Source organism: Pristiophorus japonicus, chromosome 3 (genome assembly GCF_044704955.1).
Source record: "Pristiophorus japonicus isolate sPriJap1 chromosome 3, sPriJap1.hap1, whole genome shotgun sequence".
NCBI lineage: Eukaryota > Metazoa > Chordata > Chondrichthyes > Pristiophoridae > Pristiophorus > Pristiophorus japonicus.
In genome coordinates, this window is record NC_091979.1 from 265,521,085 (window position 1) to 265,593,173 (window position 72,089).

The 72,089-nt window shown below is 43.0% G+C and overlaps 2 protein-coding genes across 2 annotated transcripts; one reads left to right on the forward strand and one right to left on the reverse strand.

The window, feature by feature from the left end:
- Window positions 1–5,491: 5,491 nt before the first annotated feature.
- Window positions 5,492–25,718, reverse strand: prdx3 (peroxiredoxin 3). The gene is made up of 7 exons (XM_070876654.1): window positions 25,499–25,718; window positions 24,671–24,797; window positions 22,804–22,945; window positions 16,835–16,970; window positions 16,234–16,337; window positions 12,548–12,713; window positions 5,492–6,006 (listed from the first exon to the last, which is right to left on the reverse strand). The coding sequence occupies exons 1-7, from the start codon at window positions 25,517–25,519 to the stop codon at window positions 5,953–5,955; spliced, it is 750 nt and encodes a 249-aa protein (XP_070732755.1). The 5' UTR covers window positions 25,520–25,718; the 3' UTR covers window positions 5,492–5,952.
- A 37-nt stretch (window positions 25,719–25,755) lies between these two features.
- Window positions 25,756–53,812, forward strand: LOC139260265 (U6 snRNA-associated Sm-like protein LSm1). Its single transcript, XM_070876655.1, has 4 exons — window positions 25,756–25,836; window positions 39,653–39,721; window positions 47,207–47,322; window positions 50,792–53,812. The coding sequence occupies exons 1-4, from the start codon at window positions 25,791–25,793 to the stop codon at window positions 50,960–50,962; spliced, it is 402 nt and encodes a 133-aa protein (XP_070732756.1). The 5' UTR covers window positions 25,756–25,790; the 3' UTR covers window positions 50,963–53,812.
- The last annotated feature ends 18,277 nt before the right edge of the window (window positions 53,813–72,089 follow it).

The window sequence follows — 72,089 nt, forward strand, 5'->3', positions numbered from 1 at the left end:
TAAGTAAAGGTAATTACAAAGGTATGAAGGCAGAGCTGGTTAAAGTTGACTGGGAAAATATATTAAAGAGTAAGACTGTAGAAAAGCAGTGGCAAACATTTAAAGGAGATATGTCATAACTCTCAGCAAAAATTTATTCCAGTGCTAAAAAAAAATGCTACGAGAAGGATGAACTATCCCTGGCTAACTAAGGAAGTAAAGGATGGTATCAAATTGAAAACAAAAGCATACAATGTTGCGAAGGACAGTGAAAAGCCAGAGGATTGGGACATTTTTAGAAATCAGCAAAGGATGGCTAAAAAAATTATAAAAGATAGAGAAGGTAGCATATGAGATTAAACTAGCAAGAAATATAAAAACAGACAGTAAGAGTTTCGACAGGCATATAAAAAGGAATAAGTAGCTAAAGTAAACGTTGGTTCCTTAGAGGATGAGACTAGAGAATTAATAATGGGGAACTATAGACCAGTTAGTCTAACATCTGGCATTGGGAAAATGCTGGAGTCCATCATTAAGGACGTAGTAGTAGGACATTTAGAAAATCATAATGCAGTCAAGCAGAGTAAAATGGTTTTATGAAAGGGAAATCAGGTTTGACAAATTTGCTGGAGTTCTTTGAGGATGTAACGAGCAGGGTGGATAACGCAGAACCAATTGGTGTGTATTTGGATTTCCAGAAAGCATTCAATAAGATGCCGCACAAAAGGTTACTGCACAAGACAAGAGCTCACGGGGTTGGGGGTAATCTATTAGCGTGAATAGAAAATTGGCTAACTAACCCAGTCGGGATAAATGGGTCAGTTTCAGGTTGGCAAACTGAAACTAGTGGGGTGCCACAGGAATCAGTACTGGGGCCGCAACTATTTACAATTTATATTAATGTCTTGGTTAAAGGGACCAAGTGTAACAAAGCCAAATTTGCTGATGATACAAAGATAGGTGGGAAAGCAAGTTATGAGGAAGACACAAAGAATCTACAAAGGGATATAGATAGGCTGTGAGTGGGCAAAAATTTGGCAAATGGAGTATAATGTGGGAAAATATGAGCTTATCCACTTTGGTAGGAACAATAAAACGGCAATTTATTATTTAAATGGGGAGCGATTACAAAATGCTGTAGTACAGAGGGATCTGGAGGTTCTTGTACATGAAATGCAAAAAGTTAGCATGCAGGTACAGCAAGTAATCAGGAAGGGAAATGGAGTGTTGGCCTTTATTGCAAGGGGGTTGGAGTATAAAAGTTGGGAAGTCCTGCTCCAACTGTAGAGTGTTGGAAAGACCACATCTGGACCACTGCGTACAGTTTTGGTCTCCTCAGTTGAGGAAGGGTATATTTGCATTGGAGGCAGTTCAGAGAAGGTTCACGAGGTTGATTCCTGAGATGAAGCGGTTGTCATATGAAGAAAGGTTGAGCAGGTTGGGCCTATGCTCATTGGAGTTTAGAAGAATGAGAGGTGATCTTATTGAAACTTAAGATTCTGAGGGGGTAGATGCAGAGAGGATGTTTCCCCTCATGGGGGAATCTAGAACTAGGGGGCATAGTTTCAGAATAAGGGGTTGCCCATTTAAAACAGAAATGAGGAGGAATTTCTTCTCTCAGAGGATAGTGAATCTTTGGAATTCTCTACTCCAGAGAGCTGTCAATGCTGGGTCTTTGAATCTATTTATAGTGGTGATAGACAGATTTTTGAACGATAAGGGAGTCAAGGGTATGGGGAACAGGCGAGCAGGGAATTAGAGTTGAGACCAGGATCAGATCAACTATGATCTAATTAGAACATAAGCACATAAGAACTAGGAGCAGTAGGCCATTTGGCTCCTCGAGCCTGCTCAGCCATTCAATAAGATCATGGTTGATCTGATCATGGACTCAGCTCCACTTCCCTGCCCAGCTCCCTTATCGCTCAAAAATCTGTCTATCTCTGCCTTAAACATATTCAATGACCCAGCCTCCACAGCTCTCTGGAGCAGAGAATTCCATAGATTTACAACACTCAGAAAACATTTCTCCTCATCTCAGTTTTAAATGGGTGTTCCTTTAATATAAGTCTATGTCCCCGAGTTTTAGTTTCCCCTATGTGGAAATATCCTCTCTGCATCCACCTTGTCCCACTCATTATTTTATAAGTTTCAATAAGATCACCTCTTATTCTTCTGAATTCCAATGAGTATAGGCCCAACCTATTGAATGGCAGAACAGGGTCGAGGGGCCAAATGGCCTACTTCTGCTCCTATTTCTTATGTTCTTAGGAGTTTCATACCCCCACCACGCTCTGGGTGAATTTTTTTCATCTCCCCTCTAATCCTTCTACCAACTACTTTAAATCTATGCCCCCTGGTTATTGGCCCCTCTGCTAAGGGAAATAGGTCCTTCCTATCCACTCTATCTAGACCCCTCAAATTTATACACATCAATTAAATCTCCCCTCAGACTCCTCTGTTCCAAAGAAAACAAGCCCAGCCTATCCAATCTTTCTTCACAGCTAAAATTTTCCAGTCCTGGCAACATCCTTGTAAACCTCCTCTGCACCCTTTCTAGTGCAATCACATCTTTCCTTTAATGTGGTGACCAGAACTGCATGCAGTAGTCAAGTTGTGGCCTAACTAGTGTTGCATATAGTTCTAGCATAACTTCCCTCTTCTTATATTCGGCTAATAAAGGAAAGCATTCAGCATGAACCAAAATTAATTCAGTAGCGCAACAAGTTGGATCTCTATCCCTCACAAACAATATTTTTAATTAATTAAGTAATGAAGGATCGTTAAGTGTATACAGCAATGAATTCCTGTAGCCGCTATAAATTACATGGCCAGACATTAATTCTGAGAGACATGGGGTTCCAGTACTGAAAGTTATTACTGGACCTTTGACCACTCCAGTGCATTTTATTGATGCTTGATCACGGATGACAGTACTCCTTAAAAGCTAAATGTTAATTATTTGTAGAAAGGAACTATTTAAAAAAATTATAATTTATTTTTTTCCCCCTTCAATTTAGACCTTGTTAAACTATGCCCCATTGTCTAGACAAGGAATTGGGCAAATGCTTTACCACCAATGCTCTGCAAGCGCCATTCTTGATCTGGCCACTAGGAGTAATCAAGAACAGTTGAGCAATCACCACTGATTCTAGGCTGATTTCCTTTCTCCCCTTCCTTCATCTGGTTTCTGAATACAATAAAGCAGAAAACAATTGTATTAAATAAAATAGAGTTAAGTCCTCAAGTGTCTTTACTCTCGGGTATGCCAGTCATAATTGAGTTCCTGTCCCTGAAGCTGGGTGAGGATTAAAAGACATTTTAATTAAGAAAACATGGAATGCTTTTGAGTTGAATCTAGATGCAGACTACAAATTACTGTACATGGGAATTCAGATAGAATTTCTTTAGAAATAAAGCAATCAACGTAAGGAACAAACTACCCGGTCAGGTAATTGATGGGAAACTTTAAGGAGGTTTCAAAAAGGAAGAGTACAACTTTGACATCTGAAAAGACTCCTGATTATTACATTATAAAGATATCATACAGGAAATAAAGGGATAATTGAAGGGGCACACAAGATGATTCAATGGCTTTCTGCCTCAAATACTGTACTTTACTGATTGATAAACACTTGTATTTCATTAGGGTTAGTTTTGCCTAATTAGGTCACACTTTAGCCACATATTTTGTACTATATTTAACCTGCGAGTAGATTGTGATCTCATTCCCTAATGCCTCAGCACAGCTGAATAAAATGTAAACCGTTTTGATCTTTTAGAGGCAAAATCTGCCGCTTTACCTGTGCTTTTAAATTCAGATTTTGCAATATCTCAAAAACTAAACTTTTCATCCACAGAATGATTTTTGACAAGAGCTTCCAGTGTATATCTGAAACCAAAGACATTTATTATGCTGTGTACATTTGAAGCATTTAGCTGCAGGCTAGCTACAGTTACAAAATGCAACAGCAGTCCTGTTTTAAAAGTGGCACAAAGATTAATCTGAGTGTTTTTTTTTGAAGAATGAGCATCATCAGGTCTGGAACTTATTGGGCCCAAGTTTCCACACGATAAAAAACGGACGCCCCTCCGAGCTGGGCGCCCGTTTTTCGCGCCACAAAGTGTGCCTAAAAAAAACCTCCGTATTCTTCACCTCCCTGCAGGTCCTCTGGCCCTCGGCGCGGCAGGAGCTGTAGGGGGCGGAGCTAGGACCCTGCGCCGAAAACAGTGCCGGGAGCTCTGCACATGCGCACTACAGTGGGCACGCAAGTGCAGTAGCTCCAGGCACCCGAAACTGTGTGGGAGGGGCCCGAAGCACGCAGCCCCTAGCCCTGGTCCAATGGCCTCACTGGGGCTACGTGAATAAGGCTCCTCCCACGGCCAGCTCCTGCTTCCTGTCGACTCCCGCTCCTGCTTTCCCCCCCCTCCCCGACCGGACCGGACCTGACTCGACCCGCCTGTTGCTGCCGCTCCTGCTTCCGCGTCCCCCCGACCGGACCGGACCCGACTCGACCCGTCCCGTCCCGTCCCGTCCCGTCTGCGTCTGCCGCTCCCACCCGACTCTACTCTCGCCCCCGGACTGGATCCGGCCTGACCTCCCCCTCCCGCCGATCCGAACCTCTCTCCCCGACCCGACCCAACCCAACGCCACCTACCTCTGGTGCTGGGGACGGGCCCTGCCCGAAATCTCGGGCCCGGCCTGTTCAGCCTTCGGTCCAGACGGCAAACCGCTTCCTAAAGGCCTGCCTGAAGAACTTTCACACAGGTAGGAACATGGTTTATTTAATCTTTTCTTTGCTTATAAATGTTTATTCAGGTTGGATTTATTTGTATAATATTTGTATAAGTATAACTAAGGATTTATTGTAGAATTTAATGACTAAAAGGTTTGGTACTTAAATTAAATTAAATTAGAAAAACACTTTGAAGATTGCTTTCTCCAGATCACTTCACATCTGTGATCAGAAACTCCTGTAAAGCAAACGGTCCTATTACATCATCACTATTTGTTTTTCTTAAATATTCAACTATCTGCTCCTGTAAAGACTTGCTATGCCTTGGAAGAGGGACCACTATTTTTTTTTTTTAAAACTCAGCTCCAGCTACTGAACTCCAGCACTGTGTGTGATGTACTGGGAAATGGAGCATTCATCCCCTTCATGCTGTCAACACTGAGCACTCCCATTTCAGGTATTGCCGAAATTAAGATGCCGTGAAGAATGCCCTTTGTTATCCCATCTGATTACTTAAAGCTTAATCCCAGAAGAGCACCTTTGCTGAACTGGTGTGGGAAAATATAGTAGCCATCCTGTGGAAGGTCCAATGCCAATAGTGACAAATACAACCCAAAGAGACAGTCTTTTAACCCGCAGTATCACCCAGGCTCCAAGTACATTTTTTTTTGCAATCAGTTTCTCTAGTGTTAACTAAAACTAGGTTGAGTTTGATTTTTTCAGAAATGCAAGACACTCAGCATTGTAGCAGTTTGAAAGAAATTGGAAGGCAATGATCATAAGCATTCATATCTTTATTTAGAAGCATATATGTCGATACCTGATAACTATATTATTTAAATGTAGTTGCAGTCATTATCATTTAAACAATTAACTTTAAACTTAACTTCTTTTATAAGAAATCAATGCAGCAGAACTGCAATTCATTCACTGGTACACGGTTAATTACTACCTCAAATTTAGCTGGTCACGATATTTTGCTCGATCTTGTTCTCCTGGCTTACTTCCGAGTAATTAGCTTTTTAAACAATGAGTGAGCATTCAGTAGTACAATACCCATCTTCACATTATAAACAAAGTTCAGTGGACAAAGATTTCAAATTTATTATTTTAGGCCTATCAACTTTAATCTGACATCCGACACTATTCACAGATAAAGAAAACATCCACCTCAATACTTATTCTGGACAGTCCAAATTTCAACTGGCATTAAAGTAATAGGTATGCAAATTAGATGCTACTCATTGACTTTTAAAAAGTACTCCTTGGAATCTTCAGGGGAAGGCTTGATCTGCAAAATAAATCAAGAACAGAATGATGAGACTTGTAGGCAAGACATGCTTCTGCAATAAAAGTGTTATTGAGTAACTTGAGGAATGTTACAGGTGTAGCCAAAAGCATAGGGAAGTTAGAAGTGCAGAAAGTTCAAGTGATTTAGAAATGTTTGTGAATGATGACATTTATAATATACAGAAGCAGTTACATTCTCCTGCATCAGTCTAGGAGTTAAAATGGCACTAATTTCTAGCCAAAATCAGAAATGAACAAAATGATGTGGGAGAGAATTGAAAATGTACATGTAAATTAGTCAAACTAAAAGCACAGTGATGCAGAGTGCTAACATGTGACATGTATAAAATAGCTTCAATGCCCCATTCCACAGAGTTCCTAATGTCAGCCAAATGTCGTGGGGAGGTGCCAAATAACTGCGCACAGGTTAGTGAAAATTGAGGAAGTAGCGCCCAGACTTAATCCTTCATATTCCATCGAAGTTATAAAGAATACCTGTTCACCAGCTAAGTGAAATTATGCTTATAGAGTGACACCCCAGGATTTGACAAGTTGACCATTATTTTTGCCTGTGTTTTGATGTGTGTGACCTCATTGATTGAGCTTTAAAATGTCACGAACTACAGGTTAGTGTTGCCAGAGCACATTATAATAATAAACTTTTATCTATATAGCGTCTTTAATGTAGTAAAATGTCCCAAGGCGCTTCACAGCAGTGTTACAAAACAAAACAAATAAATTTGACACCAAGCCACAAAAGAAGAAATTAAGGCAGATGACCAAAAGCTTGGTTAAAAAGAGGTAGGTTTTAAGGAAGAGAGGTAGAGAGGAGAAGAGGTTTAGGGAGAGAGTTCCAGAGCTTAGGGCCCAAACAACTGAAGGCACAGCCACCGATGGTTGATCAGTTATAATGAGGGATGTTCAAGAGGCCAGAATTTGAGGAGTACAGACATCTTGTGGGATTGTGAGGCTGAAAAAGATGAGAGGTCGGAAGGGGCAAGGCCATGGACTGATTTGTAAACGAGGAGGAAAATTTTGAAATCGAGGGGTTGTTTAACTGGGAGCCAATGTAGGTCAGCAAACACAGGGGTGATGGGTGATCGCGACTTGGTGTGAGTTAGGACACGGGCTGCTGAGTTTTGGATGAGCTCAAGTTTACGTAGTGTAGAACTGTGGGAGGCCGGCCAGGAGTGAGTTGGAATTGTCAAGTCTAGAGGTAACAAAGGCAGGAATGAGGGTTTCAGCAGCAGAAGAGCTGAGGCAGGGGCGGAGGCGGGCAATGTTACGGATGTGAAAAAAGGCGGTTTTAATTATGCCGCGGATACGTGGCTGGAAACTCATTTCAGGGTCAAATATGACACCTAGGTTGCGAACAGTCTTGTTCACCCTCAGATTGATGCAAGGGAGAGGGATGGAGTCAGTGGTTAGGGAACGCAGTTTGTGGCGGGGACCAAAAATAATGGCTTCAGTCTTCCCAATATTTAATTGGAGAAAATTTCTGCTCATCCAGTACTGGATGTCAGACAAGCAATCTGACAATTTAGATACCAAGCAGGGGTGGAGAGATAGAGCTGGGTGTCAGTGTACATGTGGAAACTGACTCCGTGTTTTTGGATGATATCGCCAAGGGGCAGCATATAGATGAGAAATAAGAGGGGGCCAAGGACAGATCATTGGGGGACACCAGAGGTAACGATGCAGGAGTGGGAAGAGAAGCCATTGCTGGAGATTTTCTGGCTACGATTAGATAGATAAGAATGGAATCAGGCAAGGGCATTGTCACCTAGCTGTACATTGGTGGAAAGGCATTGGAGGAGGATGGAGTGGTCAACGGTGTCAAAGGCTCCAAACAGGTCCAGAAGGACAAGGAGGAATAGTTTACCTTTGTCACATTCACAAAGGATGTCATTTGTGACTTTAACAAGAGCCGTTTTGGTACTGTGGCAGGGGCGAAAACCAGATTGAAGGAATTCAAACAGTGAATTCATGGAAAGATGATCACTGATTTGGAAGGCAACAATATTTTCAAGTACTTTGAACAGGAAAATGAGGTTGGAGATGGGGCAATAGCTAACAAGCAAAGTGGAGTCATGGGTTTTTTTTTTGAGGAGAGAACACCGTTAACAATGTCGGCTAACATGAAAGCCAAAAAAGAAAGTTGGGTGGTCAGCAGTTTAGTGAAAATAGGATCAAGGGAGCAGCAAGTGCATCTCATGGACAAGATGAGCTTGGAGAGATTAAAAGCGGAGATCAAAGAGAAACTAGAGAAAGATATGAGTTTAGGGCTAGGGCAGGTGGGAGCATCAGATGAAGTTTGGCCCTGTGGGCTAGGTGAAGGAAGGGAACTCAGAGGCAGCTGATCAGATGAGCTCCTGACACGTTGTTGGAGGCGAGTGTGGTGGAGACGGGGGAGAGGTGGCTTAAGGAGACGATTAGCAGTAGAGAATAGTAGGTTGGGGTTATTTTTGCAATCCAGAATGATCCTAGAATAGTGAGTTTTTGTAGACAAGAGTAGGAACCAATAATGTTTTGTGTGTTCGAGCCAGATCTGGCGGTGAATGGCTAAACCAGTTGTCTTCCACGTCCGTTCAAGTCTGCGTCCTTTTGACTTGAGGGAGCGAAGCTGAGGGCTGTACCGGGGGAGCGGCCAGCATGGGAGAAAGTAATCATTTTAATAGGGACTAGGGAATCAAAGGTGGTGAGGGTGTGATTGAGGCTGCAGAAATGCCATTGTTAAAAGAGGATCAAAGGTTTGACAGTTTTGAGTTGATAAGCGCAATTTTAAGAGAGTTGAGAGTTTTTTTTCCACAAGGGCAGATGCAGAAGGAAGTAGGTTTGGATTGGGGAAGGGGGATGTGGGTCGCGAACAATACAAGGAAACGGTCAGAGTTGGCCTTATCTGTAATTGACATGGTTGATGTTATAAATAGAATTACATCAACTTTACAACACCGAAACAGGCCATTTGGCCCAAATGGTCTGTCGACGTTTATGCTCCACATGAGCCTCCTCTTCCCACCCTACTTCATCTAATTCTATTTTGTTTATGAAACACCATACAGCAAATGATCAGTCATATAAAATGACAGGAGACATCTAAAATTTACTAACACCAACACACAAACATTGAGGCTAACAGACAAAATATAAAAGTAAAATTACATTTATAATATACAGAAGAGGTTATTTCTTCTACATCAGTCTAGGAGTTAAAATTGCAATCTCATTTCTAGCCAAACTATACAATATTTGTAAGAAAATGTCTTGTATGTGTCATGATCACCATCTATGTCATGACCACCAAGAGTGTCACGTTTTCTTGCTTCTCATCTAATAAGTAGTTTTAAGTTTGTTTTTCTGCTGAACCAGACTGCTCGCAACCTTGGTGTCATATTTGACTTTGAAATGAGCTTTCGACCACATATCCACAGAATAACTAAGACCGCCTATTTCCACCTCCTTAACATCGCCCATCTCCGCCCTTGCCTCAGTTCATCTGCTGCTAAAGCCCTTGTCCATGCTTTTGTTACCTCGAGACTTGACTATTCCAACGCACTCCTGGCTAGGCCCCCACATTCTACCCTACATAAACTAGAGCTGATCCAAAACTCAGCTGCCAGTGTCCTAACTCGCATCAAGTCCCACACACCCATCACCCCCGTGCTCGCCGACTTACACTGGCTCCCGGTTAAGCAACGCCTCGATTTCAAAATTCTCATCCTTGTTTTCAAATCCCTCCATGCCCTCGACCCTCCCCATCTTTGTCATCTCCTCCAGCCCCACAACTCCCCCCACAGATGTCTGCGCTCCTTTAATTCTGCCCTCTTGAGCATCCCTGATTATAAATCGCTCAACCATTGGTGGCTGTGCCTTGTTGCCTAGGCCCTAAGCTCTGGAATTCCCTGCCTAAATCCCACCACCTCTCTTTCCTCCTTCAAGAGGCTCCTTAAAACCTACCTCTTTGACCAAGCTTTTGGTCACCTGCCATAATTTCTCCTTATGTGGCTCAGTGTCAATTTTTTTTGTCTCATAATACTCCAGGTGAAGAGCCTTGCGATGTTTCACTATGTTAAAGGCGCTATATAAATACAAGTTGTTGTTCGATTGGTTATTCACAAGCCACATGACAGAAAAACTATTTCCCCAATTTTTTAAATCCAATCACTTGCCCAAACCATTACAGGCCCCTAAAATTAGATTTATCAAAAGCATTGAAGGAAAAAATCACAAATATATCCAGAAACTTAGCTCCAACAATTCCGCTTCATCCTCCTTCTGTATGCAATACACACACAATGGGCCCAAGTTTCCACACGATAAAAAACGGGCGTCCCTCCGAGCTGGGCGCTCGTTTATCGCACCTAAAACGGTGCCTAAAAAAAAACACGCTATTCTCGAGCGCCCTGTAGCTCCTTGTCTGCCTGGCGCGGCGCCCAGGGGGGCGGAGCCTACACTCGCGCCGATTTTGTAAGTGGGAGGGGGCGGGTACCATTTAAATTAGTTTTTTTCCTGCCGGCAACGCTGCGCGTGCGCGTTGAAGCGTTCGCGCACGCGCAGTGCGAAGGAAACATTGGCACTTGACCATTTTTGTAGTTCTTTGTAGCCGTTTAATTTTTGAACATTTTTTAATAAAAGCACATTGCCCTTCCATGATCAGCACTGAGGCTTCTTGCAGCAGCGAGAAGGTTCAGGAAGCCTCAAAGTTGAGGCAACCGTTTCCCTCCCCACCCCCGCCCGCCGTCGGGAACGAACGGAACGGAACGGCCCCCCCCCCCCTCCCCGCAGGAGCGAACGGAACGGCTCTCCCCCCCCCCAACGCGGGAACGAACGGAACGGAATGGCGCCCCCCCCCCCCCACCATGGGAACGAACGGAACGCCCCCCCCCCCCGGGAACAAACGGAACGGCTCCCCCCCGGGGAACGAACGATGGCTGAAGCCACAGGTAGGAAGATGGTTTATTTAATCTTTTCTTTGCTTATAAATGTTTATTCAGATTGGATTTATTTGTAGAAGTATAAATAAGGATTTATTGTAGAATTTAATGAGTTCCCTTCCCCCCCTCACCTCGTTCTGGACGCCTAATTTGTAACCTGCGCCTGATTTTTTTAATGTGTAGAACAGGTTTTTTCAGTTCTACAAAAATCTTCACTTGCTCCATTCTAAGTTAGTTTGGAGTACGTTTTCACTGTGGAAACTTTGAAATCAGGTGTCAGTGGCCGGACACGCCCCCTTTTGAAGAAAAAATTCTGTTCCAAAGTGGAACTGTTCTACCTGCCGAGAACTGCAGAAAAAAAAATGTGGAGAATTGCGATTTCTAAGATAGTCCGTTCTCCACCAGTTGCTCCTAAAAATCAGACGCAAATCATGTGGAAACTTGGGCCCAATATGTCAACAGACAATTGATAATTTTAGACTTCAGATACACCTTGCCCAAACAAAAAAAAATGGTGTTATATTTGTCCACAATCAGCCCAATTCCCAGCAAGCACCATGTTTTTTTATAAGCAAAGGAGCTTCCAGTAACTGTGTTCATTCCTCAGCCCCTCCCAAAGATGAACAGGAGCGGTGTATGGGGAATTGTTGATCTGCATTCAGACTTTAATTCAAAGTAGCATGCCCAAAAAAGACTCTTCGGTCTGCTTTTGCCAGGACCCATACATTCACAATTTGTTGGTACTTCCTCCATCATCTAGAATTCTTCCTCCTGCAGTATCCCAATCCAAGTGTAACTGCTGCAGGGCATTGGGGGAAGACGAAATGTTGGAGAAACAACCAGAAGAGGACAAAAATGGGAAGTGAAAATGAATTAAAGAAAAACAGCAGAGGAAAAAGAAAAAGTGAAGGAGAGAAGTCAAGGACGAGTAATATGCACAGGAGTCTGTAATGAGTAAACTCCTGGTTATTTATTTCAGCATAGGGTTAACAAAATACTGTTGTGGGGCAATGGAGGAAAAAAAGAGGAAGGGGTGGGAGAGAGACTCTCTTGTTGGGGTCTTAGTTGAGTTGATACAAAATTGGACTGGAGGAGAGAGAGAGAGAGAGAGAGAGAGAGAGAGAGAGAGAGAGAGAGAGAGCGATCTTGAGTGGGAGGCAAGAAAGAGCAGTTATAGTGGGTTATGGAGAGAAGTTTTGAGGGGGAAATGGAGAAGTAGAGATAGAGAGATTAGCTAGATTTACTTGGGGGTGGGATGCTGTTGAAGAGTGGGAGACAACCTGCTTATAGAGGGAATGCATCTTTGGTTCTGCTGGGGCCAGGAAGGACAGTTGATGTCAGAGTTTAACAGGCTCATGTTAAAAGACACATCTTCCTGCTCACTGATGACAGGAAATTTGTTAGTATGAATTTAAAAGGCTTGAAATATATGCAGACATTTGAAGTGACAACAGGAAAATACAGATTCTGTAACTGATGCAAAACATATTTTATGTTCAAATTACTTTATAACACAATAGGCATGGTTTAGTTGCTAAAATTAAAAAATAAAAACAAGCAACACTAATTCATTAAGTTGCTAAGTGGAGTAACTGCAATTTTACGTACCGTTGGAGAGTCAGGGGTCCAATTGGCTGGGCAAACCTCTCCATGTGTTTCCACAAACTGGAAGGCCTTAACTAAACGCAGAGCCTCTTCAACATTGCGACCGACAGGCAGATCATTGATGCCGATGTGCTTAATAACTCCGTTATTATCAATGATGAAAAGACCTCTGGTAAAATTAGAACATTTTAAAGTGAGTAAATTAGGAAATACAATTGTAAATTACACAAAGCATTAATCCATAAATCATATTTCACTTTATAATGTGAAGAGCTGAAACAGTTACATTCAAGTGTACTTAAACTGAAATAAAAAAACAAAACAGTTAAAAATATGCCTGAACAGTTTCCAGTGGTGGGGGAAAGACATGAATGTTCAAAACTGAGGAGCAAGAGGGTTCTAGGTGGTGCACAGTGTTGGCACATAGTTGTTTCATTTCCAAATCTAGAGTTCAAACCTTGCTTTAAACTGATTAAATGAAATCTTCTTCTACATCTGCTTTTCGTGTCATAAGTGAAATGAGTGGGTGGTCTTATTCGAGAAGAAAACTGCCTGTAATTTGGTATAAATGGGGCAAAAGTTTGGCAATTTTAGATCACAGAATGACTGATAAGAAATGGAAAGTTACAGCCGTGCTGTTGAAAAGATTTAAGGTTGCTGGTTGAGGCGTACTATTTCCTCAGAGGCAGCTTTACTCTGCAACTGGCCAGCCCTAAATGTTGACACACGGAAGCATTCCACGTTCCCGCTTTGCATGAAGGATAAAGAGATGATAAACAATCCTAATTATGTATATGTGTCACATATATACCGCAGACACACAGGATATGGCAACAGGGAGTGGAACTAATGACAATAACCATTGTTTACTTCGGCAATAAACTTAATAAATGTGGTAGAAATCACCCCATTTACATTGTGGACAGTAAATACAGACGCCAGGTTGACTTTAAAAGCACATCAATATTTCTAATCATGCACGAAGAGAACTTGTGGTCAAGGGGAAAACCTATGGCCAGTGAGCTTCACTCTTTTTTTAATGTCCCTATTTGCCACTGGCCCCCTTTTGTGTGTCAGCAGAAAGAGGTATTTGTCTTTCTGTTGCTACAGCCTTTATTCTCAGGACCCACAGCCATTAATTCATAGAATCGTACATCACAGAAGGAGGCCATTCAGCCCATCATGTCAGTGCCAGTTCTTTGAAAGTGCTATCCAATTAGTCCCACTCCCCTGATCTTTAACTATAGCCCTGCAAGCGTTTCCTTTTCAAGTCTATATTCAATTCCATTTCGAAAGTTACCATCAAATCTAATTCTACCATCTTTTCATGTAGTGCATTCTAGATCATCATAACTCGCCACATAAAAAACTCTCAGCTCCCCTCCGGTTCTTTTGCCAATTACAGGCCCGACCTCCCAAATCAGGAAACCTCGGGACCGAGGCCGTTCCGGATTTCGGAATAGAAAACTTGGGCCTCGCTCCCTCTCCAAAACTCGGGCCTCGCTCCCTCAACCTAGGAGGGAACACCGGAGGCAGCGGGGAGAAAAGCAGCAGCCAGCGCCACAAAAAGAGTCAGTTTTTCGGAACATATTTCCGGATTTCGGCCGGCCCTTCAACGATCTGCGCGATGTCCCGATTTCAGAACATTCCGGATCTCGGAGGTCGGACCTGTATCTTAAATCTGTATCCTCTGGTCAGTGGAAACAGTTTCTCCCTACCTACTTTATCAAAACCCATCATGATTCACGAGCTGTTCTAAGCCCACAAAAAGCTCTGGAGTCACATCAGAGACTTGGCTGCATCCATCCTTATTTCTGGGACTTTGATGCATCTCTCCATTTTGCCTCGCTGTCCTAAAACTTTGTAGAATAACATCTTTACCTGAAGACCACTCCTGCTGGCAAAACTTGCCTCATCCTCCACATTGGTGAATTGACCTTTTATTTTCCACATGTTGTATTGTTGCAATAAGTGAGTCTGTCCAGCCAATCTCAGTGAAACATTGGTTCAAAAATTAATTGCGGCAGTGGAAAGGGAAGGAAAAATCTTGTGCATGTGGCTCACAATCATGCACAGATATAATTTGTACTCTCAGTTGTAAGCTTTGTCTCAATGGTAGCACTCTCGCCCGAGTACATAATCCAGACGGACACTTCAGAGCAGTAGTGACAGTGTTGCATGGTCGGTGAACGTGAAAGACACAATATATAAATGCAAGGTGTTTCTTCCTTTACCACTGCTCCATTGAAAATAGACACGGGCATTAATACCAAGGTACGTGCAAAAAAGCAGTTTTAGGGTAAAAGAGGCTGATATTTCACCTACCTCAAGGGAGTAAAACCATAAGGTGCAAAACTGAGAATTGCACTTTCAATTCCAGGTAGGAAAACACTAATAGAAAATGGTGCAGAATTTTGGCAGTCCAGAAATAAATGTCAGTTAAAAGTTTTACCAATTTTCCCATAAATTTCTAATGCCCTTGCTCTAACAATTTACAGACAGTGAAGCAGAGCTGGGAGAAAAGACTGCACACTAGCTCGAGTCGATTGCTTTTGTCTCAGACTTAACAAATAATTATATTTTGGCTCTAGGACCCTGCAATCAAAGAAATTTACAAATTCAAGATGTGCCAAACTCTAATTTACATATAGCAGGTGGGAAAAAGAATGAACAAAAAAAACCTTTGATTTATAGTGTTTTTCACATCCTTTGAAAATCCCAATGCCCTTTACAGCCAATGGATTACTTTTGAAGTGCAACCATTGTTATTATGTAGGCAAATGCACAATTTATGCACAGCAAAGCTCTATAAATAGCAAATGAATTCATGACTGGATGATCTGTTTCTGATGATGTTGGTTGAGGGAAGAAAACCACAAGATCTTTTACATCTACATAAACTGGCAGACTTAACATATCATCCAAAAGACAGAACCTCCAACAATGCAGCACTCCCTCAGTACTGCAATAAAGAAAGCAAAAACAAAAATTCTGCTGATCTTTGGAACAGAGAGTACCGCCCAGATTCACACAATGCAAATTGGATGATTGGAACAACAATTTGAGATTCGCAATCCCAAAGTACTACTTACATTTATAAACAAGCAAAATACATTATAAATACTTTTTTTATAATTAGTATCCAAGCATCATATCAGATAGCGTGAGAATACAGAATTGAAGGATGTCATTACTTTTTGATCAATATACAGGGCAACTGATTTAAGGTGACTGAATAAACTAAATGTCATTTTTATCACATGACACTTTGGGGGGGGGGGAAAGAGAGGTGATGGTATTCTGCAATTCTATTTATCTATCATTATGGCCCCTGGGGATATGGTGACGGAAGAGGTCAAATTCCATTTTCATTTTATGGAACTGCAGGATTTTTACTGGTGTTTTGGGAAATGCATTCCACATTTCATCATTAAAGACTGCAATCCAGTGTCCTTGTCTACACATATACATTGTGTATAAGTGCCCTCGATCCCAACCTAGATCTAATTAGGGTAACATACAATCCCAAACTGGATCTAATTAGTGTAGCACACTGGACCCAAACTGGATCTAATTAGTGTAACATAATTACACTACCACTGAAGAGGGTAAGACTGATGTTGGAGCTGTAATCCAGTTCTGCCGACACTGCATAATCCACACTTTCTTTATAACACAGCACCTCTTACCTCAGAGCAATACCAGGGCTTTCCAGTAGCACACCATAATCCCGAGAGATCTGCTTTGTTAAATCAGACAACAGTGGTATATTCATGTGCCCGAGACCTCCATTCTGGAACAAAAGAATTAGCACAAAGGAGAATTACCCAAAACAGAAATCAATTAAAAGATTTTACAGGTAAAAGAAAAAGGACTCCCAGATGTTGAAGTGTAATTTTTTTTAATCTTCTGCAAAGTAGAAATAATCTTTTGAGACATTCTAATTATTTCTGTACCCCTTTTCTACAATCAAGATCGGTAAAATCTTCCCTCCAAAAATGGTTACTCATGGACAAAGTCATGTTCTATGGATCTTAACTTCTCATAGTCACAATCTAAAATATTCTGGTTTTGTCATTATAGTTTGATAAAACACTCAATTTTCAACACTGAAAAACAAATTTGGTATTCTGAAGATTTAAAACAGCAATAATTGGTTAGCAGTTACTTCTTCAAATACTAATTTTATAGAACTACTACACCCAAACCTAACTGAAATCCCAAAGTTTCTAAAAAAACAAAAACTACAAATATTTCAGGTTTTTCAAATCTTCATGCTTGCTTCCATACCTTTTTTGGAGTGTTGATCCAGGCAAGGTGGGTGAAATGAGAGTCTACAGAAACGCCAATTACTTCGCAGTTTACATCATGGAACTCATTTGCTTTGTCACTGAATGCAATGATCTCAGTTGGACAAACAAAGGTACTGGAAAAGAGATAAACTTTTTTTTAAAAAACGGATTCATAAGATCACACAACCTGTTTTTAAACGAATAACCAGAACAACGAAAAGATAAAACCTGATTAAAAGAAAATGCATCAGCGGCTTGCATTCTAGCAAAAAACATCACGCACCTGGGCTGGAGCCCTCATTTTATAAATGGTATATAGAGCAGGCTTTAAAAACTGAGATCTTTGTCCACATTTTTTGGCATGTAACAAAATATAGTATTGGGAGAGACGGAAAGAGGGGAGGAAAAGGGAGTGAAAATAAGTGACTGAAAACTATCCAGATATTATAAGTCCCAAAATGATCTTTAGGGCTAGACTTTCCCTAAAGCCCTCCACCTTCGGATTGCCGCCCAAAAAGACTGCGAAGATTCTTCAAATAACGCTGGCGAAAAATTCCATAAATAGAAAAAAGTACCGCCAAGCGAGAAAATGGATCTTACCCATAGATTGTCAGCAGTTAAACGTGAAAGTTGGCAAAATGGGCGGTTCTTACCAGAATGGACAGTAAGCGCTCAAAATTTAGACTGAGGCTGCGGAGGGGGAAAAACTCAAAAAATATTTTTTCAATGAAACAAAAAATAAAAATTTAGAAAACATTCTCAAGACCCTTTTTAACAATCGTCCTGAAAGAATTTAAAAATAATTATAACAAACCTTTAACTTACCTGTCTTTGCAGGGTACTTACCTACCGCCCTTGTTTCCAGCAGCTTTTCGTGGCCGTTTTTTCAATCTTACACATGGGTTACCGTTGAGGCAAAACTTGGATGGTGGCGGTTTATTCGGCGGTGCACGCAGATGCACGTAGGAGATCTGCTCCCCAATGGCATTTTGAAAACGTCGGCGGAACTCTTTAAAAACTGAAGAGGAAACTTTCGCGGGTGGTTTTCTGCCAAAAAAGAGCTGTACTGCCGAGAAAATCCACGAAAATGAAGAGGAAAGTCTAGCCCTTAGCAACTATCAGGCACCTTCCAGCATTTGCATGTTCAATTTAAGGAATTTAAAATCACTTGTTTGCATCTATTAACTTTAAAGTGTTAAGCACATTTAGTATAGCATTTCACTTGTATCCTTTAGAAACATTAATGCACCAATATCAATTGAACAACTCTCACATTATTGAATTGTCGCTTTATCCCAGAGCAAAGTAATGCAGTTCAAATCTTAAACCCAGTGGCTGTTGAAAGGGAATTATTTAGTAAACTGGGGTAAACAATCTAAAAGCTGTTTGAAAGCACACATGTAAACTTCAAAAGTATCCCAGCATTTGATGGGAGAAAGCCTTTATGATGGTGCAAGTGTGAATGATAATTCAGAAAAAGCACAAAGATCAGAAAGCGCTGTAACATTATTAGCATTCCAGAAGCTGCTTGATGTAGTTATCTGATTATTTTTAATACATGTATAGTATTTATGATCCCCTTCCCAACTACTGCAAAACAAGATACTGAGTTGAAGCTAGGAGCAAATTCCTGTGTGTGAAATAAGCCAGAAACTCAATATCCCTTGTATCTGAAAGTGTTTAAATATTAAATATTTTAATTTTGCAAATATAAATTTTTTTATTTTTCAGTTGCTAGACCGTATAAAGCACAGCAGTGGTACACCAAAGCAACTACAACAGCAGTACTACAATCCCTACAAGAATACAGGTGAGGGGAATAGATAGACGTTTCTGCGGCCGCAACCGAGACTCCAGGATGGTATGTTGCCTCCCTGGTGCAAGGGTCAAGGATGTCTCGGAGCGGGTGCAGGACATTCTGAAATGGGAGGGAGAACAGCCAGTTGTCGTGGTGCACATTGGTACCAACGACATAGGTTTAAAAAAAGGGATGAGGTCCTACGAAACGAATTTAAGGAGCTAGGAGCTAAATTAAAAAGTAGGACCTCAAAAGTAGTAATCTCGGGATTGCTACCAGTGCCACGTGCTAGTCAGAGTAGGAATCGAAGGATAGCGCAGATGAATACGTGGCTTGAGCAGTGGTGCAGCAGGGAGGGATTCAAATTCCTGGGGCATTGGAACCGGTTCTGGGGGAGGTGGGACCAGTACAAACCGGACGGTCTGCACCTGGGCAGGACCGGAACCAATGTCCTAGGGGGAGTGTTTGCTAGTGCTGTTGGGGAGGAGCTAAACTAATATGGCAGGGGGATGGGAACCAATGCAGGGAGACAGAGGGAGACAAAAAGGAGGCAAAAGCAAAAGACAGAAAGGAGATGAGGAAAAGTAGAGGGCAGAGAAACCCAAGGCAAAGAACAAAAAGGGCCACTGTAGAGCAAAATTCTAAAAGGACAAAGGGTGTTAAAAAAACAAGCCTGAAGGCTTTGTGTCTTAATGCAAGGAGTATCCGCAATAAGGTGGATGAATTAACTGTGCAAATAGATGTTAACAAATATAATGTGATTGGGGTTACGGAGATGTGGCTCCAGGATGATCAGGGCTGGGAACTCAACATCCAGGGGTATTCAACATTCAGGAAGGATAGAATAAAAGGAAAAGGAGGTGGGGTAGCATTGCTGGTTAAAGAGGAGATTAATGCAATAGTTAGGAAAGACATTAGCTTGGATGACGTGGAATCTATATGGGTAGAGCTGCAGAACACCAAAGGGCAAAAAACGTTAGTGGGAGTTGTGTACAGACCTCCAAACAGTAGTAGTGATGTTGGGGAGGGCATCAAACAGGAAATTAGGGGTGCATGCAGTTATAATGGGTGACTTTAATATGCACATAGATTGGGCTAGCCAAACTGGAAGCAATACGGTGGAGGAGGATTTCCTGGAGTGCATAAGGGATGGTTTTCTAGACCAATATGTCGAGGAACCAAGTAGGGGGGAGGCCATCTTAGACTGGGTGTTGTGTAATGAGAGAGGATTAATTAGCAATCTCATTGTGCGAGGCCCCTTGGGGAAGAGTGACCATAATATGGTGGAATTCTGCATTAGGATGGAGAATGAAACAGTTAATTCAGAGACCATGGTCCAGAACTTAAAGAAGGGTAACTTTGAAGGTATGAGGCGTGAATTGGCTAGGATAGGTTGGCGAATGATACTTAAGGGGGTTGACTGTGGATGGACAATGGCAGACATTTAGAGACCGCATGGATGAATTACAACAATTGTACATTCCTGTCTGGCGTAAAAATAAAAAAGGGAAGGTGGCTCAACCGTGGCTATCAAGGGAAATCAGGGATAGTATTAAAGCCAAGGAAGTGGCATACAAATTGGCCAGAAATAGCAGCGAACCCGGGGACTGGGAGAAATTTAGAACTCAGCAGAGGAAGACAAAGGGTTTGATTAGGGCAGGGAAAATGGAGTACGAGAAGAAGCTTGCAGGGAACATTAAGGCGGATTGCAAAAGTTTCTATAGGTATGTAAAGAGAAAAAGGTTAGTAAAGACAAACATAGGTCCCCTGCAGTCAGAATCAGGGGAAGTCATAATGGGGAACAAAGAAATGGCAGACCAATTGAACAAGTACTTTGGTTCGGTATTCACTAAGGAGGACACAACCAACCTTCCGGATATAAAAGGGGTCAGAGGGTCTAGTAAGGAGGAGGAACTGAGGGAAATCTTTATTAGTCGGGAAATTGTGTTGGGGAAATTGATGGGATTGAAGGCCGATAAATCCCCAGGGCCTGATGGACTGCATCCCAGAGTACTTAAGGAGGTGGCCTTGGAAATAGCGGATGCATTGACAGTCATTTTCCAACATTCCATTGACTCTGGATCAGTTCCTATCAAGTGGAGGGTAGCCAATGTAACCCCACTTTTTAAAAAAAGGAGAGAGAAAACAGGGAATTATAGACCGGTCAGCCTGACCTCAGTAGTGGGTAAAATGATGGAATCAATTATTAAGGATGTCATAGCAGCGCATTTGGAAAATGGTGACATGATAGGTCCAAGTCAGCATGGATTTGTGAAAGGGAAATCATGCTTGACAAATCTTCTGGAATTTTTTGAGGATGTTTCCAGTAAAGTGGACAAAGGAGAACCAATTGATGTGGTATATTTGGACTTTCAGAAGGCTTTCGACAAGGTCCCACACAAGAGATTAATGTGCAAAGTTAAAGCACATGGGATTGGGGGTAGTGTGCTGACGTGGATTGAGAACTGGTTGTCAGACAGGAAGCAAAGAGTAGGAGTAAATGGGTACTTTTCAGAATGGCAGGCAGTCACTAGTGGGGTACCGCAAGTTCTGTGCTGGGGCCCCAGCTGTTTACATTGTACATTAATGATTTAGACGAGGGGATTAAACGTAGTATCTCCAAATTTGCGGATGACACTAAGTTGGGTGACAGTGTGAGCTGCGAGGAGGATGCTATGAGGCTGCAGAGTGACTTGGATAGGTTAGGTGAGTGGGCAAATGAATGGCAGATGAAGTATAATGTGGATAAATGTGAGGTTATCCACTTTGGTGGTAAAAACAGAGACAGACTATTATCTGAATGGTGACAGATTAGGAAAAGGGAAGGTGCAACGAGACCTGGGTGTCATGGTACATCAGTCATTGAAGGTTGGCATGCAGGTACAGCAGGCGGTTAAGAATGCAAATGGCATGTTGGCCTTCATAGCGAGGGGATTTGAGTACAGGGGCAGGGAGGTGTTGCTACAGTTGTACAGGGCCTTGGTGAGGCCACACCTGGAGTATTGTGTACAGTTTTGGTCTCCTAACTTGAGGAAGGACATTCTTGCTATTGAGGGAGTGCAGCAAAGATTCACCAGACTGATTCCCGGGATGGTGGGACTGACCTATCAAGAAAGATTGGATCAACTGGGCTTGTATTCACTGGAGTTCAGAAGAATGAGAGGGGACCTCACAGAAACGTTTAAAATTCTGACGGGTTTAGACAGATTAGATGCAGGAAGAATGTTCCCAATGTTGGGGAAGTCCAGAACCAGGGGTCACAGTCTAAGGATAAGGGGTAAGCCATTTAGGACCGAGATGAGGAGAAACTTCTTCACCCAGAGAGTGGTGAACCTGTGGAATTCTCTACCACAGAAAGTAGTTGAGGCCAATTCACTAAATATATTCAAAATGGAGTTAGATGAAGTCCTTACTACTCAGGGGATCAAGGGGTATGGCGAGAAAGCAGGAATGGGGTACTGAAGTTTCATGTTCAGCCATGAACTCATTGAATGGCGGTGCAGGCTAGAAGGGCTGAATGGCCTGCTCCTGCACCTATTTTCTATGTTTCTATGTTTCTATAAGCAAGGAAACTTGAAATATTCGTTTCAAGCACATTTGTAGTGTCCACAAAAGGAGCTATTATTGTCCCCAGGGTGGGGATTCAGAATGAGAGACAGTAAAGTTAAAGATCAGAACAGAAAGTAAGAGAAAAAGAAGTAAAAAGCAGAGAAAGAAAATAACAGCAAAAGCACAAAAACAATCTATATATAAGTTAATACAGTAGATGGAACCTAACCCACAGGATAGAGTAATCAAGATACGGGAGCATTTGTTCCCTAAAAGTTGTACTCCACCCATCAATTGGTTAATATTTTCAAAGCTGATAACAAGACTTATGCAGGGCCTCCTCCTTAACTCTGAGCAGCACAGGATAATTTCTACACTCAATTTTTTTGTTACTTTGTTCAGAAAATACTTGCAACAAAATACTGTTTGTATATATTAAAATTCAGCATTAGAGTATGCTCTTGCAACAATTATCAAAGGGAATTTGGAAAGCTGCACAGGGCACTGGATACTAAGAAGCAATTTGTGTGAAATTTGGCAAAGAAAAAAAATTGCAGTTTATGAACTTTTTCCTCTTGCATCCAAGCCTTAAACAAAATGCATATGCCAAGATTACTTACAAATCTAGAGGGTAGAAGAAAATGACCAGATATTTTCCCTTGAAGTCATCCAAGCTGATCTCTTTGAACTCACCATTGGTCACAGCAGTGCCCTTAAAAAATGGAGCAGGTTGGGTAACAGCAGGAGCAAAGTTTGAATAAGCTGAAGGAAAAGTACAAACGCCAATTATTATCTATTAGAGTCTATGCTCCTTTTACGAGTCCCACAATACACAAAAAACATTTATGAAAATTAATTTTCCTTCAGTCTGCCTACACAACAAATATTTTTAACTGGATGCTTAGAAATGCCAAGTTGCATTCTCAGTAGCCATATTAAAATAAGACTGTTAGAAAAAAATGCTTATCAAAAGATCAGAGAGATTAAGCACTCGAAATATAGATAGCCTTATCAAAATATAATTCGTATTTTACAAATTGTACGAGATTCTTTTTAACGGAATGCTATTATAAAATTAAAAACATATGGAGCATAAAATGTTTTACACATTTTAAATATTTTGCTATACCCACAAACTAAATCCTGTTAATTCAGGAAATGGCCACTTTGCAATAAATTAGATTGGAATCTCATTAGTAATATCACTTTATTAGATCCCAGCAAATGCAGTTATTATTCTATGTTTCTATGGGGTATGGAGAGAAAGCAGGAATGGGGTACTGAAGTTGCATTTTCAGCCATGAACTCATTGAATGGCAGTGCAGGCTCGGAGGGCCGAATGGCCTACTCCTGCACCTATTTTCTATGTTTCTATCAATAAAAGTATCTCGTGACAAATCAGAAACGATATTTCAATAAATTGAAAATTCCCTTAACTGCAGTATGGCAAAATGATTAAAATAAAACCTAAAGGTACATCATAGCAAGTTGTTAATTAGTGATGCAGTTATACTGCATCTATCAACTTCACACTGGTATGATACTGAGAATAGTGTAAGCAAGCCAGTCTAAGTTGCACTGTCCTGTCGGTACAAATTGGAAAAAAGCGCAGCCATCTCATGTTCGTAAAAACACACGCCGAGCCCTGGTTACTAGCATCCAGTGTAGGTGAAAATGTTATCAGTAAAAATGCCGACTGTTGAAGTAAAGCAGGATTAATTTCACATTTAGATTTTGGAGCAGGAGGATCATCTGCGGTCATAGTTGATAAATCGTAAAGTACACATAAGGCCACTGAGAAGGCAAATAGGGTTTGTATTGCTAGGACAGTATAATATAAATCTAAGCATACTATGGTTAGGCTATAAACAGCTGCACTTGGAAGTATTGTGTTCAGTGTTAATTCCCACCTATGTCAAGAGATTGAGATGCTGGAGAAGGTACAGAGGAGGGCAACCAAAATGATACCCAGACTTGGGGTATTTATTTACGATGGCTCAAGAAACTGTGACTATTTTATTAGAGAAGAGCAGACTTATAGAAGATATGATTGAGATTTTAAAATGAAGGAGGAAATAGATTCCGACCAGTTCAATAGGTTATTTGAAATGTGTAGGGATAAGAGAAATTAGCACATGTGTGTAAAATACATGGGCAAAGAGCTAGCTAGATTAGATGTTAAAACAAGGATATTTCAAATTATTAAAAAATAAACTGTGGGGTAGCTGACAATAGAAAGACTTGATTTACCATGGTCTCCTGCAGCTTGATTGCCTTACTGGGTCAGAGAGGAATTTCCCAGAGTTTTTGTTTAATTGGTCAGTTTTTTCCGCTTGTCTTGTATCTTCTGGAAGACTGCAGTAGGGCGCATCTGGATTTTTGCCGTTTGTGGCTGCATCTTGCCTGGATGTGGCAAGCTCTTTGAAAATTCTTACTTGTATTACCTGAGCAATTCGTTTTCCTAACGCATATTCCCACCACACTTACTTGTACTGAAGCTGAGTTTATGATTTGTGAAAGAGCTTGAAATCCGACAGTTTGCTTCATTTTTCTGAATGCAGTGCGCTCGGAGAGCTGCAGAGACTCCCCTGGTGTTTAAACATGCTCGGTAAAGCTGCAAAGTAACAAGCAGAAGAGACAGTAAATCACTCCAACTGAAAGAACGCTTGCTCGAAATTCGCTCCAGACGGTCGTCAACGTGGTTCCCAAGCAAATTAATTTCAACGCATGATTTAAAACCCGCAAAAGCGTCGGAAAAAAAGACAACCTTGACCTTAAGTAATCGTCTCTGCAACAGAGTTGCTAAACAGACCTGCCAAACTCTCATTCTGATTTAAAATAGCGACCTATCCTGATGCTGTTGGGTGAAAAAACTGAGCCATAGCTCCACCTGAAGCCTCTGGAAAACTGCCCATGGGCCTCGGAGCAGAGCCGGGAGAGGAGACGACGAGCCAAGTGCACTTCATAAATGCCAGGAGAAGTTTGGGGGTTGGGGGGTGTGGGGGGAAATATGAGAAACCAATCCCACCCATATCTTGACAACACCGAAAGAGCCTTTTAAAAAACACAAATGAAAGGGTGACTAAAAGCCACGGTCGCCGCAGCATGGGCTGGACAGCAATGTCCTTCTGGAGTTTACTTCAATCCTGGGAAGTGTAAAAACGGTACCGCGAGCACAAACAGCCCTCGGAATGGCTTGTTTTAAACGCTAACGTGCCCCGGTTCGGATTAAAAGCGACATTTCTTTCCACACCACGCAACCACTCGCCGGCTGCTGGGAGAACTTAATAAAAGCCTCCTCCTCCGTCGCCTCACCCGAGCCAGCGCCGCCGCCATCTTGCTGCAGGTCTGCCCCCCGCCAGCGTGCGCTCACACGGCAACGGTCCGTTGTTTTTTTGAACAAAATTAAAATTAAAAAATAAAATCAGAGGCGCCAATTTTCCACAAGAACAAACGCGACTGCGATCAATAAACTAAAATATAAAAAGGGCGGCAGGAATAATTTGAGCGGCGGCAGGGGGGGGTGGGCTGTCGCCTCCGCCGGAAGTGACGGCACCGGCGCTGACGTCACTTCCCGGGGTTGACCCAATGGTTGAGTAAGACCAAGATGAACTACATGCCCGGCACGGCCAGCCTGATAGAAGACATTGACAGTAAGGCATTGTATTTACACCGCTCTTACCCCTTGTCGGTCTGATGCATTCTCATCTCCTCCAACTGTAGGCTTACATCGCCCCGGTCGATGATTGACCACCTCACCTTCACTGTGTGCACACACTCTGTTCCAAGATGCACAGTTGTATTCACCCTGGGTGTCAGCCAGAGCCTCGGTGGGCAGTACTCTCTCTCTCTCTCTCTCTCTCTGTCTCTCGCCTCTTGGGACACAAGGTTGTGGGTTCAGAGACTTGAGCACAAAAATCTAGGCTGACACTCCAGTGCGGCGCAGAGGGAGCGCGGCACTGTCAGAGGTGCCATCTTTGGGATGAGACGTTAAACCGAGGCCGCGTCTACACTCTCAGGTGGACATGAAAAATCCCATGGCACTATTTCGAAGAAGAGCAGGGGAGTGAGTTATCCCCGGTGTTCCGGCCAATATTTATCCCTCAATCAACATCACTAAAATAGATTATCTGACTATTATTGCATTGTTGTTTGTGGCAGCTTGCTATGTGCAAATTGGCTGCTGTGTTTGCTACATTACAACAGTGATTACACTTTAAAAAGTACTTCATTGGCTGTAAAGTGCTTTGGGACGTCCGGGAGGCGCTATATAAAAGCAAGTCTTCCCACCCACCTCAGGACAAGGACATTGATTATTTTAGAACATAATACCACTTGTATTGTGTACTATTCAAAAGGAAAATCCTTCTAGTTTCCTAAAATCAAGACTTGATCAAATTTATTGACGATGGGAAAGTTAATTTGAAACCTTTTCACCGGGATTTAATTTCTGTCAAGGATAATTTGCCTACAGAATTTTAAGACTTAAAAGGGTTGTGCCGACCAGAATTTGTTCTCATTGGTCTCCAGCTTCATGATCATCATCATCATAGGCAGTCCCTTGAAAGCGAGGAAGACTTGCTTCCACTCTGAAAGTGAGTTCTTAGGTGACTGTACAGTCCAATGCGGGAATTACAGTCTCTGTCACAAGTGGGACAGACAGTCGTTGAGGGAAAGGGTGGGTGGGAAGACTCGTTTACCGCACACTCCTTCCGCTGCCTGCGCTTGCTTTCTGAATGCACTCGGCGATGAGACTCGAGGTGCTAAGCGCCCTCCTGGATGCTCTTCCTCCACTTAGGGCGGTCTTTGGCCAAAGACTCCCAGGTGTCGGTGGGGATGTTGCATTTTATCAAGGAGGCTTTAAGGGTGTCCTTGAAACGATTCCTCTGCCCACCTGTGGCTCGCTTGCTGTGTTGGAGTTCCGAGTAGAGCACTTGCTTTGGGAGTCTTGTGTCAGGCATGCGAACAATGTGGCCCGCCCAACAGTGCTGGTCGAGCATGGTCAGTGCTTCGATGCTGGGGATGTTAGCCTGATCGAGGACATTAACATTGGTGCGCCTGACCTCCCAGGGGATTTGCAGGATCTTGCAGAGACATCGTTGGTGGTATTTCTCCAACGATTTGAGGTGAATACTGTATATGGTCCACGTCTCTGAGCCATACAGGAGGGCGGGTATCACTACTGCCCTGTAGACCATGAGCTTGGTTCCAGATTTGAAGGCCTGGTCTTCGAACACACTCTTCCTCAGGCAGCCGAAGGCTGCGCTGGCGCACTGGGGGACCTCATTGTCGATGTCTGCCCTTGTTGATAATAGGCTCCAGAGGTATGGAAAGTGGTCCACGTTGCCCAGGGCTTGATGACTGGGGGGCAGTGCTGTGTGGCAGGGTCAGGTTGGTGGAGGACCTTTGTCTTATGGATGTTTAGTGTAAGGCCTATGCTTTCATACGCCTCAGTGAAGATGTTGTCCCCAGCTTAAAGTTGTAGTTTCTCCCACAAACTATGCAGTTGTTGAAGTCTAAAGTTATTTACTGAAAATTATAATAATGTTATCTATCTACAGCCCAGCCATAAGATGCTAAGTAGCTCCACAAATGAATTGTCCGGTTATAGAACTTTTATCTTGTGTGCTACGACCTCGGCAAAAAAACTTCAATGTTGTGCAAAATCACTGAAGGATTAATGAGAATAAAGAAGTTAATTGCATATTAATAAAAGATCAGAATACATTATATACACAGAACTAGTGTGAACATGCATATACCAATCCTTAAAACCATTGAAGTACACTACATGATTAATTTTTTTGCTCCTTAAGTCAATGCTGGCAATGGAACAATTCAATCTTTTCATCGTCATAGGCAGTCCCTTGAAATCGAGAAAGAGTTGCTTCCACTCTAAAAGTGAATTCTCAGGTGACTGAGAGTCGTAAATCTGTGGAATTCTCTACTCCAGAGAGCTGTGGAAGCTGAGTCATTGAATATATTTAAGGTGGAGATGGACAGATTTTTGAACAATAAGGGAGTGAAGGGTTATGGGGAGTAGGTAGGGAAGTGGAGCTGAGTCCAAGATCAGATCAGCCATGATCTTATTAAATGATGGAGCAGGCTCAAAGGGCCAAATGGCCTACTCCTGCTCCTATTTCTTGTGTTTCTTATGTTAAAGAGGGATATTTTGTCAATATAAGTGGTACGTCCATTGTTTAGTTATTTGTTATAATGGAGTGTGGATTATCTTCCTTTCCAGTCCTGGATATTTATGCTTGTGTTACAAAGCAATTTTAAATAAAATCTCAGCACCAACTAAAGCAATCTTTTACACTCTCAGCATCAAGCAGTCCCAGATCAGCTGTAGCACCAAACAAATGGATAGTTCAGGTGTTTCTGCACTATTAGAATGGAGCCAGCTGTAGATGCCTGGTTCATCATGTCAGTTGCCCTCCATAATGTAGCTGACCTAAACTTTTTTGTAGACATAAAATTATGGGTTTATGAGAATGCCATTGGATTCTGATCATGTTTGATTATAGCAGATGTGGGAACTTATTAACACCACACTCCCATCACTGCTCCAGAGACTGGTTCCTCAATGTGGATTATAAAAAGAGAGGATCAACCGATGCATATCGCTCTCTTGAAAAAGGTTAAAAAATCTTCTACATTATAAAATGCACTTTAAACCTCCTTTTGCTCTGCTGTATACATAATGTCTAAATCTGTAAAGTGTACAAAACACCAGAAAATAGTAACATTTCTTCACTGTTTAACATCTAGTATTGTTGCATTGCTATAAGCATTACAAAGCATAAAAATATACAATGTCATGTACAACTTAAGATAAAAATTAAAATAATCGCAAGTCCTAGATCTATTATTACATTTATAATATTAAAAGTGTATAATTTGACTTAAAGCTTTTGAACCTGAAAGTATTGTTAGAGCGATTCCCTTTACTATTCTCTAACAGCACGTAAGTGCTTTTTGTTAAAGGACCGCTTTGGAGAACAGGACAATACTTTTAGTGTGCAGTTTATATTTAAAAGTCAAAAGCTTGCAGACTTTCCTCATGAAATAATTTTGGAGTTTAGAAGAATGAGAGGCGATCTTATTGAAACATATAAGACACTGAGAGAGCTCGACAAGGTAGATGCAGAGAGGATGTTTCCACTCATGGGAGAATGTAGAACTAGAGGCATAATTTAAGAATAATTTAGAACTGAGATGAGCCCATTTAGAACTGATATGAGGAGGAATTTCTTCTCGCAGAGGGTCGTAAATCTGTGGAATTCTCTACTCCAGAGAGCTGTGGAGGCTGGGTCATTGAATATATTTAAGGCAGTGATAGACAGATTTTTGAACGATAAGGGAGTGAAGGGTTATAGGCAGACAAGTGGAGCTGAGTCCATAAACAGATCAGCCATGATCTTATTAAATGGTAGAGCAGGCTCGAGGGGCTGAATGGCCTACTCCTGTTCCGATTTCTTGTGTTTCTTATGTTAAAGAGAGATATTTTGCTAATATAAGTGGTATGTCCATTTTTTGTTTGGTTATTTGTTACTATGGGAGTGTGGATTATCTTCCTTTCCAGTCCTGGATGTTTATGCTTGTGTTACAGAGTAAATAAAATCTCAGCACCAATCTTGGTAACTGGATAGTCCTCAACAGTAATGATTGTTTTAATTACTTGTAGTGCTTTTATTGACTTCCATGACTTGGAAAGATACTTCTCTTTGCTCCCACATAAGAGTAGCTTACTTACTCCTACTTGGTGATCTTTTCTGTCTCGGAGACCTGCCATTAGAGGTGATTTCCTCTAACAGGTATAGAAGAATAAACAAGCTTCAATTCTTTATCCAGTTGTGTGTGTCTGTATACATATATACGTGTGTGTGCATGAGGTGAGCACAGAATATCATAAAATGTCAAAACTGTCATATCTTTCCACCACCAATGCCAGCAAAATACCTGCTAGCATTCACTATCTAGGTTAATACCTGAAGAATGGTTACTAAAGCAGGTTCCAACAGGTGTTGCATACATGGAACCAAATCCCAACACAATTTTATCATCATAGGCAGTCCCTCGGAATCGAGGAAGACTTCCACTCTAAAAAATAAGTTCTTAGGTGGCTGAACAGTCCAATATGAGAACCATAGTCCCACTCAAATGGGACAGATAGTAGTTGAGGGAAGGGTGGGTGAGACTGGTTTGCCGCACGCTCTTTCCGCTGCCTGTGCTTGATTTATGTATGCTCTCGGCGATCAGACTCAAGGTGCTCAGCGCCCTCCCGGATGCTCTTCCTCCATTTAGGGCAGTCTTTGCCCAGGGACTCCCAGGTGTCAGTGGGGATGTTGCATTTTATCGGGGAGGCTTTGAGGGTGTCCTTGTAACATTTCCTCTGCCCACCTTTGGCTCGTTTGCTGTTTGGAGTCTCGTGTATGGCATGCAAACAATGTGACCTGCCCAGCGGAGCTGATCAAGTGTGGTCAGTGCTTCAATGCTGGGGATGTTGGCCTGGTCAAGGATGCTAATGCCGGTGCATCTGTCCTCCCAAGGAATTTGCAGGATCTTGCGGAGGCATCATTGGTGGTATTTCTCCAGCGACTTGAGGTGTCTACTGTACATGGTCCATGTCTCTGAGCCATACAGGAGGGCGGGTATTACTACAGCCCTGTAGACCATGAGCTTGGTGTCAGATTTGAGGGCCTTGTCTCTGAACACTCTTTTCCGAAGGCTGCACTGGCGTACTGGAGGCGGTGTTGGATCTCGTCGTCAATGTCTGCTCTTGTCGATAAGAGGCTCCCGAGGTATGGGAAATGGTCCACATTGTCCAGGGCCACGCCATGGATCTTGATGACTGGGGGGCAGTGCTGTGCGGCGGGGACAGGTTGGTGGAGGACCTTTGTCTTACGGATGTTTAGCATAAAGCCCATGCTTTGGTATGCCTCATTGAAAATGTTGACTAACACAATTTACCACTTTGAGCAAAGAAAAATGTGGAAGGGGATACTTATTCTCCTCCCTCCAAAATAGTGTAGAACTACAAAGATGTGATGAACTAGTCTGGCTGCTTCGATCAGCCATGATCTTATTGAATGGTGGTGCAGGCTCGAAGGGCCGAATGGCCTACTCCTGCACCTATTTTCTATGTTTCTAAACCCAATTGCAAAATGTCGATCCTTCCAATGTTGGGAAGAAACTGGATCGATAAATAGATTTTTCTTCTGGTTCACATTCTCCACACACCACTGCAGTGAGCCATTGCCACGTCACACTTGCCTGGGGGGGAAATTTAACGTGAGAAATGACTTTCCTTTTAAGGCTTAAATGATGTGATGATGGTCCAATAGGGAGAGGATTGCACCCCTCCGCGTGATGTCTGTACCATCAGCCGATACAAGCCCTGATTTTGTATCCGAGACATCAATTATTTTCCCATCATGCCATCTTTGTCACCTACTCATCTGTGATTGTCTTTGTTTAATTAATCAGTTTAAATTATACTTTTTTTCTTCGTGACTCTCTTTTTGTTTATTTTTAAATCCTCCAAATTGCAAACTTTCTTCATCGGAACAAGGCATAATTAATTAATGTAAGCTCGAGGAAGAATATCTCATCTTTCTATTCGGCACTTTGCACCTTCCGGACTCAACATGGAGTTCAACAATTTCAGATCATAACCTCTGCCCCCATTTTTTTGGACGGCAGCTGTTGCTGATGATTCTGCTATTCCCATTTCCCCCTCCTCTAGACCCATCTTTCGTTTCTTTACTTGTCCCACTATCATCTCCTTTCGCCTTGCACCATCATCCCTTTTGTCAAAAGCAAAATACTGCGGATGCTGGAATCTGAAATAAAAACAGAAAATGCTGGAAACCTCAGCGGGTCAGACATTATCTGTGGAGAGGGAAACAGAGTTAACGTTTCAGGTCGACGACCCTTCGTCAGAACTGGCGAATGTTCAAAATGAACAGATTCTTAAGGAGCACTGAAAGGGGGAGGGGAGGAAAGAACAAAGGGGAAGGTCCGTGATAGGGTGGAAGACAGGAGAGATTAGAGAGACAAAAGGGATGATGGGTCGATTTGAGATGGTAATGGCACAAGTTAGAAAAAGGTTAGTTTAGATCGGGTGTGACTGGCAGAATAATTACCAGCTGGCATGGGAAACAGAGAAAAATATTACATAAGATTGGGGGGCGGGGGGTTGGGAGGGGTGGTGGGATTTTTAAAAAGGGAGGAAAGGAAGCAAAATGTGAGCAGAGGTTATGCTCTGAAATTGTTGAACTCGATGTTGAGTCCAGAAGGCTATAAAGGCTAAACGAAAGATGAGGTGCAGTTCTTCGAGCTTGCATGAGCTTCATTGAAACAGTGTAGGAGGCCGAGAACGGAGAGGTCAGAGTGGGAGTGGAGCGGGGAATTAAAGTGACAGGCAACCGGAAGCTCAGGGTCACACTTACAGACCGAACGGAGGTGTTCCACAAAGCGGTCACACAATTTGCATTTGAACTCTTCAATGTAGAGGAGACCACATCGTGAGCAGCGAATGCAGTATACTAAATTGAAAGAAGTACAAGTAAATCGCTGTTTCACCTGGGGTGTTTGGGGCGCTGGATAGTGGGAAGGGAGGAGGTAAAAGGGCTCCACTTCCTTCCTAGAGCGCTAAAGGACAGAGTCGTGGTACAGCGCTGCACAATGTCATTTAATCTCTCCAACCTTCCACCCTATCACTGACCTTCCCTTTTGTCCTATCCTCTCTTTCCCCCCCGTCCCCCCCCAACCCCTTCCCTGACTCTGCACTTGCTAAAGAAGTTGTTCAATCTCTAACTTTTCCAGTTCTGACAAGAGGCCATGACCTGTAACGTTAACTTTGTTTCTCTCTTCACATATGCTGCCTGACCTGCATTCTCTGTTTTTATTTCAGATTTTCTGGGTCTGCAGTATCTTGCTTTCATTATTATAATTAATTATATGTCTAATCTGTTATAAAGATTATGGTCATTATAAAAGATTTGCACTGTAAATATTGTCCTAATTTTTTCAAGAGTTTTTCTTTGGGCTGATTGGAATGATCATTGCTTGTTATGTCTGATTGTTGGTCAGAATGCTAGGTTGCCTATTGTTTTTGCGGCATATGCAAAGGGATTATTTAAGGCATCTACAATCTATGATCATAGGTTGAAAACAAATTTTGGTAAACTCAACTCTGCCTGGTCACTGAACACATGCCTGGTACTGCCCAAGCACTGACTGAACTCACAAATTCTGTTGGCACCTCCCCACTTAAATGTCATGGTGCCTCAGATTCTCCTAACCAATAAAGAAATCCTTTCTAAAAAGAGAATTGCTCATTCTTAGCCAGTACTGGTAGTATTCTGACTCTTGCATCCTCACCTGGTTCAGCCCAGCTCTTTCTAGCCATCCTGTGCATTTACTCCTAGTTCTAATATGCTCAGCATTGGTACAAGCCACTATTGACTTGTTTTACATCTGTCAAATCCCCCATGGCGACTTAACATTTGTCAGCTGCCTCGATCTCCCCCTCTGGTGCCATCTGCACAATTCTTTGCACTGATGCAGTAGGGAGTTTGTTCTTTTAAAGATCTAGGGGGAGAAATTTGGGACGTGCCATTTGGGGCAGTAACTTTTGAAAGCTGGAACAATTAGTGCCAGGCACTAATGATTCTCAGCTTTCTGTAAATTCGGTGTTAGCGCTCCAGGAACTGTAAATCAAGCGCTCCACTTCCTTCCTGGAGTGTGAAAGGACACAGGCGGGGCGGTAGTGGTGCAGCGCTGCACAATATCCCGTGCGACGCTGCACAATATCCCGTGCGGCGCTGCCGCAATCCGAGGCTCCTTCCCTCCCTTAAAGGGAAGGCCATCGCTGCAGATAGCTGGTCCCCAACGGTAGCCGGATCCGGCTCCATCAGCCCCATGCACTGCAGCAGAGTGCTGGGCTGATTGTTTGCGGCCAAAGAGAAATGGAAACAATTGAAATTATGATTTATAACAATTTACCTACTTACAACATCGCCTTTAACTTGCGCCCGGCCTCCCAAACAACACCTCCTGCAGCTGTCGATGTTGTCGTCCGGCAATGCTGCATGGGGCGGAACCAAAGTTTGGGTCCAGGGCGATGCGCAGGACAGTGACATCATGATCTCCAGGTGCAGGAGATCGTGGCGCAATATGTTACTGCCGCTGCAAATCTCTCGCCCAATTTAGCGGGAGTTGTTCATCTCGCCGCGCCTGGTAAGTCGTTAGCGTCCTCCCAGAGGCGATAATGGGAGGTACTACGGAGGTCAATTTCTCGGCCCTTTCTGCAGAGTCCAGACAGTGTGATCCTAAAGTAATTTCTACAGAGCAAGCAGATACACTGACAAAATTCTCCTTTTTTCCAAACAGAAGCTAATAACAGAGGCCTTCTCAGACTGTACGGACCAGTGTTGTATCTTATCCAGTGAGTTCACTGCAACTCATTCAGGATTTTCAGTCCCTGCAATCTCTTTGAGATAGAGCTGCACTTAATCCTCCAAAGTCTGTTCAGAAAGATCATGATTAGTAGGATAGAAACTGATCTCTCGCACTGGGAGTAATTTTGACTGTGTGTGACAGTGTAAAATGGGTGATCGCGAGTCAGCAGCCCGTTTTACATCTCCTGATTTTTATTTCCATTGATGTTCTTTAAGAGCATCTTTTCAACATTTGGATCCTTTCCCTCTATTATACAGTAAAAGGATCTTAACTACAGCTTAGATGTTTGAAAAATGGGGATCACAATGGGATCTGGATTTGTGGAATCATAGGACTTTGCTTAAGTCAGGAATGAATCACTTAATGAGCAAACCCTACTTCCGATGGGAAATAAAATACAAATTGCATCTAAACAACATCAAGTTGCTATCAGTGCTATGGACTCTACTTTTCAATACATAACTCAAAGAATCACATTTTCCATTTCGGAGTTCCATGTGGAATTTCAGTAGCAATTACTAATCTTTCAGTTCAATGTAAAAAGTTGTTTGGCTGTTGTTCAAAGTCTACAAGTATGAGGAACAACACTGTCCCAACAATGGCTTTAGTATTACATAGAATTACATAGGATATATGACACAGAAAGAAGCCATTCAGACCAACCAGTCCATGCCGGCGTTTATGCTCCACTCGAGCCTCCTCCCATCTTTCCTCATCTAAATCTATCAGCATAACCCTCTATTCCCTTCTCCCCCATATGCTTGTCTAGCCTCCCCTTAAATGCATCTATACTATTCGTTTCAACCGCTCCCTGTGGTAGCGAGTTCCACATTCTCACCACTCTTTAGGAGGTACCTGCCCTGTGTGTAGAGAAAATGGGGACAATTCCAGCAGCCCTTATCGTACTGCAGACCGAGCTGGACAACATGTACATCAGGAAACCAGTCAACCACAATGGGGCCCTTGACCAAGGCGATCATCCTGGCTCAGTGTAACTCATGCTTCACACAAATAATAATAAACAATGAACAAGCTATGTTTCCTTGCGTCAATGGGTCGTCATTACTTGGCTTAAACAAAATAGCTTCTAACTATCCTCCTGCGTTCTTCTGAACCGGATGAAAGCTTGCCCTCACAGCTTTCTGTTTACAAACCTGACTAGTTGCTTGTGTCTCTATCACTATGTTCACAACACAACAGGAAGGCCTACGCCAGACAATCCTTTCCAATATTATAGCCCAGCCCATGAGCAATTTAACTACCTTTCACCTCAGGGACATTTTTTTAACTTGTGTGAATATACTTTGCATTGAGGCAAAACCCTAAAATGTAGCTTTTGATTTGAGAAAATGCTGCAAGCCCTTTTCTGCTTAATTGCATCACAAGTCAACTGGTCCATTCATTTGTATTTACACTTGTGCTGACTGGCAAAAAGTTCAAATGACCGGAGATGAGGGGTTGACTTATGAGGAAAGGTTGAGTGGGTTGGGCCTCTACTCATTGGAATTCAGAAGAATGAGAGGTGATCTTATCGAAACGTATAAGATTATGAGGGGACTTGACAAGGTGGATGCAGAGAGGATGTTTCCACTGATAGGGGAGACTAGAACTAGAGGGCATAATCTTAGAATAAGGGGCTGCCCATTTCAAACTGAGATGAGGAGGAATTTCTTCTCTGAGGGTTGTAAATCTGTGGAATTCGCTGCCTCAGAGAGCTGTGGAAGTTGGGACATTGAATAAATTTAAGACAGAGATAGACAGTTTCTTAGCCGATAAGGGGTTATGGGGAGCGGACAGGGAAGTGGACCTGAGTCCATGATCATATTAAATGGCGAAGCAGGCTCGAGGAACCGTATGGCCTACTCCTGCTCCTATTTCTTATGTTTTTATGTTTCTTATGTTCTTATGACTGGCTAAAAGTTAAAATGCCCAAATAAAACTTTCAATATCATTCCCTTCTTTAAAATTTGAAATATGATTTAATTTAATAAAATGGTGGGCCCACTTACCAGATTTGCTGATGCCAGTTCAAGAGCCTAGCAACACTTCTTCACAATCTCATGCTGACACCGTTTCTTCTTGTGTTGAAACAACAATTTCTATTGAGATAGCGCATAGAAAAGCATTTATATTTAATGTAGAGAAACATAAGCAGACACTTGACAGAGGTGTAATCAAAAATAAATGAACGCTGAGCCAAAGAAGCAGATATTAACAACTGCTGGGAAATTTGAAAGGGGCTTGAAAGGTGCTGTAAAGTAGGAGTAAAAAACAGTTGTAGGAATATTTAATCAGAAGGAAGGTTCTGTAGTTATATGACCCACAAGGTCATTTCACAGATCATGAAATATTTCCAAATCGGCAGCCTTGACCAATCACATTCCAAGTGAACTTACTACCATAACTGTAGTTCATGAAGATACACTGCTCTCCCTGAACTGTGTGATACTTTCTTTACAAATGTACCTGCTTTTAGATTTGCTCCACAGATGAAGGAAACTCCTCGCTAAATGTTGGCATGCAGCATCTGCTGCTGGTGCTTTGATCCACATGACTATATTTGCAAACAAAAGAATGTTTCTTGTGCTTGTTTACTCAGTGTGAGTTAAAGGGTCACAAGGGTTTGGTAAACTTTTTTTTATTCGGGACAGCGAAAAGCCAAACAGCTGTGCATCATCATCATAATGGCCATTGTGTGAGTGACACCGTGACGTAATTCAACCATCGTTTATTTTGTTTTATTTATAACTTAAAAGGCCGAACAGTTTTCATTAAGGCCATACTTTATTAATTATCAGAACCAGAAAGGTTTTCAATCAACTTAGTAGCAAAAATGACAACACCTACTCATGGGTTCTGCATTCAAAATTCCAAAGGGATACCTTGAATTTTATTGTTAAAATGAATGGTCTGTTCTTTTTTTGTTTTTAACCTGTGCTGGATTTAATAGATAAAAGGAGGAATATATCTGCAAATCAGTCCATTAATTCAGTATTGACAGCAGCCTATATTTTACAGTACTTTGGAAGAATATATATTGAGGATTGTAAATGTTTGGCCATCATTATAAGTTTAATGAAGGAGCTTGTTATAAGTTGATAACTCTTTGCAGTCGATAATTTCAATAAATACCGAACAAGATTATGCATCTTTAGAAGTACCTGTAGTATTTTCTGGAAACAAAATTCAATCTGTACAGACAGATTAACAGCTTCAATTATAGGGTTTAGAAAATTAAATTTTGGCTTTTGTGAAATATTATTTATCTTTGCAGATATTTATTTGTCTTAGTAGTCACCCAGATTTAGAAATTATACTCTGTGAGCAATATGAATGGTTAACGCATTCATGTCAAATTCTTTTGTCTATTATTTCAATAATGATATTAATCCATTTAACGTAAACAACAGTAGCAGCTTGCATTTATAAAGCACCTTTACCATAGAAAAATGTCCCAAGGTGCTTCAGACAAAAATAGACACCAAGACGAGCTATATTAGGAGGGGCTTTGGTCAGAGAGCTGGGTTTTAAGGAGGGTCTTAAAGGACGAGAGGCGAAGGGTGCAGGGAGAGAAAGGACATTCTTGCTATTGAGGGAGTGCAGCGAAGGTTCACCAGACTGATTCCCGGGATGGCGGGACTGACATATCAAGAAAGACTGGATCAACTGGGCTTGTATTCACTGGAGTTTAGAAAAATGAGAGGGGATCTCAGAGACACGTTTAAAATTCTGACGGGTTTAGACAGGTTAGATGCAGGAAGAATGTTCCCAATGTTGGGGAATTCCAGAACCAGGGGTCACAGTCTAAGGATAAGGGGTAAGCCATTTAGAACCGAGATGAGGAGAAACTTCTTCATCCAGAGAGGTGAACCTGTGGAATTCTCCACCACAGAAAGTTTTTGAGGCCAATTCACTAAATATATTCAAAAAGGAGTTAGATGTCGTCCTTACTACTAGGGGGAATCAAGTGGTATGGCGAGAAAGCAGGAATGGGGTACTGAGGTGAATGATCAGCCATGAACTCATTGAATGGCGGTGCAGGCTCGAAGGGCCAAATGGCCTATTCCTGTACCTATTTTCTATGTTTCTATGTGTTTGGGGACCAGTAGCCAATGTAGGTCAGCAAGGACAGGGTAATGGGTGAGCAGGACTTGGTGTGGGATAGGATAGGAGCAGCAACATTTTGAATGAGCTGAAAAAAAGAATGACTTGCATTTATATAGCGCCTTTATAACCACAGGACGTCCTAAAGCACTTTACAACAACTTTTGAAGTCTAGTCACTGTTGCAATGTAGGAAACGTAGCAACCAATTTACAGCAAGCTCCTACAACAGCAGTGTGATAATGACCGGATAATCTGTTTTAATGATGTTAATTGAGGGATAAATATTGGTCAGAACACCGGGGATAACTCCCCTGCTCTTCTTCAAAACAGTGCCATGGGATCTTTAGCGTCCACCTGAGAGAGCAGGCGGTGTCTCGGCTTAACATCTCATCCAAAATACGGGGTTAGAGTGAGTGGAGGACCATTGGAACATTTGAGTTTGAAGGTGACAAAGGCATGGATGAGGGTAGCAGCAGAAGATAGGCAGAGATGGAGGTGAGCGTGGTTACGGAGGTAGCAGTCGGCAATCTTGGTAATGGAGAAAATATGGGGTCAGAAACTCATGGGTTAATGCCTCAGTCAAGATAGCAGACGAAGGAATTTCAGACATCATGTGCTAACCTTTGCACAGTGTAATTTCAAGGCTTTGGTGTCTCTCCAATGATGGTTTATTCACAGTCTTTAGAATTTTACAGCACAGAAACTGGCCATTTGGCTCATCAAGTTTGAGTTGGTCTCTTTATCCATCTGCTTCTGTTTCTGTTGCAATCTCCCAACATTGAGAGGTCCCTTACTGTTGTTGTGGTTTAGGGAGAGAGCTTCAACAATAGTTCATGCCTATCCGTTTTCAAAAATGTTAATTATACATCTAAAATATTTATTTTCCCTTTTACAGAAAAACATTTAGTAGTACTTCGGGATGGAAGAACATTAATAGGATATTTGAGGAGTGTAGATCAATTTGGTGAGTATTGTAACTGCAGCAGAAAAGGTGTTTGATACACCATCACTTAGTAATGGAACGTTCTATAGGTCATATGGCTAAAACTCTTTTATATATATCTCCTTAGACAATTGAAGGAACATGATATTCTTGTGGTAATGATTTTGAATCAGTACAGTTATTGCCGAACTTTAGAGCAACACAAAGTTTTCAGCATTGAATTATGAAAACACCCATCACTAGAAGTATAGAATTTATTCCCCCAAGTTCGGGTTGTGTATATAATAGATTTGTTTATTCATTGAATGCAGCAACAATACAGATGGGTGTCACACTAGCAGTATCCCTTTCAGAAATCGAATAGTTGCAAAGAGGTTTGATTAAACACAATATCCAATTTAACTTTTTTAAGCATTTTGCAGGTGAAACAACCTGAAAAGAACAGCTAACTTAAGAAATTGACACGTGGTCACAGGGAGCACCAGGAGACTTGGGTTTTCAACTGCCAAGCCACTGGTTTATTATGGTCTGATATGTGCTCCAACAAATGTGGTTGAACAAAGTCAACTATTCAGCTTTTTAAGTATAAGGAGAAGAGTTACAGACAGCAGGAGAAGTAATATGTAAAACTTTACTGCTGTTATTTCTGTGCAAAACATTTGGAAGATTGAGGTTTAATCCATATTGAGAGCAAGATTAATTGTCTCTTGAACTTGCACAAATAATAACTTTTATTTTTATAGCGCCTTTAATGTAGTAAAGCATCCCAAGGCGCTTCACAACAGTGTTGCAGACAAACAGATAAATTTGACACTGAGCCACAGAAGAAATTAAGGCAGATGATCAAAAGTTTGGGAAAGAGGTAGGTTTTAACGAGCATCTTAAAGGAGGAAAAAGAGGCGTTGAGGTTTAGGGAGGGAGTTCCAGAGCTTAGGGCCCAGGCAGCTGAAGGCACGTCCACCGATGGTTGAGCAGTTATAATGAGGGATGTTCAAGAGGCCAAAAATTCAGGAGTGCAGACATCTTGTGGGATTGTGAGGCTGAAAGAGATTACAGAGATAGGGAGGGGGCAAGTCCATGGAGTGATTTGTAAACAAGGCTGATAATTTTGAAATCGAGGCGTTGTTTAACTGGGAGTCAATGTAGATCAGAAAGCACAGGGGTGATGGCTGATCTTGACTTAGTGCGGGTTAGTACATGGGCTGCTGAGTTTTGGATGACTTCAAGTTTACGTATTGTGGAATGTGGAAGGCCGGCCAGGAGTAAGTTGGAGTAGTCAAGTCTAGAGATAACAAAGGCATGAATAAGGGTTTCAGCAACAGAAGAGCTGAGGCAGGGATGGAGGTGAGCAATGTTACGGAGGTGGAAAAAGGCGGTTTTAATTATGTCGCGGATATGTGGCTGGAAACTCATTTCAGTGTCAAATATGACACCTAGGTTGCGAACAGTCTTGTCCACCCTCAGATTGATGCTAAGGAGAGGGATGGAGTCAATGGTTAGGGAACACAGTTTGTGGCAGGACCAAAGATAATGACTTCGGTCTTCCCAATATTTAATTGGAGAAAATTTCTGCTCATCCTGTACTGGATGTCGGACAAGCAATCTGACAATTTAGATACCAAGCAGGGGTGGAGAAAAGTGGTGGAGAGGTAGAGCTGGATGTCGTCTGCGTACATGTGGAAACTGACTCCGTGTTTGCGGATGATATCGCCAAGGGGCAGCATATAGATGAGAAATAAGAGGGGACCAAGGACAGATCCTTGTGGGAAAGCAGAGGTAACGATGCAGGAGTGGGAAGAGAAGCCATTGCTGGAGATTTTCTGGCTACGATTAGATAGATAAGAATGGAACCAGGCGAGTACAATCCCACCTAGCTGGACATTGGTGGAGAGGAGAGGAGTTGGAGGAGGATGGAGTGGTCTGAGTGCAGACAGGTCCAGAAGGACGAGGAGGGATAGTTTACCTTTGTCCCAGTCACAAAGGATGTTATTTGTGACTGTGATGAGAGCCGTTTTGGTACTGTGGCAGGGGCGAAAGCCAGATTGAAGGGATTCAAACATTGAATTCATGGAAAGATGATCACTGATTTGGGAGGCAACAACACTTAGCTAGCAAGCAAAGTGGGGTCAAGGGTTGGTTTTTTGAGGAGAGGAGTGATGACGGCAGATTTGAAGGAGAGGGGAACAGTACCCGAGGACAGAGAACCCTTAACAATGTCGGCTAACATGGGAGCCAGAAAAGGAAGTTGGGTGGTCAGCAGTTTAGTGAGAATAGGGTCAAGAGAGCAGCCAGTGGGTCTCATGGATAAGATGAGTTTGGAGAGATTAAGAGGGGAGGTCAAAGAGAAACTAGAATAAGATGTGAGTTTAGGACTAGGGCAGGTGGGAGTGTCAGAGGAAGTTTGGCCCTGTGGGCTAGGGGAAGGAAGGGAACTCGCAGAGGCAGCTGATCGGATGGTCTCAATCTTTGATACAAAGACGTCCATGAGCTCCTCACACTTGTTGGAGGTGAATGTGGTGGAGACAGGGGAGAGGGGTTTAAGGAGACAGTTAGCTGTAGAGAATAGTAGCCGGGGGTTATATTTGCAAACCAGAATGATCCTGGAATTTTAGCAGTTTTTGTAGACAAAAGTAAGAACCGATAATGTTTTATGCACATCGCCCAAGTAGGCCTTGTAGAGCACTGAAGTTCACGACTGGAAAGTAAAGCTGAGCTTTTTTCAGTAGTCTCACTCAAGCAATTATAGCCATCTTCATGACTTAGCTCTTCAAAAGTTGCTCATATGTGATTAACAGGCAGAGAGCGTACTGCCCTTGTCGAATTCAGATGAGTGAGAAATATTTTGGTCCAACTTTCTCAGCAACTTTTCCCACCTGGTTTTTTTGGACCCTGAATATAACCCTCAATTTCTCCACCCCCTGCCCAATTCTGTCTGTATCTGCTTAGAGTACCTCAAGTCGCTTCATGTTTTTCAGCAGGGGAGTTCGCTACTCTATAGAGGAATATTGCTGTCAGTAAAAATAAATTTTTTTTGATGACATGCTCCATATTAAAATTGAAAAACAAAATGGAGTCAAGCAGACTTCCCTGAGGGTTCTCTGTGTGTCGGTGTTCTGAAGAGAGGTCCAGTGTTCTTCTGGCTTGTAGCATTGCTTTCATCATTTGAGGAAGTTGCACAATAGTTCAACAGTTTGTAACATACTCTGCAAGATTTGAGAATCGCTTCATTTCTAGGTTATGAAATTGAGAATGCTACCAGTTGACTTGCTTTGAAACCAAATTATTAAGGAGCTAGCAGGTTGTTCAGAAATAGTTTCTAATGCACTCTGATTTTGACACAATCTGTGCAATAGAGATGGTGATCTGTAGCTGTGTGGGGTTTATTGGCATGATGTTTATTGCTTTCCATTCAAACTTGGTTGTAAAAGTAGTTAAAAGAAATGAGTAATTGGAGTTTGAGGAACCAGATCATTATTTAGCGTATCGAGTTGACTTTCAGACGGAAAGTTTATACTGAGCTGTGACTTCAGCTGACCTTTCAGCAAATGTCAAAATCTTACATGTACAGAAGAATGGTATGTGACTGAATCCCTCTCAAGAAGAGATATAGTGGGCTTAGACCTAGGTTGCATACAAGTTGACCATGTAACACGAGCCACTGTAGTTCATCTGAGAATCGCGCATTTTCAAGTTGACCTTGGATTTTACCTCGGGATTTAACACAAATTTGCTTATTTTGTCCTCTTGGTCGCCTATTCTTCCCCATCTATCAATATAATGCTCCTTTAAACAGTGAGGACTAAAAGTTCAGTATAGCCGGTTTAAGGCGGTGACACCGCCTGGTCGCTAACTTTAGCGCCGGGCGATGTTTACCGGCTCCAACTGGGATATTCACTTTTCGCGCCACAAGAGGGGAGTTGAGCGCTAAGGGAAGCGTTCTATACTCCTCAAGGCACTAACCCTGATTCCTGGGGCGCTATCGTGGGAGCGCTGCTGAAGTTCTGGCGCTAGGAAACCGGCATCCTAACGCCTAAAGGGGAGCCCAGTTGGATCACCCGAAAAGTTAAAGAAAAGCCAAGGCAGCTAAACAACAGTATGCAGCATCTAGGAGAGATGCATCAATAGAAAAATAAATCACTTGCTCCCCCTCGGACATAGCGCCTCAGCAGCTTCTCCGTGACGCCTGTTTTCCCTGTCGGAAGTAGCACCAGGCGCTACGGGAGGCGAAAGCGGTCAAGTCTGTGACCATGGCGCTACGGGGACATTGCACACTCATTGACATCACCAAGTGGGTGGTGCTAGAGAGCGCAACGCTAACTGTTAGCGCCGCCTTAAACCCCCACTGAAGTTCGCGGGAGGCACTGACAGTGCTGCGCCCAGGCGGTAAGCGCTTAGCGGCCCTCTCGGGTGCCAAGAGGTGGCACTAAGCACATTAATTTTTAGCCCTGAGTGTTTAAATAACACTGTGTAATTCAATTATATATGACTAATACAAGTATTTGGGGAGGAGGTACATTCTCTCAATGTACTTTTCCTTTTGGGACAAAAGCACCACTGGTTAAGTAAGGTATGGCTCATGGTTTTCTGGAATCTTAGATCTAGTAGAAACATTGGGGCCAAGTTTCGGCCTGAGTTGCTCCTGTTTTTTTGGAGCAACTGGTTTAGAATGGAGTATCTTAGAAATTTGAATTCTCGGCATTTAGTTTGCTCCAGTTCTAGTCAGTTAGAACAGTTTCAGTTTGGAACAGATTTTTTTTTTCAAAAGTGGGCGTGTCCGGCCACTTACGCCCGTTTTGAAAGTTTAGGCAGTGAAAACTTACTCCAAACTAACTTAGAATGGAGTAAGTGTAGATTTTTGTAAGTTCAGAAAAACCTTGTCTACCCTTAGAAAATCAGGCGTAGATTACAAATCAGGCGTAGGGAATGGTGGGGGGGGGGGGTTTAAAGGGAAGTTTACAAACATTAAACACTTCAGTTTTACAAATAAAGAGCCATCATCAATAATAAATGATAAATACATAAATAAATCAACCAATAAATCAATCAAAAAAATTAATTAAAAATAAAAAAATTAAAAAAATCAATAAATAAAACATTTTCTACTTACCGACTTCAGCACCGGGAGTCCTCCAACAGCGTGCTGGGAGGGGCCCACCCAGTGTGTCTCTGTCAGTATCTCTATCTCTCTGTCTGTCTATGTGTGTCTCTCTCACTCTCTGTCTGTCATTGTCTGTGTTTCTGACAGGGAGGGGAGAAGGGGGGGAGGGAGGGGAGAAGGGGGAGAAGGGGGGGAGGGGGGAGGGGGGAGAAGGGAGGGAGGGAGGGGGAGACGGGAGGGAGGGAGGGGGAGGCTGAACGGGCCAGGCCAGGCCCAAGACTTCGGGTGGGGCCCGCCCCCAGCACCGGAGTTAAAGGTAGGTGTCCGGGGGTCAGGTCGGGTCCAGTCCGGGGTGGGGGAGCGGGAGTCTGGTCGGGTCCGGGAACGGAGTGGGAGTCGGGTCGAGTCCGGGGCTGGGGAGCGGGAGTCGAATCGGGTTGGGTCCCGGGAGGGAGCGGGAGTCGGGTCGGGGGCAGGGGGGGGGGGGGTGAGTCGAGTCGGGTTTGTGGGGGGGGAGTCGAGTCGGGTTGGGGGGGGGGTGCGGGGAGTCGAGTCGGGTCAGGGGGGGGGGTGGGCAGGGAGTCGAGTCGGGTCGGGGGTGGGGGGGGGGGCGCGGGGAGTCGAGTCGGGTCTGGGGTGAGGGAGTCGAGTCGGGTCCGGGGGGGGGAAGGTGAGTCGAGTCGGGTCCAGGGGGGAGAGTCGGGTCGGGTGCGGGGGAGGGGAGGGGACAGTTTTGAGTGAGCCAGCTGAAGGGAGGAAGCAGGAGCTGGGCTTGGGAGGTGCAGCCTGATCCACGCCGCCCAGTGAGCCCATTCGGCCAGGGCTAGGGGCTGCGTGTTTCAGGCCCCTCCCACAGTTTTGGCCGCCTGGAGCTACTGCACATGCGCGGCCACTGTCGCGCGCCTGTGCAGAGGTCCCGGCACTGTTTTCAGCGCAGGGACCTGGCTCAGCCACCCACAGCTCATGCTGCGCTGCGTCCAGCTCCAGAGGACCTGCAGGGCGCCGGAGAATCTGTAAGTAATTTTTAGGCGCACTTTCGGGAGCGAAAAACGGGCGTCCAGATCAGGGCTGCGCCGTTGTAGGCGCAGCCCGAAACTTGGGCCCATTGCAACGGTTCTGATAAGTTTCAATGGTTAGATAACTTTTCAGGAGTAAAATATGTTTTTGTTTCATACAACTCTGATTATAAAAGCAGAAGGAAAAGTAAATCATTTATTAATTTTGGATATATTATAAAAGTTCAAAACATCTCAGTGTAAAGTGCTGTGTGATATATCAAATAGCCCCTGTGATGTAAATGAATGAAGCTAATCCTAGTAACATTTTCATCCTAACAGATTTAAGTTAGTATTGTTGTCCTCTGGTCTATCTATTATGATTGAGATTCTTAATTTGCATCTCACCATGTGATCTTTAAATAGAACATTTTTAAATAAAACATTTTAAGAGGATCATGAGGTAAGACAGATTGGTCCTGCTCTGGAATTGCAGTGCAATTGTAACTTGATAACCATCCAGTGATTTTCTTCATGTATTATTTATAGGGGCTGAAATTCAGCCTCCCAAGAGTGCTTCTTACTGCTGGAAAGTGGCGGCCACACAGCGGAGTCGAATGGCCGCCGTTCGCAAAATTCTCCCAGGTGCTTTTTCCAGCTGTCCCCACTTCTGCATCGCTGCTGCCGACCCCACCTAAGTGCGTCATCAAAGCGCACACCTCCGATCTCCCGCACCTCAAGCTAAATTCAGGGGGGAAAATCTTCGGGCCGCCATGCGGTGCCCCCGACAGTTTTTTCAGCCAGTGCACTGTATTTGCAGTGTGTGCGACATGGCTGTGCGGCGGCCATTCAAGGGAAGGGCACACTGCTGCGGCTACCATTTTATTTTTTTTTGTCGGCCGACTGCCAGGTCGGCCAGACAATTAAGCCCCCGGGTTCGGCCGTATCACCCCCTTCTTGGGTGCCAGGCCGCTGGCCCGGCCAAAATCCTCCCTGGTGGCCCAGTGGACCTAACTAAAATAATCGCAAAGCTCGCAGCAGCTCTCCCCTTTAAGTGAAGGGGAGAGACGTGGTGACACAAGCGTCGTGACGTTATCAGTGCTACGCTGATGATCGACAGCGGCGGAGACTCTGTCCGTCCTCCACTTCCACCCCTCTTGTGATCGATCTTCTGCTCTCCACCCCACCTCCGCCCCCATTATAACCAACTTCCGGTCCACTCGGGAAAAAATGACAGAGCTGAGTTTCGCGCAAGAGGTCACCTCATCCACCGCGGCAGAGAAAACACAGCAAAAGCGGTAGTTGCGGCCCGTTTCGGGCGGCGGTGAATTTCAGCCCCATAATCTCTTATGAATAGAGTCTTTGCTCGACAGTAAAGCAATCATGCTTATTTCCCCCTTTATTGTGTTGCAGCTAATTTGGTTCTTCATCGGACAGTGGAACGAATCCATGTAGGAAGGAAATATGGTGACATTCCCAGAGGGATTTTCGTTGTCCGCGGAGAAAATGTGGTGCTTCTGGGGGAAATAGTAAGTTTACTTAATCCTTACTTTCTTACTTCATTCTTTTTGAACCAGTATCAATAACTGCATTACCTGAAGAATTGGGAAATAACTAGTTTTAGGAAATGAAGCTGGCCAGGTAGCAAGGGTATCAATGGGAGAGCATTTTGATGGTAGTGATCATAATTCAGTTAGATTTAGGGTAGTTATGGAAAAGAACAAAGATAGACCAGGAATAAAAGTTCTCAATTGGGGGAAAGCAAATTTGACCAAACTGTGATTTAGCCAAAGTGGACTGGAAACAGCTACTTGAAGGTAAATCAGTATCAGAGCAGTGGGAGGCATTCAAGGAGGAGACCCTGAGGGCTCAGAGCAAATATGTTCCCTTAAAGAAATCTACAGCCCCCTGGATGTCAAGGGGCATACAGGGTAGGATAAAGAAAAAAAGGAAGACTTGTGACAAATACTGAGGATTCAGTATTGCAGAAACCCTGGAGGAGTATAGGAAGTGCAGGGGTGAAATTAAAAAGGAAATTAGGAAAGTAAAGAGAGGGCATGAAAAAATTTTGGCAAGTAAAATCAAGAAAAACCCAAAGATGTTTTATAAATACATTAAGAGCAAGAGGGTAACTAAAAAGAGACCATAAAGGTAATCTGTGTGTGGAGGCGGAAGACATGGGTATGGTTCTTAATGAATACTTTGCGCCTGTTTTCACAAAAGAGAGGGGCAATGCAGACACTGCAATCAGGGAGGAGGAGTGTGAAATATCAGATTAAATAACCATAGTGAGAGAGGTGTTTAGCATTTTTGAAAGTGGATAAATCCCCAGGCCCGGATGAAATGTATCCCAGGCTGTTAAGAGAAGTTAGAGAGGAAATAGCAGAGGCTCTGGCCATCATTTTCTAATCCTCTCTGGCTTCAGGTATGATGCCAGAGGACTGGAGGACTGCTAACGTTGTACTTTTGTTTAAAAAGGGAGAAAGGGGTAGGCCGAGTAATTACAGGCCAGCCTAACCTCGGTGGTGGGAAAATTATTGGAGAAAATTCTGAGGGACAGGATAAATCTTCATTTAGAAAGACACGGATTAATCAAGGACAGTCAGCATGGATTTGTTAAGTGAAGGTCGTGTCTGACTAACTTGATTGACTTTTTTGAGGCGGTAACAAGGAGGATCGATGAGGGTAGTGCATTTGATACAGTATATATGGATTTTAGCAAGGCTTTTGACAAGGCCTCACATGGCACACTGGTCAAGAAAGTAAAAGTCCATGGGATCAGTGGCAATTTGGATCCAAAATTGGCTCAGAGGCAGAAAGCAAAAGGGTAATGGTTGATGGGTGTCTTTGTGACTGGAAAGCTATTTCCAGTGGGGTTCCGCAGGGCCCAGTACTAGATCCCTTGCTTTTTGTGATATACATCAATGATCTAGACTTGAATATAGGGGGTATGATTCAGAAGTTTGCAGATGATACAAAAATTGGTTGTATGGTTGATAATGAAGAAGAAAGCTGTAGACTGCAGGAAAATATCAATGCACTGGTCAGGTGAGCAAAACAGTGGAAAATGGTATTCAGTCCGGAGAAGTGTGAGGTTATGCATTTGAGGAGGGCTAACCAGGCAAGGGAATACAAATTGGGCCAAATTTCCCCAACCCCTTTTTCCAGCGCACTCTCCCGAGATGCGGCGACTTTGTGCACTCAAAATGTCGCCATAAAACTTACCAAGAATTCTGGCCGCTCTGCTCTGTGTCCCGGGTCCTGGCGCGGCGTTTCTCGTCGAGTGGGGGGGGGGGCGGAGCTACAGCCCTGCGCCAAAAACAGTGCCTGCAGCTGCGCGCATGAGCAGTGGAGACATGCGCAGTAGCTCCTTGCCCTCCCGATGCTCGCCGCTCCTATCCCTGGCCGAAGGTATCTCAGCACGGCTGCGGTAAGGGTGTGTAGATATGGCCTCAGAGTCACTGTGTTCCTGCCCCCGATCACAATCCAGTGAAATCTGTTGGAATCGCATACGTGTCATCGTCAAGCAACAATGGGATCAGGCACAGCTGTGATGCCTCACCGCGACTGAACAGCCTGCTGATACTCACTTACACAGGAATAATTGGTGATTGGGCAAGGGGTGTCTGTGCAAAGCAAAGAACCAAAAGCCTCCAGAGATTATAGCAGGAGTGACATGTCTGTCAGACAGGTTCCCACGGAGTTCATGGAATCCTGTTGTTTAGAAGCACCAGCAGCCATAGTGAATCGCTTAGCAGAGTGTGCACAGTTGCATACACAAGGTGATTAAGTTGTATTATTTATTTATTTATTTATTTATTATTGATGGTTTTTATGCTTCTTTAATGTTGTTGTGAAGGTGTTTAGTGCTTTGCAAGATCCTCTGTGCTTCCCTTCTCCCCCCCCACCCTCCATCTCTGGCTACCTGCGCTGATTTCTTAACTCTCCGCAAAGGTTTTCTGTGCAGCCACAAGTGGCCTTTTGAAAAAAAATTCCTAACTAACTCACTTACGCTGGCGCAAATTAAATGTGCAGAATGGGGAGTTTTAAGATACTCCAGAAAAATCAAGTTGCTCCAAAAAAAAAACAGAGCAACTCCTGGGGAAATTTGGGCCCACTAAGTGGCAGGACACTGAGAAGTGTAGAGGAACACAGGGACCTTGGAGTGCATGTCCACAGATCCCTGAAGGTAGCAGGCCAGGTAGATTGGGTGGTTAAGAAGGCATACGTAATACTTGCCTTTATTAGCCAAGGCATAGACTGCAAGAGCAGAGAGTTTATGCTTGAACTGTATAAAACACTGGTTAGGCCACAGCACTGCATGCAGTCTGGTCACCACATTACAGGAAAGATGTGATTGCGCTCAAGAGGGTACAGAGGAGATTTACCAGGATGTTGCCTGGACAGGAGAATTTTAGCTATGAGGAAAGATTGGACAGGTTGGGTTTGTTTTCTTTGGAACAGAGGAGGCTGAGGGGAGACCTTATTGAGTTGTATAAAATTATGAGGGGCCTAGATAGAGTGGATAGAAAGGACATATTCCCTTAGCAGAGGGGTCAATAACCAGGGGGCGTAGATTTAAAGTAAGAGGTTTAGATGGAATTTGAAGGAAAATCTTTTCGCCCAGAAGGTGATGGGGGTCTGGAACTCACTGCCTGAAAGGGTGGTAGAGGCAGAAACACCTGCCTAGGATGTGCATGTGAAGTGTCGTAACCGACAAGGCAACGGACCAAGAGCTAGAAAGTGGGATTAGGCTGGATAGCTCTTTGTCGGCTGGTGCGGACACGATGGGCCGAAATGGCCTCCTTCTATGTTGTAAATTTCTATGATTCTATGAACTTCAGATGCAGATTCAGTGTTGCACAACTTAATTAGTCATTATGAGATTGAGATCATGCCACACTTTTCTTCTACTTCACTTGGTAAGGTAATTGTCTGGCTGTGATTAAATGTGCTACTGTGCTTGAGTTCCTCTAATGACTGATTTTACCCTTGCAGGATCTGGAAAGGGAGACTGATACTCCCTTACAGAAAGTGTCTATTGAGGAGATTCTGGAAGCTCAAAGAGTTCAGCAACATGATAAACAAGAAGCAGAAAAGGCAAAAAGTGAAGCGTTAAAAGAACGAGGATTATCTATCCCTCGTACAGATACTCTTGACGAATACTAAAAAAAGGTCATTTTTAAGTGTACAATACCAGACTTTGACACACCACCTTTTTTAAGTGACTGGAATTACTAGGTTTCCCTGCTGAAATGGGATAAATTGTATCTATAAAATGAATGAACCGCATATATGAAAAAAAGTTTTTAAAAGTATTTTACAATAGTGATTGTGGTCTAGCTATGCTTTTTAAAGACAAAGCACCAGAAAGAATGCATTGAGTTAATTACTGGCTCTCAGAGTCCACTCTATCGGCCTGAAAATGTAACAATCAAAGATCTTCACCATACTGAAGCTTTAGCTGCAAGTGATGGGTTCCCCATTCAGCGAAAGGATGGGGCATACTTGCATTATTTGTAGGTAGGTTTTCTTACATAGATGAAATTGCTGTGTATTTACCAAAATAAAAATTTTCTTGCAGGGTGGTAAGTTAAAACTTTATCATTTATTTGTTGATAACTTACATGGTTTCAACTCATCCCTTTGCAATTTGTGGGACCCTGTGCACAGATCAGCTGCCTTGTTTGCATGTAAAAATAATTCATTGATTGCGAAGTGCTTTGGGACATCTTGAAGGCTGCGAAAAGTGATTCAATGCAAGTTTTTTCTTAATAAACTAAAATGTAGTAATCTCTCAGTATATTGGGCTCAATTTTCCCCAAAGTTGATTTTTGGCGTACTTGAAGAGTTACGCCCGTTTTTTTAGGGCCCAAGTACGGCAAAGAAAAATCATCCAAGTTTCCCCGTTTGAATTCTTCATTTTGGCGCCGCCTAGCCTGTCGTTTAATTTTGGGGATGGAGCCTAAGATCTGCGCCAAAAAGATCAGGTTGCCACGGTAACCAGGGGCACACTGCGGGCTGAGGCTGGAAAGTGACACATACAACAGCCAGCTCTTAGCAACCTACAGAAGCACATTATGCATTGCAGCAACTTACCTCCATTAAATTATTAAAGTGCTAATGACAAAAGTCTATCTCCCTCTCCCCCCGCCACCCCCCTGCAGATACTGGTCCCAGTTCCCGCTCTTATCCCAGGCCGAATGCCGTCCCGGTCCCTGCTCTATCCCAGGCCGAATGGCCTCCCGATGCCGGTCCCGGCTCCTATCCCTGGCCGAATGGCCTCCCGGTCCCTGCTCCTAACCCAGGCTGAAAGGTTTCCTTCCCCCTCTCCCACTCTCTCTCCCTTCTCTGCTGCTGCTATCCTGGCCCTGGAAGTGTTCCTGCTGCGCTGACTTGCTTACCTGCGCTGATTTTCTTAACTCCTCAGAAGGTTTTTCCACATCGGCCACATACGCCGTCCTAAGAAACATTGGAGTAAATCGGAGCTGTCCAAACTTGCTTAAATGGCCAGAATTGTCGCAGGTGGCAGCTTACGCCCCCATGACACAAAAAAAACTAACCTTAAAAAAAAATCGGAACTGAATTACGCTGATGCACAATCTTGTGGAAACTTTGTTTTTTTATCTTAGGCCCAAAACGGCACGCGCCAAAAAAACACTGCAAATCACTGGGGAAAATTGAGCCCAATATTTGCTGATTATACTCTCATCTATGACATAATTTGCACTGTTCCTGGCTACTTGCTAATGGGGAAATGTTCCTTTACATAGAAAAATTGTATTACTTCCAATAGTAACACTCTAGAGGGTCAGCCTTTTTGGTGTAGTTTTTTGAAGATGGACAGTTTCGTTATCTATCATATTTTTCATTTACTGCATTAGTTGCAAACTGAACAACCATTAAATGAGTTTGCAGAAACCAATCAAAGGTTATTTTGTTATATCTTAGTTCGGCATTAGTATTTACTTCACAATATTTTTAAACTGACTTAATGGTGAAGGAATGCCTTCTGTACAGTTGACATACAATATATATTGCTCCATAAATAATGTATATTGCTCCAGGAGTAGCACCAGGCATACCTTAGAATGAGGTACTAACATTGAAGTTACTACAGAAGTACTGTATTTGCTTGGTCCAACTTTGGAGAGATTGTAGAAGCACATGTGTAAAATATATGACTGGTTCAAATGATAAGGGGGTACTATTGTATATTTGGGTTACACTATCATACAGGTAGATATAGGGCAGTGTAAGCCCATTAGAGCCTCAGTAACAAAGACAGGAAGCAATGCAAATGGAAAGAAGAGTGGGAACAAGAATAATGCAGAAAGGGAGGGAATAATGCAAATTTGAGTTAGAAGGAGATACAGTAGCAGTGTGAGGCCAAAGAAGAGAGGCTGCTCCAGAATGAAGACAAAGAGGGAGATAAGAATCATCATGCCCTGGAAATGGCAGAGAAATGCGCAGCAGCAGCAAGTCTGGTAAATGGTGTCCCAGAACTCTGGGATTACCATTTCATTAAATCTTATTCCAAATTTTAAAGCATCGACGATATTGATAGTTTTATTCCGACATTTAAATTGCTAGCTGGTCACCACAAAATAGAATGGGCCATCCGACTCGCAATGTAATTAAGCAGAAAAGAGCTTGCGGCATTTTCTCATTGTAAAATGGTAACATCTTAGATCTTATAATTTACATTTGAAGCATACAGGCAGAAATGTAAGAAACTGCCCACCCGGCCGAAATAGAGTGAGATATGAATAGAGTGAGATAAAATACAGGCAGACATTCAGATTTTTAAAGCGAAAGCTGTGAAGGCTTTCACTAAGAATATGGTTAGAAAAGCTGTAGCACAGTTTTAAGTTCAGTAAGATGACGCACTACTGTGAGAAACATGGCTTGTTCTTTATTTTGTATTATTATGCAAGGATATGTTGTACTGATTGCGTTAAATGTACCTGATCATAACTGCTCTCTGTATTCATCAATAAAGCTGCCTCAATATTCGTATCTGGCCTTATCTCATCAAGTGTTTGCCTTCGGAGAGATGAAAGAAACACATCTGAAAGATGTGACTATCCAGTTCAAAGCATTATTATGCCCCTGGGCCACACTATCATACAAGTAGACACCGGGTATTGCGACTCAACTCCCATAAAAGTAAAACAAGCAGATCGTTTAACTGATGTCACCAAAGCCAAGAAAGTATCTAAGCCAAGACCCGAATTTGTAACTTTGAGAAATGATAGTGCTAAGGAATAAAACACTTGTAATTTCAGACATTCATTGTCAGTTCGACCACCCTCTGCTCGGGTATAGTGCAGCTAGATGCAGAATAATGTTCCCTCTGTTCTGAGCCGATGATGATCCTCAGCCCCAGACTCAGAAGAGGACCTTTTCCAGGACCAGTGTGGATTTGTTCGCCTTTCCCACACCAATGTGTGAGTGACATTTCTAATTCATGTAGAACTTTGTGCTTTCGGTCCATCCCCACTCGGAACTGGATTGAGACTGCTCAAATCAATTTCACATAGGACCATTCCAGCCAGCAGGAGACTTTCAATCCCATCGGTTGGGCTGCATTTGAACTCAATTCCCTGATGTGCAAGGCCAGAGTTTGTTAAGAGTAATTTCAGATCCTAAATCTGCTGTAGGTTAGAGAATAAGTAATCTCTTAATCGAATAACAGAACATAAAGAGGGAGTGGAGATTGAAGGAAATTAATTTTGCAGCTGGAGTTACTGGCAGTGAACATAATAGAATATGTCAGCTATACTCGAGCCTCCTTGAATGCTTTGTATAGTAGTGCACTCTTTCAATATAGTTTGTGTGCTGTCACATTAACCAAGCATATGTAAACAAAATCCAGGATAGAAACAACAATACCATGGTAACCTAATATTTATAAAGTAAATTGATTCAGTTTGTATATGAAAATGTCTAATTAGCATTATCTGTTGTGTTGTCCTGAGTGTTCTAAACCCATGGGAACTAAAAAAAAATTGAGTTATTAATGAAAGTGCAAGAATCTTGGCTCCTATACTTTGACCCATTACACAGGCAATGTTAAACCCATGACCATGTGGAAATATGGCATATTTGCATATGTAAAGATGCAAAGTTAAAATGCAAAGTATTCAGTGTCATAGAAATGTTGAAGTAATGGATTAAGGTGTTGATATAATAAGACTATTTGTGTACTCTATCAAGGATATTTATAATTGAACATATGATTAGATGTGGTTAGCTGAGTTATGGCAGGCAAAGCCATAGATAATTGAGTATTAAACCAGTTCTATGCCAATATAAAATGGGATACAATACAGCTGGGGAATTGATGAGTTACTACACAATCAATGCAGGTACAGGTAAATTATATGCATTTTGCAATAAATGTTTTTTTTCTTTAATTGGGTAGCATAACATCAAGGTACAACCTGGAGGAACCAGGACAGATGGTTGCTGGAAACATTGAGTAACTTAGGCAAATAATGCTAAGGTACATATAGACAAGGTACAGCTTTCCCATAGTCATTGTGTGTTCCAGCTACCCTGATTCAGCAAATGATGGTTAACTACATTTAGACTTCTGTTTAAGAGAGCATTCAACAAATAGGAGAAGTGGCCACACCACAAATACTCAGGAGTGATGAAGAATGTTGTAGATGAGATGAAACTGGAGCTGGAGCTGCTTGCATTCCTGGTATAAATATGGCAAACGTACAAACAGCTCCTGTGGCGCTGTATTAAGCGCATCTCTTCAAAACTGAGATAGGATACTTCGGCATGGAGTAGGCCATCCTCATTAACTCCTTGGGTCTGCATTAGGGATGCCAACCCTCCAGGATTGCCCTGGAGTCTCCAGGAATTGAAGGTCAATCTCTTGGGCACTGCTGCAGAAAAATCACTGGGGCATTTTTATTATGGTCTGGTTTTTTCTGATGTTCTTTGAGCACTTTTGTTTATTAGTTATAGAACTATTGGAAATGGAGGGAAAAAAGCTGTTTGATTATCATCATCATAGGCAGTCCCTCGAAATGAGGATGACTTTATTCCACACCAAAAAAAGATGAGTTCACAGGTGTTTCAATGAAGGACCTAATATTCCACGTCCTGAACTACATCCTGAAGGGTGGAAGATGCCTGTGCGTGGATTTTTTTTTAAACATGTGGTGGTCGTTGCACACCAGCCATCACATGGGCTTGATAGAGCTTGGTCTTGGTCCAGTGACAAGGATTAATCAAGACTGGAGACTGTTTGATTATACATGGCTGTTGGAGGTGGGAAGTCTTGTGCTGAAACTTCCAGGAATACATCCAATGAGAGTTGGCAACCTTAATCTGCATTGTTTTGGAGAAAGATTTTTTTTGCAGTCAACTAAACAGAACTACCGTGTAATTTACCACTTTCCAATATATTGGCCCTGAATTCGCGGTCGGCAGATTAGCTAAGGAGCACGCCTACGGCATCTCAACAAAATCTGCACTTACCTCGTGCGAACCCCCCTTTGTGAAATTACTGTCAAACGGTGCAGAATTGTGCACAGCGCAGTAGCCTGCGGAGCACTGGGCACATCGCTATGCGTATGCGAACCTGGGATCATGTGGGGCGATGCTCCTTTACCTTCCTGACTCTTAGCTAATCAGGAAACAGAAAAGACTGCTAAAACAGATTGTAAATATGTGTCAATAGAAGACAGTTTTCTACTGGCATAGATTTTTACAATCTACATAGCGTTTAATAGCCACGCTTAATTGGAAAAATTGGTTGAAGGAATTTTAAAAGGTAGGTGTATATATACTTTAGTTGTGCCAGATAATATATTTTTTTGATTCATTCATGGGATGTGAGCGGTGCTGGCATAGCCAGCATTTATTGCCCATCCCTAATTGCCCTTGAGAAGGTGGTGGTGAGCTGCCGCCTTGTACCGCTGCAGTCCGTGTGGTGAAGGTACTCCCACAGTGCTGTTAGGGAGGGAGTTCCAGGATTTTGACCCAGCGACGATGAAGGAACGGCGATATATTTCCAAGTCAGGATGGTGTGTGACTTGGAGGGGAACTTGCAGATGATGGTATTCCCATGCGCCTGCTGCCCTTGTCCTTCTAGGTGGGAGAGGTCATGGGTTTTGGAGGTGCTGCTGAAGAAGCTTTGGCAAGTTGCTGCAGTGCATCTTGTAGATGGTACACACTACAGCCACAGTGCGTGGTGGTGGAGGGAGTGAATGTTTAAGATGGTGGATGGGGTGCCAATCAAGTGGGCTGCTTTGTCCTGGATGGTGTCGAGCTTCTTCAGTGTTGTTGGAGTTGTACTCATCCAGGCAAGTGGGGAGGATTCCACTTGTGCCTTGTAGATGGTGGAAAGGCTTTGGGGATTCAGGAGGTGAGACACTCGCCGCAGAATACCCAGCCTCTGACCTGTTCTTGTTGCCACCGTATTTATGTGGCTGGTCTAGTTAAGTTTCTGGTCAATGGTGACTCCCTAGGATGTTGATGGTGGGGATTTGGCGATGGTAATGCTGTTGAATTTCATGGGGCGGTGGTTAGACTCTCGCTTGTTGCAGATAATCATTGCCTGGTACTTGTGTGGTGCGAATGTTACTTGCCACTTATCAGCTCATGCCTGAATGTTATCCTTGTCTTGCTGCATGTGGGCATGGGCTGCCTCATTTTCTGAGGAGTTGTGAATGGCCCTGAACACTGTGCAGTCATCAGTGAACAACCCCACTTCTGACCTTATGATAGAGGGAAGGTCATTGATGAAATCACTCTCACCTCACCTCTGGAATTCAGCTCTTTTGTCCATAAGAACATAAGAATTAGGAACAGGAGTAGGCCATCTAGCCCCTCGAGCCTGCTCCACCATTCAACAAGATCATGGCTGATCTGGCCGTGGACTCAGCTCCACTTACCCGCCCGCTCCCCATAACCCTTAATTTCCTTATTGGTTAAAAATCTATCGATCTGAGATTTGAATACATTCAATGAGCTAGCCTCAACTGCTTCCTTGGGCAGAGAATTCCACAGATTTACAACCCTCTGGGAGAAGAAATTCCTTCTCAACTCGGTTTTAAATTGGCTCCCCCGTATTTTGAGGCTGTGCCCCCTAGTTCTAGCCTCCCCGACCAGTGGAAACAACCTCTCTGCCTCTATCTTGTCTATCCCTTTCATTATTTTAAATATTTCTATAAGATCACCCCTCATCCTTCTGAACTCCAACGAACAAAGACCCAGTCTACTCAATCTATCATCATAAGGTAATCCCCTCATCTCCGGAATCAGCCTAGTGAATCGTCTCTGTACCCCCTCCAAAGCTAGTATATCCTTCCTTAAGTAAGGTGACCAAAACTGCACACAGTACTCCAGGTGCGGCCTCACCAATATCTTGTACAGTTGCAGCAGGACCTCCCTGCTTTTGTACTCCATCCCTCTCGCAATGAAGGCCAGCATTCCATTCGCCTTCCTGATTACCTGCTGCACCTGCAAACTAACTTTTTGGGATTCATACACAAGGACTCCCAGGTCCCTCTGCACCGCAGCATGTTGTAATTTCTCCCCATTCAAATAATATTCCCTTTTAATGTTTTTTTTTCCAAGGTGGATGACCTCACATTTTCCTACATTGTATTCCATCTGCCAAACCTTAGCCCATTCGCTTAACCTATCTAAATCTCTTTGCAGCCTCTCTGTGTCCTCGACACAACCCGCTTTCCCACTAATCTTTGTGTCATCTGCAAATTTTGTTACACTACACTCTGTCCCCTCTTCCAGGTCATCTATGTATATTGTAAACAGTTGTGGTCCCAGCACCGATCCCTGTGGCACACCACTAACCACCGATTTCCAACCCGAAATGGACCCATTTATCCGGACTCTCTGCTTTCTGTTAGCCAGCCAATTCTCTATCCATGCTAATACATTTCCTCTGACTCCGCGTACCTTTATCTTCTGCAGTAACCTTTTATGTGGCACCTTATCGAATGCTTTTTGGAAATCTAAATACACCACATCCATCGGTACACCTCTATCCACCATGCTCGTTATATCCTCAAAGAATTCCAGTAAATTAGTTAAACATGATTTCCCTTTCATGAATCCATGTTACGTCTGCTTGATTGCACTATTCCTATCTAGATGTCCCGCTATTTCTTCCTTAATGATAGCTTCAAGCATTTTCCCCACTACAGATGTTAAACTAACCGGCCTATAGTTACCTGCCTTTTGTCTGCCCCCTTTTTTAAACAGAGGCGTTACATTAGCTGCTTTCCAATCCGCTGGTACCTCCCCAGAGTCCAGAGAATTTTGGTAGATTATAACGAATGCATCTGCTATAACTTCCGCCATCTCTTTTAATACCCTGGGATGCATTTCATCAGGACCAGGGGACTTGTCTACCTTGAGTCCCATTAGCCTAGTGATGGTGATTGTCTCAAGGTCCTCCCTTCCCACATTCCCGTGACTACAGTGGAATGAGGACAGAGTTAGCTAAAGTAGACTTGGAACACAGACTAAATGGTGGCACAATTGAGGAACAGTGGAGGACTTTTAAGGAGCTCAACATAAATATATTCTAGTGAAAAAGAAGGGCGGTAAGAGAAGGGATAACCAGCCGTGGATAACCAAGGAAATAAAGGAGAGTATCAAATTAAAAACCAATGCATATAAGGTGGCCAAGGTTAGTGGCATGGTTTTTGTGTCTTCCACTGTGAAGACCGAAGCAAAATAATTGTTTAAGATCTCAGCCATTTCCACATTTCCCATTATTAAATCCCCTCTTCTAAGGGACCAACATTTACTTTAGTCACTCTCTTCCGTTTTATATATCGGTAAAAGCTTTTACTATCTGTTTTTATGTTTTGCACAAGTTTACTTTCGTAATCTATCTTTCCTTTCTTTATTGCTTTCTTAGTCATTCTTTGCTGTTGTTTAAAATTTTCCCAATCTTCTAGTTTCCCACTAACCTTGGCCACCTTATATGCATTGGTTTTTAATTTGATACTCTCCTTTATTTCCTTGGTTATCCACGGCTGGTTATCCCTTCTCTTACTGCCCTTCTTTTTCACTGGAATATATTTATGTTGAGCTCCTTAAAAGTCCTCCACTGTTCCTCACTTGTGCCACCATTTAGTCTGTGTTCCCAGTCTACTTTAGCTAACTCTGCCCTCATCCCACTGTAGTCCCCTTTGTTTGTTTAAGCATAGAACGCTACTTCTTCACCCTCAATCTGTATTACAAATTCAACCATACTGTGATCACTCATTCTGAGAGGATCTTTTACTAGGAGATCGTTTATTATTCCTGTCTCATTACACAGGACCAGATCTAAGATAGCTTGCTCCCTTGTAGGTTCTGTAACATACTGTTCTAAGAAACAATCCCATATGCATTCTATGAATTCCTCCTCCAGGCTACCCCGTGCGATTTGATTTGACCAATCGATATGTAGGTTAAAATCCCCCATGATTACTGCCATTCCATTTTCACATGCCTCTATTATTCCCTTGATTATTGTCCGCCCCACCGTGAAGTTATTATTTGGGGGCCTATAAACTACGCCCACCAGTTTGGACCAAGGCTGTAATGAGGTCTGGAGCCGAGTGATCCTGCAGAACCCAAACTGGGCATCGGTGAGCAGGTAATTGGTAAGTGCCGCTTGATAGCACTGTTGATGACACCTTCCATCACTTTGCTGATGATTGAGAGTAGACTGATGGGGCGGTAATTGGCCGTATTGGATTTGTCCTGCTTTTTGAGGACTGGACATACCTGGGCAGTTTTCCACATTGTCAGATAGATGCCAATGTTGTAGCAGTATTGGAAAAGCTTGGCCAGCGGTGCAGCTAGTTCTGGAACAGAAGTCTTCAGCACGACAGCCAGGATATTGTCGAGGCCCATAGCCTTTGTTGTATCTAGTGCGCTCAGCCATTTCTTGATATCACGTAGAGTGAATCAAATTGGCTGAAAACTGGCTTCTGTGATGGTGGGGAACTCAGGAGGAGGCCGATATGAATCATCCACTCGGCACTTCTGGCTGAAGTTGGTTGCAAACGTTTCAACCTTTTCTTTTGCACTCACGTGCTGGGCTCCGCCATCATTGAGGATGGGTTATTCATGGAGCCTCCTCCTCCCGTTAGTTGTTTAATGGTCCACCACCATTCACAACTGGATGTGGCAGAACTGCAGAGCTTTGATCTGGGATTGCTTAGCCCTGTCTGTGGCATGCTGCTTCCACTTTTTAGCATGTATGTAGTCCTGTGTTACAGCTTCCCCAGGTTGGCACCTCAGTTTTAGGTACACCTGGTGCTGCTCCTGGCATGCTCTTCTACACTCATCATTAAACCGGGGTTGGTCCTCTGGCTTAATGGTAATGGTAGGGTGAGGAATATGCCAGCCCATGAGGTAACAGATTGTGGTGGAATACAATTCTGCTGCTGCTGATGGCACACAGCGCCTCATGAATGCCCAGTTTTGAGCTGCTAGATCTGTTCTGAATCTGTCCCATTTAGCACGGTGGTGGTGCCACACAACACGATGGAGGGTGTCCTCAGTGTGAAGACAGGACTTAGTCTCCACAATGACTGTGCGGTGGTCACTGCTACCAATGCTTTCATGGACAGATGCATCTGCGACAGGTAGATTGGTGAGAACCAGATCAAGTAGATTTTTCCCTCGTGTTGGTTCTCTCACCACCTGCCCCTGCCCAGTCTGGCAGCTATGTCCATCAGGATTTGGCCAGCTTGATCAAACATCTTTCATAACGATGTGTAAATAAAAATACTGCATTTGCTGATATACAGTTCTTACCTACTCAGTAGTAGATTAGATGCTCCATTATTTGAATTGTGCCCATAAAGTCGGAAACCCCAGGAGAAAATATTTCTATAAATCAGTAGGTTTTTAAAATTGTAATGTGTTGAAAAATAATCGGCACACCAAAACTTTGCCATTAAACCAATATGTCAAATCTATGGAGTGCCGATTGCTGGTGTTTACTGTGCTTAATTTCTGGGTTTAAAAACTCACTGGAAAAGATTTTCAATTTGCCATCTTTGATCTTTGCTGTTATGCCCCACAAAATGTACCTTTTGTGGCAAAGGAGCAGTTGTAAAATCCATGAACGTAAAACCCATAAGAATATTTCCTGATTTATGTTACATCATTTCCACTGGCCATCAACTAGAGTCACTTGGTCTTCTCCCTGGTTTCCCCACTTCCCAGTACTGCAGCTATACTTTGAAACAGTTTCTGGAGCTGCGGTTGTAAAGGCGTACAGCTGCAAGATGCTCTTCACAGTCAAAGACCACCCTAAGAGGAGGAAGCGCATCTGGGAGGGCCTCGAGTCTCGTCGCCGAGAGTGCAGAAATCGTGTGCAGAAATCAAGTGCAGACAGCGGAAAGAGCGAGTGGGAAACCAGTCCCACCCTCCCTTACCCTCACTGACTATCTGTGACAGGGACTGTGGTTCTCATATTGGACTATACAGCCACCTAAGAACTCATGTTAAGAGTGGAAGCAAGACTTCCTCGATTCCGAGGGACTGCCTATGATGATGGTTCACAGCCAACATCCATATTTTGCTGCAGGTTGCAGGTCACACTATGTGGTTAGATACATGAAAAGAGCTTTGTGTCTGGCCGGTAAATGTTTAATCAGAAAATGTTGGAAACACTCAACAGGTCAGTCAGCAGCCGCCAACTAATACCATTTTCTCATTCTCCCCCTCCCCCTCCCCTAACACTGTGCCAACAGGCTCGTGCGTCTGTTCGCACCAGACATAAAAATGTTCAGGGTAATTAATGTGCAGTAAGTGGGCAATTAGCCCAACTTTTCGCCAGCACAATGACTTGAATGGGTAGGTGAAACGTGCAGCGAAGCCTATGCGCTGTGGGAACTTGAGAGATCGCACGTTTGGGATTAATCGCAGGCGCAAGGACAGTGCCGAAATCCCGGACACGTGGTCAATTTCAAAGGCGGTATGACGCCGTACTCTGAGAGTACGCCGTTATACCCATTGCAAAGTAAGGGCCGTTATTCATGCAGTTATACATTTGCAAATAACTCCTTGAGCTTTTCAGAATGTAAAACCAGGGGTGACTGGAAGATAAAATGTGCAGTAATCCATTGATGAAACACATTGGAGTCTATGGAATGTTGGGGCTTATGTAAGAACACAAGAATTAGGAGCAGGAGTAGGTCATCGGCTCCTCGAGCCTGCTCCGCCATTTAATAAAATCATGGTTGATCTTCGACCTCAACTCCACTTTCCCGCTCGCTCCCCATATGCCTTAATTCCCCTTCTCCAAAAATCTATCTATCTCAGCCTTGAACATACTCAATGATTCAGCATACTGAAACCCTTTGGGGTAGAGAATTCCAAAGATTCACAACCTTCTTGAGTGAAGATATTCCACCTCATCTTATTCTTAAGTGGCCGACCCCTTATCCTGATACTTTTGAATTGAGCACAAAAAATCTAGGCTGACACTCCAGTGCACTGCTGAGGGGGTGCTGCACTGTTGGAGGTGCCTTCTTTCGGATGAGATGTTAAACCGAGGCCCCATCTGCTCTCTCAAGTGGACATAAAAGATCCCATGGCACTATTTCGAAGAAGAGCAGGGGAGTTATCCCCGGTGTCCTGGCCAATATTTATCCCTCAATCAACATAACAAAAACAGATAATCTGGTCATTATCACATTGTTTGTGGGAGCTTGCTTGTATGCAAATTGTCTGACACATTTCCTACATTACAACAGTAACTACACTCCAAAAGTACTTCATTGGCTGTAAAGTGCTTTGAGATGTCTGGTGGTTGTGAAAGGTGCTATATAAATCCAAGTCTTTTTTTATGCCCCTGGTTCTAGACTCTCCAGTCAAGGGAAACAACCTCTCAGCATTTACGCTGTCAATCCTCCTCAGCTGTTTCAATAAAGAAAACAGAATGACTATTTGTACTAATGCTTTTCTCTTCCTTCTGCACCTGCGTTCTCCGGATTCCGCTCCTCACCCGGAACTGAAAGTGAGGCCCCCAACCGGATGTGGGGCCTCGCATTTGATCACATTGTCCAAGCCAGCTGCTGAGCCTCCGACTGAGCCGGAGAGAGAGAGAGGGGCAGCGGGCAGAGAGGCACATGGGGGGAGGGGGGGAGAGAGACACACACGTGGGGGTGGGGGGGTGGGGAGAGACACATGTTGGGGGGGGGAGAGACACACAGGGGATGGGGGAGACACATGGGGGGGGAGAGAGGGGCACACGGCGGGGGGGGAGAAACACGGGGGTGGGGGGGGAAGAGACACACAGGAGGGAGAGACACACAGGCGTGGGGAGAGACACATGGGGGAGGGGGAGAGGGAACTTGGGGAAGATGGATCACGTTTCTCAGAAAGCTCGGTCTGTCAGGGACATCATTGGCATGGATGAAATCCAGAAGTCACGACACTGTCACTATTCACTTCATACCCAATAAACCGGTTAACAATCCGTAACCCACACAATGCCCCATCTATGGCGAGGTGGGGGGGGGGGGGAGGGGCCGGGGGGGGGTAAGGGACTTCAGCTGGAACTTGGTGGCTTTTGCTGGGTTGATCGAGATCTGTCCTCTCTGGCTTCAGAAATCAGAATGAATCAAATTACAATTTGCAAAGTCAGTCAGAACTTGGGCTGAGCGGTTCCATTTTCAGGTTCCAGAGAAACATCAGGGTGTGGCTTATCCTCCAAGAGGACCCATCGGCAATAAGTCATGTGATAATGGAGAGCCAATCAGAGACAGGCGGCCATTTTATTAGTTCAAATAGACACATGCTAAAGAAAAAGAAAGACTTGCATTTATGAGATCACCTTTTATTTTTCGAAACTTGAGAGAGTATAGGACCAATCTGCTCATTCTCTCCTCATAGGACAACCCTCTCATCCCAGGTATCAATCTAGTGAACCTTTGTTGCACCTGTCTGTATTTTTGTGGCTTACCACATTCCTTGGGTAGCTCTGTATAAAATAGGACGAGAGTAGTTAGGAGAGGCCAGCTTGGAAACAAAAATACAATTCTGCTTTGAAAAAACAGAAAGAAGTGGGAGAAGGAATAACCAAAGCCCTGATTTGATAACGGGTGGGACTGGGTGGGGGGGGAACGGGCATGGTGCGTGTGAGCCCAGAAGCGGGCAGCACACCCGGGGAGTCCAGGGATGTGGAGGCCTGGTCGATCGTAATGCACGCTCATTTACATGAATGTTCCTGTCGTTGTGCCCGAACTCTGATCATTTGTTAAGTTTAAAAGTTTAACATAATTTTATGAGTTTATAGACTTTCCGCCAGTGGCAATGATGAAATCAAATCATATGATTTTGTTGATCTCTGGTGAAATTGCAACCAAGCGTAACTGCCGTTGTTTGATGTACTGCGCTCCGATTTCTGGTTATGGTGAATGAGGGCTATGCCAGGTTAATTAAATTGAAGGTAGAGTCTAACAGTGCAACAGTTGCATTTATTGTCGTCAGCTTAAACCACTGTGGTATATTAAAGGTCAGATTTATACCGTATTTCTAAGATTAAAATATTTATTTTTAAGTTTCGTTATTTTTATACCCATTTTTCAAAGAATTGCAGCCAGGCTGACATCAGAGGTCACTGTCACACTTATGGATTAGCAGTGCATAACAGTACTGAGTGCCACTGCACGCAACTGATTCACACACACAAAAATACTGCGCGGCACATTGAAACGTCGGTGGCTGTTTGCAAGACTTATGAGATGTAGAATAAAGTCATCTGCTTTCTTGTCATCTAGATTGAAGTACTGGGTAGAGTTTAACTTCCAGGCGTCAGATGGTCAGAAAAGAACACTTCAGGTTTCTAGTGTGGAAAAAAACCCCAATAAAAACAAAGTTTGGATTACCTCCAGAGCTCAACTTCAAATCCTCAGCCCTCCTGCGGCTCATTTACTTTGACCTTGACACACTAAGAAACAAGAAACCAGACTTCTCTGGCTTTATTAGTACTTGCGCAGGATCCTACGTTTTATTGAATAATTGAAACTGTTCGTTAAAATTCACCACAGATTTAAGATTATGGTATGGTGGATTTTTCGCTATCTTTTCACGGGGAGGATTTTTTAATGGTCGGCTGCCTGTCCGACACGTGTGAAAACCCAACATAGTGTCAAAGACTCTCGTGGTCAAATTCAAGAATGTGGGTATAAATCCATCCCATAATGTCTTCACATTCTGCTAACTATTACAGTCCAAAAATACTTCATTGGCTATAGGGCGCTTTGAGATGTGTGGTGGTCGTCAAAAGCGCTATATAAATATAAGTCTTTCTTTCTATATATAATGAGTTTGGGTAGTCTCGTCTCTGTTTCCAGTTGTTCCTAGTGGCCAAGGGCCCACACAATAAAACTGCCACTTGCTTAGCCTGAAACTGGCAGTCTTACTCATTAAGGCCACAAGACTGGTTTGCAAAATGGCATAGTCACATTGTTGCATTTGGGTGCTTTATTGAGGTTCCATATGAGACACATCTCTGGAGCTGTGAAGAACGGTGTTTCACTCTGTATCTGAGCCATGCTATACCAGACCTGAAAATGCTTGATCATGACATTGGCCACAAAAATGTAGAAAAGTGATCAATTTCTCAATGTTGACGTCTTTTAGCCTTGATGAGCACAAAAAAACAATCACCTAAACTGGAACTGGGTGAGGTAGTAAGTTAAATCTCCCAAGCCCATGACCGCAACCACCTAGAACGACATGGGCAGCAGGTGAATGGGAATACCCTCACCTCCAGATTCCCTTTCAAGTCATACACCATATATTGGACATATATTCCTTCATCATCACTGGGTCAAAATCCTGGAACTCCCTAACAGCATTATGGGAGTATCTTCATCACATGAACTGTGGTTTTGACATTCAACGAATAGATGCAAGTCAGCCTAAACTGAGAAAATAACTCATCGCAAATTGGAGAATGTTCCCTAGGAACTGCCAAGTGACGGGTCCACTAGGCTGTTGTCTCATTTCTGATCGCACACATATGGTGCAATTTGGTTCTAGTTTCTGTAATGATTTAGTAATCTGGATTCATTTTCACAAAATCTTTCTTAATCGTCCTTTGGTTGGACTACTTCCTTTCTTGAGAGTTAAGTCTGTATAAAGTAATGTTTTCTAATGGAGGGAACATATAGACAGCCTGTTACTTATACTATAGAACACCTCTTCAAGAATGAAGCTCAGAATCTTCTGCTTCAGGTATATCAAGGATTACACCATCAACAAGTTGTAATCAATCATTCCTAAATACCAACTTTTCTTTTTTTTTACTGCAACATTTGACTACATGTGACTTATTTTAAAGTTGCTTATAAGCTACCTTGAGTATGATCCAATACTTTAACAAATTGTTAAATAATTCTATCCTGCTAAAACTGTAATCTTATCTGAATTGCGAAAGTATTAATCAAAATTGTTCTGTTTTAAGGGAATCGGCGTCTTATGATATTTGATAGAATTAACATTTTTATTTAAATCTTAAAAACGGTTTCATATAAAGTACCATTATTAAAATGAAATGTAGGTACTCAATGTACCAAAGATACCAGAGGTAATAATATGATATCAGTGTTTGTTGAAGAGAAAAGTAGGCCAAAGAAACATTGAGGTTCCAGCTCTGTTATTCACCCTTTTGCTTTCATTTATTCTGTCCTGCTCTTTTGGGAATTTTTCCCACTATCTGTTCTTCCCACATTTACCTTTTTTTCCCCTTTGCTAATTGCCAAACTCTGCCACTCTATCTCTATTATTTGGATCTTTGTCTGTTTCCAATTCTATTAACCTGCATCCTGACTGTAATGTATGCACCTGTGAGCATGCTTACAGGCTTATGGAGCGGTTGTCCTCGTCCGCCGTCGAGACACGCCATAGTGCACCATCTTGCCATCTGGAGGTGGCAGGGTCCCCAATGGAGTGCTCTCTATGCAGGAGTCCTTCCTTTATTTATTGGAAACTTGTCCCGTGCAATCAGTTTTTAAGTCGCTTCACGGACTCCCAGGCTTCCTGCAATTTCTGTGGTCTGGAAGATTCCGTGTTCCATGTTTATGTGGAGCGTGTCAGGTTGCGGACCCTGTTCCAATATTTGAAAGGGCTACTCCTCAAATTCTGGTTACACTTCTGTCCCACGCTCCTGATCTTTGGGCACCCTATGCGGAGGGGAGCGGGCATGTTGGAAGGCCTCCTCGTTGGACTGCTCCTGGGCATGGCCAAGGTGGCCATTAACCGGTCCAGGCAACGGGTGATCGAGGGGGTCGTTCATCCTTGCCTCTCTTCCGCCGTTACATTCGAGCCAGGGTGTCCCTGGAGATGGAACACGCAGTGTCCACTGATACGCTCACGGCCTTCCGCAAGAGGTGGGCACCAGAGGGACTGGAGTGCATCATTACTCCCGGCAACCAAATTGTGATTTGATTTAAGGTTTAGTTAAAGTTTAAAATTGTTAATTTGTGGGTTCTAGTGCCCTTGTCAAAAGGGGGCATTTGATTTAAATATTCAACAAAATAGTTGTGGAGCTGTTGCACTGTGAGTAGCTTAGCCAGTCATGCGTGTTCACAAGATTCAATAAAACCCCAGTTAATTGAGTTCAGATTCTCCTCGGTGATGTGTGCAGTTATGAGCCTGGTGGGTGAACTCGTAGTGTTTAGTTTGATTGTTAAATCTTTGTTAATAACCCAACTAGTTCTTTACAGCAAATGTGTAGCTATGAATTCTTAAGCAAATATACTACATCAACTTATGCAGTCTCTGTTCTTTTGTTTCCACGCTTACCAATCCCTCAAAGCATGAGTATATTTCACATCTAATTTTTAATATTCTATTATTATAATCATTCTCTTTTCTATTTGGTCTTAAATCCTCTGTCATTTGTACAACTAGTCAGCCAATGAATGGCAGAGAATATATTTCATGCCCCTCACTGGCTAACGGAGGTACAAGATGCAGCAAAACTTTTAAAATGCAGAAATTGGTAAATTTGGATAGTTGAACACTCCTGTATAAAATATTTGTGACAAATCTCACAAAACAGTACCTATGCCTCTGAAATAATTTGTCTGTTGGTTGGAAATATGTGTGATCAGCCTGATTCGGTTGTCTTGTTGAGAGGCACAAGCAGAAGCCAGATGCTCCCCTTCAAGAGAGAGAAAACATCAGAGCTTAACCTCGGCAGGCAATCTTTGTATTCTTGCTGGTGATTGGCTTGAGATCACCACTGGTAAAGACCTGAAAGAAGACCAGTATGCCTCGTTTTTCATAATGGAAAGTTGGACCCGATGACCAGTGGGAAAGGAGGAAAAACTGAAGGGAGGTGTGTAGAGTGATTCGTACATACGAAGTAAATGTTAAACATCTTCCAACACAGCGTAAGACTGTCAAACAGCTTTGGTACTTCAGAAAGGAAAGTTTAAGCAGCACTGATATGTCCTTTGAGCATTTATTTACAAAACATTCCAGAAATATTTATGGCAGTGGAACAGTATTTATCCTGTAACATGGGTTATACATTCGGATGTGTTTGCAACTTGGCACTCTCAGCCGTGCTTTTAAAGACTTCCACTAAGATTATTAAGCCGTAACATCTGTAAATTTGATCCTTCAACTTAGTTTTACTAAGTACCACATGGAGGGAGAAGAAAGATCACAGAATGTGGCCAGGTGGGGGGTTTGGTTATGCCAGGTCTCCACTCCTTTTCTGGATCATGCAGGATTCTGTCAAAAGCGTGGGGCTTAAAAAGAGCTGTGATTGGCAAGATGACATAATTCACTGGAATTCTTATCAGTTCCACTGCCCTTTCCCCTGTTGTTGTGTACACCTGCAGGATGCTGGCGTGCTATCATGTCATGACCTGATCCTGGCGAAAATGGGGCCTCTGTTATTTCAGAACACAGTTTCCTGTGTTCATTGATTATACAGCTATTGATTGCCGTTGGGGAAAGCGGCAAATTCAAAATGAGCGGTTTTGAAAAAACAATTCAGGTCTACAGCTGACGTAGCTGATCAACTTGCACCGCAGCAAACTCCTCCCTCCCCAAGGTGGATGCCACAAATGGTGCAGGCACCTGTTCAAAAATATCTTCATGCCCCTGACCCCACGATTTGAGACGGGACAGAGGTGGATCCACGCAGCAGACAGAAGTTCCACTCCACCCCACATCCACCCCAGTAAGCTGCCACAGGAATACTCCTGCTCCTATCAATTTCTACATGGTTATTTTCTTTAAGTACGCACAATAACCATTTAAGGATTACTGTAGCATTTCTGTACCAAAATTTGAGATTGTATCATTCTTTTTGTATGGTGAAGTAAGAGTTCTTGCATGGTTTTATGCAACTTTGCTTTATTTTATATGGTAGTAATTAATGTTTTGAAATATACATTTTTGCAAAATTTATATTTTGAAATGTACATTTTTGCAGAAGTCATATGATTCATGAATTTTTGAAAGCTGTGAGAAATGTTCCCTCTTCAGAGATTAATTTCTTAATTTTTACTTTTAATACTTTGGACTTTATTGTTTAATCTTTGCTTCTAATCCCCGAATGAATAGTTGAGTGATGCAAGTGTTAGCTGCTATATGGGTAGTTACAAGAAGGTCTGATCATTACCCAAGAACATGCCATTGAAATTAGACAATTTAAATGAAATTAGGTTCAGCTAAAAGCATTCAGGGATTGAAGCTAGTGGCAATGGTTATGATTGATTCCACAGTATATTATTATGTTGTAATTAATTATAATTTCCTGCGCTGACAAATATTAACACTTGATAGCATTGTGGGGCAGATTAATGCACAGGCCAGGAGCCTGGTGCAAATATGTTTTATTTAAGCATTATATATTGTGATATAGAAACATAGAAACATAGAAAATAGGTGCAGGAGCAGGCCATTTGGCCCTTCTAGCCTGCACTGCCATTCAATGAGTTCATGGCTGAACATGAAACTTCAGTACCCCCTTCCTGATTTCTCGCCATACCCCTTGATCCCCCTAGTAGTAAGGACTTCATCTAACTCCCTTTTGAATATATTTAGTGAATTGGCCTCAACTACTTTCTGTGGTAGAGAATTCCACAGGTTCACCACTCTCTGGGTGAATTTGCTTTATTATTAACGCAGTGTATAAACATTCTCAGGGCTTATTTTTTCATGCATTTTACCATATGCTTCTGTTTTAATGGTTGGACAGGGGTACAAAGGGGCCCCAAATGTTCTTGGTGTCTTGGGTTCCAAAAATTCTTAATCTGACTCTGGATTGCAAAAGTTTTCCAATGTAATGTAATTTTATTCTGATGTACTGAGGGTTGGGAAGGTGCAGTTAGACATCAGGGACACGTCTTGAAATCTAGCTTTCTCTGAGACCTAGAATAAAGTTTACCCGAGGTTGATAGAATGATGCACCTCTACCTGCTGGCTGTAATAATCCGACGTGAAGTGAGTTTGGGTAGCCTTAGCCCAGTTCGTCAAATCTTTTTAAATAATATAATTCAACTATCTGCCCCCTTGTTAAAGAGGGCACAACCACTCAAACCCGCAAATTAACAAATAAACGTTAAAGGGAACCTTAACAAATCAAATTAAAATTCTGTTCCCTGTTGTAATGATGCGCTCCAGTCCCTCCAGTGCCCACCTGTCGCAGAAGGCCTTGAGCATTCCAGTAGACACCGCATGCTCCATCTACAAGGACACCCTGGCACGAACGTAGCCGTGGAAGAGAGGCAGTCAGTCGGGCTGAACGACCCCCTCACCCAGTTCCTCATGGGTGTGAGCCCACGGCATAAAGTGGCCTGGTTTGGGACTAATTAGCACTAAATTGACAGTCCAATCAGAAAAGCCGCAGATGCCTAGCGTGGGAGATGTAAATATCACACTGTTGCTGCTCTTCTGGGGTTGGGTCTAAGACACATTACTTGGGGCAGAGTAGAGTGAACTTTCTTCTACATCTGTATGAGCTACACAACATCTACCTTGATGTTGACACTGACTGCCCATTCCTTATCACTAACATCCCTCGCCTTGATGAGAACCAAAAATACTTAATTTAAAAAATGATATCCAGATTCAGAAATAAATGTTTGTGAACAAGCATTCGAGTTTTAGCATCTAAACATGGCTCTGTATCAAATGCACCTTATTTGTAACCCCAACTATTTATGTTATGTACATATTAGTTCAAACAGTAGAAATGTATTCCAAAAGCAAAATACTGCAGATTCTGGAATCTGAAATAAAAACAGAAAATGCTGGAAAT

What these genes read in the sequence shown, in the direction of transcription:
- LOC139260265 (XM_070876655.1), top strand. Translation starts at nt 25,791, where the DNA reads ATGAACTACATGCCCGGCACGGCCAGCCTGATAGAAGACATTGACA. An exon ending in GAGGAGTGTAGATCAATTTG is followed by an intron (nt 39,722 to 47,206) that starts GTGAGTATTGTA and finishes ATTGTGTTGCAG; the next exon opens with CTAATTTGGTTCTTCATCGG. An exon ending in TGGTGCTTCTGGGGGAAATA is followed by an intron (nt 47,323 to 50,791) that starts GTAAGTTTACTT and finishes TTACCCTTGCAG; the next exon opens with GATCTGGAAAGGGAGACTGA.
- prdx3 (XM_070876654.1), bottom strand. Translation starts at nt 25,519, where the DNA reads ATGGCGGCGGCGCTGGCTCGG. An exon ending in TAAACTCAGCTTCAGTACAA is followed by an intron (nt 22,946 to 24,670) that starts GTAAGTGTGGTG and finishes CTTTTCCTTCAG; the next exon opens with CTTATTCAAACTTTGCTCCT. An exon ending in GGATCAACACTCCAAAAAAG is followed by an intron (nt 16,338 to 16,834) that starts GTATGGAAGCAA and finishes CTTTTGTTCCAG; the next exon opens with AATGGAGGTCTCGGGCACAT.